Genomic DNA, 72,089 nt, shown 5'->3' on the forward strand with positions numbered 1-72,089 from the left:
TGACAAAACCGGGTCCTGCTTGTGAAATTGTAGGACGAAACCGGGTCGTTAACATTGACAAAACTGGGTCTTTTGATTTTGACATGACCCATTTCCTTCATTTTATGCATATAAATACAAATATTGAGGTGCCCAAAGTGACTACTTTTGCAATCTTCGTGTGATTATATTTCTTTCCGTACGATGTGCACAATTCAACGAGAAATGAAACAAATTCTAGGCAAGGTTAACTCAATTCATTATTTTGACGTGCCTTTTTATCTTTTTCTCCGTTGATCTAGAACAGTTGTAGGAAATATCACATCTCACGAGCGAAACTAGTTATATGTGTATTTATATTCTTCAATATCATATAAATTAAAAAAAATAAATAAATAAACAGAAATCCTTTCTTTTCTCTGTCTGTTGATGGTCTGTCACCGTACCGGATATTAGAAACTATATTTGAGTCCAAACATTTTTTTGCCATGGAAGTTTAGACAGTGACCTATGTATATGTTTCTGATAATTAATTTACACACATTTACCCTTTCATTTTCTCAACTATTAAACATTGTTAATTTTATAAGTATAGGAAGGTTAACACATTTAATTTCACACTACACTGTAGATTATACGATTTTAGTAAATCAGTACATATCAAAGAACAATAAATTGTACGCATATGTACTGAAATATAGAAAAAGGGCAAAATATAGTTTTTCAAAGACATGATTTCTCGTTGAATGTAAAAACTGTCGCAACACAATTGTCAAAGGGACATTCAAACTCATACATTGTAAGTCGAAATCAAACTAACAACGCCATGGCAAAAAAAAAGAACACCAGCAAACCAACAACAGTACTCAAAACACAACATAGACAACCGTAGACTGAGCAACACGAACCCAAACGAAAAATGGGGATGATCCGAGGTGTTCCGTTAGGGTAAAAGTTAAAATAATAGAACGTTAAGGAAATAAAAAAAAAAAACACAACTGGATTAGTAATTGCCAGCAATTGTTTCATCCGGTTTGGTCTTAAAATAAAAGATTTATATTTTTGAAATTTGTTCGCATTTTAGCAGTTTCCATGGCAACGGTAGCCATCTGAAAATGCCATATCCCGTTTGTAAATCGTCACATACTGGTAACCATTATTGTTTAATTCTATTACAAAATCATACCATTCCGAGTTATAAGATAGACAAAAAAAAAAATGGAAGAAAAATAAAAATAAGGGAAAAAAGAAAGGTAGAATAACAATATGTAATCCCAACTCCGATGAGGGTGCCATTAAACCGGACAATATATATATGTGTAGCTCATGCATATTTTCGTAACATTCTTAGTGGTTTAAAATTTGACTTTTTGTGGTACGAATTTAATTACGCTTAGAATAAAAGCTACGTTTTCAGTTTTTTTCCACGTGGATAGAATTTGTAAAGTAAGTAATCGTTCAACGGTTACTAATTAAAGCTGATAATATTAAACGAAAAAAAACGACAACCATAAACAACAACGAAGGTATAAAATTCTGGCACAGAACAGGAACTTTAACCCTTTCCCTTTCAGGCATTTTAGACCTTTACTTATACGAAAGACACTACCAAAATTCAAATGAATACATCGTTCTAACCAAAGGTCATGCACTGGTCATTTTGGACTCATATGAAGGATAGTTGATAAAATATTTCAGAAAATTAAATTTGAAGATAATTCGTCTTTTTTTAAGTCGCGTATTTTCTTACAAAATGTCACATGACTTGTGGGGAAATGTGAAATCATACGAAATCCATGGGAGAAAAGTCTTGTAGAGACATATTGTTGCGCTAATAGTGTATAGTTTTGGTGGTCTATTAGAGACAGATAAGTTACCATGTTGGTATAAAAAGAGAAAAAACGTGCTATATGCTTTGAAATATCATGTCCCTAATATTAAGAATAAACCGATTTCTGAAGCTTTTTGTGTCGAAATCCAATTCCTGTCACATTTTTTCTCTAAATCGTGTTTGGTCAAGCAGTAAACAAAATTGGGTCTTTACTAGGTAAATATCATTAACTTACCAATAATAACTTGATGTGGTGCACCCTGGACCGAGGACAATGGAGCAAAGGGGAAAGAGGGGGTGCAATAGGGCATACATGTTCTTTAAAAAACAAGCATAACTATTTCTGTGTCAGACTTTTGCATGTAGATGGTTTTCTTTTAGAAATTGTAAGTAAAGTTAAATTAAGTAACATTTTATATAGGATATGATTTTTTTCTACCTCCGGCAGTGAGATTAGAAGGAACGCATACCTTAGTTTGTCATTTTTTTCATTAAAATATACATGTTCCTTCTTCTAAATAAAAGTGTTTTCAACTTTCAAACAATGTTTTGTTAGATCTATTTCAACTTCTCTAAAACATTTCAGGATATTTGAATGATTTTTATCTCTTTTTCAATAAATTCTGTAATAAATGACTTAAATTTTTTAGCGCATTTCAAGTTAGTGATTGCGCTGGTACACTCTAAGAATCACATATTTAATTAGTGTACAGGTTAGAACTATTATTTTGATATTAATCTTCCAAAAAACACTGCATAGTTTTTGAAAATAGTCATATTTCCCTACAAAAAAACAGTATTCTATGCACTATTTTGTGAAAAAAAAATCTGTTCAAATTTGAAGAAAAATAAAATATTTTAACAAACAAAAACACTTGTCAGCTGTAAGAGCCAAAAAATAGAGTTTAAACAGATAATGATAGAAGTTTGATGCACATTTAATCACATCGCTGGTATTTTGAGGAATAATTTGAGCCCTTAACCACGTTTGTACGTCAAAGAATGTCGATGAAATAAGACTTAACGCCAAACAAATTTCTTTAAATTTGCTTCAACGGTACAGCGTACCGGTGTGAAAGGAAAAGGATTAAGAATTAAACAAGGTAAAGTTCTCCCTTAATTTCGGATATCAGTACATGTCAGTGTGCGCATATCACCTATTACATGCTTCAAGTTTTAACGCACGCACATTCTAAATGTTCTTCTTTACCTTTTAGATAAACCATAATATATCTATCAGATTTAAATATCTGGAAGGCACTACTACTGTTACCTCTGATTTATTTAACCTCTAATAATCTTAGATAGTTTTTTTTTAATTAATTATTGTTTATATCTGAAACTTTTTCACAATTATTATGCTAATATCAATGTCACGAGAAGAGCATTATATTCAAAGTCAAGTCATAAAAACATGTCATCTTGTATCAGATTAAATTTTTTACTCGATCAAATGTTATTATATCTGGAATTTGTTTGTGGAAATTAATCATTGCATTAAAATAGTCATTGTAGAACTGCTGTTATTTGAATAAACATTACAAAAACAAAAACAAAAGATTCATAGTAAACAACCTGACCTTCAAATATAACACATGCATTACAAGTTGTCCTCTACTGGAAAATATTTGTATACCAACAAAGACTGAATCCGAATGTCAAATTGCCTAAACAGATGATTGACTGATAATTCCGTGCTTAATACCCAATAACAGCTATTTTCGTCATTTTTAAGACAGAATATAACTAAGTTTAATAGCTTTTTAAATATGTGTTTTTTTTTCTGTCAAATTATGAAATCTTAATTTAACGTATTTTGATATTTATTTCCACTTTACGACTTTTACTGCACCAGATGCATCTCCGACAATGAATGTCTATTCAGTGAATTCAAGGCAAAAAAATCTGAAAAATAAAAACTTAAAAATAAAGAGCTTATAAAACCAAAAAGGACATACAGCATACTCAAAACCGAACAATTAAGCTTACAACATCCAATAGCAAACAAAATATAGCAGACGACGAAAAACAACAACAACAATAACAACCACGTAGCAATATCGACAAATTGCGCCAAATATGGCTGACGCAATCTATAACTCGGAGTAGAAAACCTGAGTGTTTCGAATAATTTAACACAGTAAATTTACAGCAAATCAACAAATCAATGATATTTCATGTCAACACAATAGTGCTGACTGTTTCGGCTGGTAATACCTTCGGGTATGAAACGTCCACTAGCAGAAATAGCGGTTGTAAAATCTCATCAAAGAAACCACTCTTATATCTTTACACGCCAGACTCACGTTTTGTCTACTTGCGACTCATCAGTGGACCTCGAATCAAAACAGTTGGCAGGTCAAATAAATAGGACGACGGTGAAGAGCATTAAAAACAAAAAAATACAACGTGTTGCGCTAAATACGGATTGTGCAATTTATGTTTGGGGAAAGAAAAAACCTTAGTACTTCGATTAATCAAACATTTTAGAGACTTTAAATTTAAACAGAAGGAATATATCAATGTAATTTCATGTCACCACTATTGATCGAGTACGAAAATCAGCAGTGGCATCGCCCCAGTGATTGAAAAAAAAAACTCAAGAAAGATATCAGGTTAATAATTTTGTACATAAGACTCACAATACTAAAAAAAATACGGTGCTATTTAAGCCTATCAAAAAACGGCCCATAAATATAGCAGACGACGATCAACGAAAACTACTAGACTACAGGTTCAAGGACCGTGACAAGAACATTACAAATAGGGTCAAAATATGATTTTGAGAGCCTGATACTCTCTCTTTCCATTTATATCAGACGATTTTGGCGGAACACTTTCTTTTCTATATATAAAAGAAATTAAAGGTCTTGGGATAACACATAGGTGACAATAGTTGTTTAGTGATGTTTAAAACACTTGAATTCACAGGGTTCCTACTAAGGCGAGTCCATGAGTCCTGGACTCATGAAAATCTGTCTGGACTCACCATTTTCAAAACTGGTGAGTCCAATGATGCATTAAGATTGAAATATTTTGTATAAACTGAACACACAAATCATCATTTTATAGCAAAAGATTAAAAATATTCTGAATTAACGTCATTGCATTGCTCTATTAGGTCATGGAGACTAAAATGATACATTATATTGCAATAAAATATCTTCTTCTTACTGTTGGACTCACCATGGCCAAAAATGACGAGTCCCTGGACTCGCCTTCAAAAAATCCTTAGTGAGAACCCTGAATTCATCTACATTAAACAAATTAAGATAAGATAAAACATTAACTGGGGGAGCCGTTTGAACAGCGAATGTGGCTAGACGGGTAGTTATGCCAGATCACCAGCCATTTAAATCCATATTCGGAAAATTAAGACCTTAGAATTCTATTTTCGTATCTAAACAAAGACCGCGCAAACATTTTGCTTTTCAGTTCAGATCATATACTTATGTAATATCGATTTAGTCCTCTTCCTCCAAAACATTAATAGTCATCATTCTCATAATACTACAAAAAGATCAAAACCAATTGAAACGAGCTGAAAACGGCTGAATTAATCTAATGACAATAAACGGCAAATAGGAGACGACAAACACTGGACAGCTTGCTCAGGCTCCGGGTCATGATCATTTCGAACAGTCTCCCAGTTGATACCATATTCCACGGCTTGCGTTTTCTGCCATGATTTCCTCGAATGAATTTTTTTCGGGGTGTAAAAACCCCTTACAATATTTTTTGCTAATTGCATGTTTTAACGAACCGTTCTATTTTCTTGACATTAATGACTTCTTGACTCACTGTGCTACACTTGAACATATTATTATCAACATTACATTTTCTTTTTTAAAGATAATATCTCAAAGAGTGGTTGCAAGGGTTCTTTTGTATGAGGACAACAATATAATATTTCTTCATACAAGATTGATTGAAGATTACGTTTTCATTTTGACCGAAGGTTACCAAACAGACGTCCTATTATCGCATGATATTAAGAATGTAGACGATACTTTTCTATACAGAAATCAACCGTAATGGTTCGTACAAATGAGCAACAACCTGGTAAAAAAGTGTCCATGTCATTAATGTTGGTATTAATTACAAATAGATCCTAAAAGATTCATACTTTCCAGATAAACAGATTATTTAAGGAAATTGCAAAATGGAAAAATGGAAAAAAATAATAAAGCTGAATTCCATGGTTGAGAAACATGTAAATAACTATTTTAGTCAGAAAAGTGTTACTTAGAATCAAATTGTCATCCTTTAAATATTTTGGCCTTTAGAATATTTTTGGCCCAGATTATTCATTTTCAGTGAAATATTGCAGGACTATTTTTATTTTCCACTTAACAAGTCAGAATTATTTTTTCATAAATTTACCAGCTAACCTCCCTCAAAATTTAATAGTCACACATAATCTTTTGAGGTCTGTCTTAAGTTTATGACTGTTGCATGAACTTAATATGTTAGGGCACTTAGTTTTTGTTGAAAGTACGTCAAAACAAAACATTTTGTAACCTCAAACATTTGTCAAATAAGTGAGATTCTTTTATTTTTATATTGTATGGTGGCAATCTTGCAAATAGCCTCAATATTGAAATTTCAAAATAGGTCTATAGCTAAAATTGTTTGAAACAGCAAGCACTACCTCCATGCTTAATTGGGTGCTTTTATTATCAAACCCACATGTTTTGCACTGACCTGGACTATGTAGACATCATTAATTAAACTAGTTGATTTTCTCATTGTCATCTTTTTCAAAATTGTTAAAATTTGTTTGCATAAGAAAACAACACATAGACAGAATAAATTGTATTCATACTTACGTTCATGTCAATTCGTACGAATATTGCATGTTGGGAGGATGCTGACAATAACTTTTAACTCTTAAGTGCATAACTATTCATTGCAAAACTGTGAGTGTAGGAAATTTAATTAGAAAATTCAGGCGTAAAATACCAAAAGGATATTCAAACTCATAAGTCGAAAACGAACTGACAATTCCAAAACACACAGAACGTAGTGTACAGGTCAGACGCATCATGTTGTTTTCTAGATGACCTACCCTCAAAGGATAATTTTACAACGTCAATGTATTTCTATTTCTTTTTCTACAAACAACATACCAGTAGTTGTTTTGCAAAGTAAATATAAAGCAAAATAGAAAGTGGTCAAGCTTTATATTAAGCAATTCCAGAAATGTACATTGATTAGTACAAAAAAATAAAAGTTTTGTTCCTATTTTTCACGCTACCACTTCGCAAATGTATTTGTCGACAAGGTAGACATATCATGATCATATCCCATCATTGATGATAACATTTGATGATAAATGTATTTGTCTAAAGTATTGGACTAGACTGGACATTTATAAAATCAGAAATACTGTCTGTTTCGTTTAATCTATTGTTGTTATCGTCATTCCATCATCAAATCAAGAACTTGAACTGAACTTATCTCCTAATACGTTCATCCAGGCTATTTTAGTTATTTTTTTTTTCACCCTTCGAAACCCAAGGCAAGAGAGTGTTAAAAATTGTTCAACCCTTCAATATTGGTTTTTGTTTGCCTGCTAAGTAAATAACTACGGCACAGGAGTCAGTTTCACAAAAAAACGTACGACTAAGATTGATCGTAAGTCATGAACAATTCAGTATACTTACGATCAATCTTAGTCGTAAGTTTTTTTGTGAAACCCACCCCTGATTGTTTTTCGTCATATCATATGTGTTTTTCCTTCATCTACCTCGGTGTTTTTGAGTTCCAGTATTTAAATTCAAATAAGGATCGGTGGAATGTAGAGCATAGTGTATTGTTTGACTACTTGTATATTGGTGAAAACAGTGTGTTATCCTTATAAGTAAATTGTTCCATTGAAAGACTCACTAAAACAAACCATATCTCTTTTTATTTAGAAGAAAGTAAATTTAATCTGAAACATATCTCCGAATATTATATTTTCAGAACAATATCTTTCAAAATGCAAAAACAGGCTAAACAATATGCGATAGAAAATAAGTGTTTCATGTGTCAAATTTAGTAAAGAAGAATACAATGAAAATGTAATTTATGTTTTCTTATCTTTAACACTTTATAGTAAATGTTGCAAATGTCAAATAAAAAAAGCTCACTGATAATTAAAATTTTTCGAAAAATAACAATTTTGTAACCTATCTCTTTTTTGTTCCTAGGCAACAAATAAAACATATTTGCTAACTAACCGCAATATTTGTCCATTGCTTATCAAACTAAATCTTACATCGAAATGACCACAGGCATAATATTTAAGTAGGGTAGGTTTATCTTGGACTAAATAATATAACATAGTGACTACCCTTCGAAGTTGTTAATGCTATGAATTTTCTAATCTGACAGTTAGTGTCCTACAATTGAGAATTTGACAGTGGAGACTCGTCAAATACAGTAATGCTATTTTTAAATTGTAGTTCGTTATAAAGTCTTGATGTTAGTTAAACTAACTGGAAACAACCAAACAGCCTAAATTTAATACGACATGTTTGTTCTGATAAAATATATAATAAATCCTTTGATTTAATGCATATACCATACCAAAAATACTATAAATTCAATATACAATACAACTGAAAAAAGAACAAAAAAATGTATAATCGCTGCCTACAACATCCATAGAAAAGGTATGTTTAAACTGCTGCTAACGAGGAGGAAAGACATTCTGTGAATAGCTACCAATAAAATTTCCCGCTGGTCTATAATTAGCAACAACCACGACACGACCGTTTCCTTTTGCTTTTCCTATTCCCATTTCTTTGGTATCCTTCCATACAATTTGAGTAAAATGACCATATGCTGAAGAATAAATAAAATGAAATAAAATACTTTCAGAGTCAAATGATATTAATCCGCTTCTTTTGAAACCTTGTATCAGACCTTTAAAATGAGGAGGCTGAAAACTAGATATTATCTTAATCCTATTAACGACCAGTATATTATCTACTAAGTAGTACTATTTTCTGAGAAAGACTTAATAAAATATACAATTTATAAATGTTTGCTTCCGAAGCGCTTTTCTGGATTTACTTGATATTTGATTAGTCGAGACTATCAGAATAAAATAAATAGAATGACTTCTTGATCTAACATTTTGCAACGCTTTCAATGATTTCAAAAGAAATGTACCTGTTTCCTTCTTTGGCGTTAATAAAGTACCAACCGTATGTTGGATTCTAGGTTGGTTGTTGTTTGTGAAATAATCAGTGGCAAATATAAGTGGGAAAAGAAACTAAAAAATTAATTGAAAACGTTTTGGAAAATAGAATCATTGGTTTTGACTGATTTTCTGCTTAACACTCGGCCCTCAAGAGCAAAAAATAAAATTCTGGTCGGCTCACAACTATACAAGTGTTTCCGAATGAATTGATAAGTCTTTCAATGTTTTGTTTTACCTTATGACACAGCAGGTTGAAAAAAACGGTTCAGCGTGTCTGTCTTGTACAAATGAGGGTACAGACTTATATCAAATTAACATGTTATCGTGGTCATGTGTTTGTCTTATTTGACACTGGGCGTTATACACTTTTCAATCATCACCACCATCATCGTCATCCAGGAAAGCAACGTAAGTTACGTACGCATTGGACATATACGACCCGCATCAGACTAATAATACATTTAATTGGATGATTGGGATTTTTTTTTGCTTATGAATGATGTTAAGTCGAAAGTTTCTCTGGTAAAAATATAAAAACAACACTTTATAAATTGCATGCGTCCGAAGGGTTTTTCTAGAGTTACCTTCATCAGGACGCTCAAATAAAAGTAAATTATGTACATGTATAAACGGATAATAATTCAATTTGACAAATTCATCAATGATTATTATTAAAAGGAATATAGGTCCAAATCTTATGTTGTGCATAACATATTCATAACTAGGTTATATTTATTCTTCAGATCTATACTTGATATACTACGCTCGTTGTAAAATATCGACAAATATAATGCTTACCTATTTTAAAATGATCATAAAGTATGACATGAAGGAATTATTACTCAAGTAAGATTTCTTTTTTGATATCTATAATTAATAAGCTACGCACCGGATACCTGACCAAACGGTGGCGGTTCTTTCCCATAGAATGGTCCGTAATTCTTTATTTCACTGTACCAGGATTCTGTAGCATCTTCAGCTAAATTAAAATTAATAACACATTTTTACAAAAAGAACTGTATGTTCTTATTCTTAGTCAATATCAACTTTCAAATAGCTACTGGTTCTCATTGAAACAGCTTAGGCTGAAATCAGAGCTAAACAGATAAAGGACAGGGAACCAGTCTAGAAACAGCCTTATAACAATTGAAAACACAGGCAAAAAAAAAAATAACCCAATGAAAGCTGCATGCTTACTAGATACTGGAACTTTAGTGGTATCTTTAAACTATATATACTGATTGATATTTTAGATACATTATTTGTTTTAGTTGTTATTGGTGTTAACTAATTTTCAGAAACTGCGAGTTCTCTCAGATCTGCACTTTGCGTCTGTTGTCTTCTTGTTTAATTTTTGCTTAGTATTGATCCAGTGAGTTAAGCACTTTTAAACTAATATTAATAGTTTATTTTGATGTTGTACTGTTAAACCACTATCAAAGGTTAGGGAGAGATTTGGCACCGGCAGACATGTTTAATCCCGCCACATTCTGTATGTGTCTATTTCAAGTCAGGAGCCTGTAATTCAGTGGTTGTCGTTTGTTGCTGTATATCATATTTTTTTCTTTTATTGTTTGTACATGAATTAGGCTGATACTTTTCTCGTTTGAATTGGTTCTATATTTGTCATTTCGTGGTCTTTTAAAGCTTTTATATGCGGTAGGGGGTTTGCTGATTGTTGAATGCCGTAAAGTGACCTATAGTTGTTAACATACTCGTCCTTTGGTTTCTTGTGGAGTCTTGTCTCATTGGCAATCATACCACATCTTTTTATTTTCATATAAATCATTGTACACCTCTATAACTAAACACCAAATTGAAAAGATCCTGATACATAAAAAGGAAAGCCAGAAAATATAGTAGAGAATAGACCATCATTTAAAAAACAACTGACAAAACCTATATCTAGACCAGATAATATGACTTTGCTTCAGTCTGGCATTTTTTATCTGGTTTCACTTTCGTGCAAAGCAAGCCTTATTACCTGTGTAGTCCAAACGTTGTAAAAGTATTAAAAACAGTTTAAAAACTTGAACGGGTAGTCACTAACAGGATGACAACTTACCTCATCAATATAACAGACGGCAAAAATATGGAACGCAAGGTCCAAAATGTTTTCACTTTTGCATACGCAGTACAGATTTGTTTAAACATTAATGTACTCAGAATTCAATATTAGAATGCTAAATATCGAAAGATTGTTACATTTTAAGAAATTTTCAAATGATGATACCTGGATAATCAAGATCTGCCATTGTTCCCATTAAGTAAGCAATGTTTTCGCCAGTTCCAGGCCTGTGGTCGTTCGGACTGTGTTCAGTAAGGTTATTCGTGAAAAGATGATCCGCCCATTTTTGAGCCATTGCACATAAGTCGGCTGCACAGGTCAATGCTGGTACTCCATGTTTAGCCCGTAATCCATTATGTGCATTTAATGCTTGTTCTGCATAGTAACCGGGTGGTTGTTCATGTGTTGATATGGTATTGGGTGGAGGTTTTTGATGACTATTAGTTGGCAGAGTCTCATTTGATTCAGTAGATTTCGAAGAGAGACTCAGCTTTTTAAAAGCATCCCCATCAACTTCACTGGAGTTCACGAAAGCTTGCTGTTATAAAAATATATAGATTCAGTTTTTCCGTGCATAGGTGAATGCTCTTTTAGTATTTCAGTTATGGCGTATTTATTTCTCATATAGCCTATCTTTATACCCAGGAAATTGTCAGCAACAACTGACATCCCAAAAAGGACCATACATATAAACAAAGACAAACAGCACAACATGTGTTGGGTTCAAACCAGTTTCATGAACGCAACCCCCGTGTTTCCCAACGCCTTTCTCTAACCAATATGCCTATCCAGAAATTATATCGTTCAATTAAAATTTAATAACTATATTACCTTAAAAAGGAAATGTTCTGCACTCTCATTTATAAAATTTCCCAGACGTCAGATAGATCAAATACCAATCATCGACAATTTTTTGCATTTATTATGTTCATTTATCACCATTACTATTTTCGGATATGGACAGGGAAAATATATAATGTTTATTGCGTGTGATAACAGTATGACATGGTGTAGATCCAAACAAGTAGGGTTGCGTCATCAGTTTTGGTATTTTAATTAAATTTCTTGACTTTTGTCAATAACACCATGATCCTATGCTGAATGAAGGAGGTAGATGGAAGCGTGTACGTCCATTTGAGAATAAGCTTGCTTTAGTAAGTGTTGAATACGGTTTGCTATTATATTTGTGTCCATTAATATTAATATTTAGTTAAACAACACTTGCATCAGTTTCTACAGTTGATGTGTAGGCTGTAAACAATATAACTGTACCATTCGCCTATTTGTAAAGCAAATGAGGATTTGTTTTTATGTTTTTACTCCCAAATTAACTTATCATATGACGTATGTCATGATGCTAGCATGAACAGTGCATTTTGTTATTCTCACTTCATTATCAATTCTGATTTTTCGGAGGAACGCATAAAAAAAGTCACAAACATTGCATCTGGTACAGATTGATATTATTACTTCCGATTGCGATGTTAGCAGATGGTCAGTAAGGATATTACAAAAAAAAAAAAAAATAAATGTGACATTGTACCTAAGGGTCTCTAAATGAATCAGGATTTGTTCGACAAAATTCAAAGAAGTTCAATCAACAACGCATCATGAAAATCTAAGTTGAAAATAAAATTGAAACTAAGAGGCATACTATGACACAATCTTAAAACAAACAGCATTTTCTATCATCAACACACCACATGGAATGATTGTACATTAATAAAACAATAATTGTATTGACCAAACAAAACCCAACATGAACACTACGTCGATTTCGTACATAAAATCAAAACTGGTTATAGATATATAAAAAAACTAACACTATATCCACCAAACCTAAACGAAACAAGATTTGTAAAAAACACTTAACAAAGTAAATAAACATCCAACGCTGCACATTGTTTTTTAAATACATATTAAATTTGTGTAAGACTAAAAATGTTTAATTCATGGAAAACGAAAATAAAAGCCGTGAATTTCTAAATTTAATATGATAATCCAATTCATATACCTGCTTTGTATTCACCGAATTATAATCCAAAAGTGATATTATAATGTTTATTTTTGGAGAGCAAATGATGATATCTAAATGATTTTGTCTTGTTATTTTGTTACTGCCTCATCATGCTCATCTGGTAACCCGTTTTTCTTTTCTATTATATATGTATGAATAATTTTACCTTTCCGCAGCACAAAAAATCACTCTCGATTTTAGAGGGATTCGTGTTGCTCAATTTTCACATACTGAAGTTTCTTTGTAGTGTTCTTTTGTAAATATTTTCTTTTTAGTCATGGGATTGTCAGTTTTATTTGGACAAACTGGTTTCTGTTTTCGCCCTTAGTACCTTCTCGTTTCTTGTTTATGTTTTCGTTGTTTTTCCTTTGACCATAATGTTGTCAATTATGATTTGTTGCATTGATCTCTTTGTGTTTCGACAACAAAGATGGTGTTAACTTCGTATTTATGAACTTTTCATTTCTATGTAGTAACATTCCAGCAGCACCTGCATATGTAGTATATATCTCCCAGTTGATACGATTTGATCCAGTGTTGTAATAGATAGAGTCGAAATTATCCCTTCGAAAATTTTACGAACACCATCACAAGTTGGTTGACCTTTATGGAATATCTGTTTAACAGATGACGACATATATGTTTCAACTGTCATAACCACAATCCCGTCATCTTCTCCTCGAATGTGTCATGTCAAATTAGACATATTAGCGGATTTGTACTCACATTATCAACACGATAATTGCAACATGCCACCAGGCTCTGCTTATCTTTCCGGTGAACCTGAAAGCACCCCGTTTTTGGTGGGGTTCGTGTTGCTCAGTTTTTAATTTTTTATGTATACTGTTATTTGTCTTTTGATTGTTTTTTGTTTTTGCCATGTTATTGTCAGTTTGTTTTCGACTTGTTAGTCTTTTGGTATCTTTCGCTTATATTTTTTCTCTCATCTTCATGTTTCGTATATAACTAATATTATTTATAAACTAAACTAGATTTTAAGATTATCATTAATGAAGATTGCAATAAAGTAATGATAGATAAGGTAAAGTAACATACTATCTGTTCCTTAGATGGTGGGGGACCATCAAATACCAATTCTCTAGTTTTAACCTGTGTGCTTCCATCGGAATACGTGAACGTCTCCTCTACGTTAACAGTTGTACTTGTGTTACCATTTACCTTCTGAGTGTTTGTTCTCACTTTTGTCGACTTACTCTTGACCGACATGTTGACTGAAAATATTTAACAAATATAAAGGCAGCTGAACTATATATGAACGAGGCATCAACTTCATTGATGCAATTTAAAAAAAAACATACACGTAGTAATAAAAAGTTTCAAAAGATGAGAACAAGAAGTAAGATTTTGAAAATGTGTGAGGCTTGGCAATGGACAGTGACGTAATCAACAGAATGTCACCAATGTATCATTGCGTATTTTACTCTTCATTGAAAAAACGAGGTGTATAAAGAATGGTTGTCATTGAAAATACAAGATTGTCAAAGTAATATGTGAAACACAATTTAGTTTTCAAGGTTTATGTTTGATATTTCAGCAGGTTAATGTTTATGAAGTTTAAATTTTATTATAAGTTACTGATCGTGTAACCATCATTATCGTCCTTCACCTCGCCTATACCACCCTGCTAAGTCGCTTTGTAATTCTCGTATCACGGTTTGAAACGTGAATACACATTATCAACGATGTTACAGTGTCTAAAGGGAAGTTATTAGTGACATCACAATGTGCGAGGAGATGCTAACAAGCTTATACAATTGTTTTCTTCTTTGTGATTTGTTACGAGTAGAAATATCTAAGAATGTAGGAAAAGACTGGTAATAGAACGATAAACAGATTTCCAAGTTTTCTACGTATAAATATTGTGAAATATCAGCGACTCGACACAATATGAAGCTTCTTTGCTTGTTCTCTGTACTCACTCGGCAAAACAGTTTACATTGTGACTCGCGGGTGATATTTTATGATATCAAGGTGAAGAGAACCAAATAATCTATACGTATTTGACTTATTATGGTGTATAGATACGAACAACCATGATTTTAAATTTTGTCAAATGCAGTAAAACAAAATAAAAAAACATTTACCAAAAAGGCGTTTATTCTTAACCATGGTGACAAGTGGACAACTACGACAAGAAAAAATGAAAGTACATTCAGATTTTAGAGTTGAAAACGACAAAATCGCACTGGAATTCTCTGTCATCATATTTTAGAAAATATATGTCTTGTGAAAGATTCGTTTTTTAATTCATAAGTCTATTTCAAAAAGTGTTTTTTTTTAATTTCTCTGAACAGGGGAATTAGGAAGTTGAAACATTGTTATCAATTTGACTATCACTGAATATGTTTGACCTTTTAATGTCATTTGGTAATTTGCGTCATTCAGTTACTGTTTCATTGTTCTACACACAAAACCCATGTTTCCTAATTGATTTGAATTATTTACCGGAATGAGCATCCGATGAATCTGACTCATTGCTTGTGTCATTTTTTGTACTATTAGATGTACCATTGGTTGTGCTTTCAACACTGCCGGGTAGGTTACCATTGGTTGTGCTTTCAACACTGCCGGGTTGGGTACCATTGTTTGTGCTTTCAACACTGCTGGGTTGGGTACCATTGGTTGTGCTTTCAACACTGCCGGGTAGAACTGATTGATTTGGTGGAAAAACATTTTTCGCAAATGTGCCAATAAGATTTCCTGCCGGTCTATAGTTGGCTACTATGACAACCCTGCCGTTCTTTTTGGCCTTTCCAATTCCAATTTCCTGTGAACCTTTCCATACAACTTGAGTGAAATGACCATACATTTTGCCTAGAAAAAATCAGAAGAGAATACACTATTTACTCGGTGGAAAAAATACATGTATTCATAAACAGTTGTGCAATTCAATTCCCTATTTGGTTGAAACATACCTTTAATTAAATTTCGTCCCTGATATCTTCACTGTATGCTTCCAAGTACGCTTGGTTATAATAAGTTATGTTCTTTTTGTGTCTTTTCGTTATCATTTTGAGGTTTTACATGTTTTAAAAATGCTAGTCTTCAATCTATTTTCAGGGTATGTATATAGGCACACTCAGACGTCGAATATATTTATAACGTCTATGATATTCGTTACTTTAATAGTTTTGTGTTCTATATCGTCACAAACCTCCCATTTCTTCAAACGATGGTGGCTCTGTTCCAAAGAACTGTTGGTAATTCTTTATTTCACTGTACCAAGAATTGGTAGCTGCCTTACCTGAAATTGAAAAACTTGAACATTGAAACAAAGCAACACGATAAATAAATAAACGAGACAGGACATTGCTCTTCTTTCACGAACACCACGTTAGAGCCATGGGTATAGTAATGGGGAGAACATCCAATTTATACAACATGTTAATATCTACTCAGTAATACATTCAAATAGATTGTTTGTGTAATACAATCAATTGGAATACTATATAGATATCATTTTTGGTTGTACAGCCATTATCAAACCATAGAAGCAAATAACCAAATGTTTGAAGTATGTACTAAAGTGTATTAGATATTCTTTCAAATATCACACACCGTATCAATTCTGAATCAACGTAATCCCTAGAGCAAAGCTCTTAGAATTATATTGTGTGTCTCCAGTTGATACAGTTGGGATATTGATATGGCAATATAATGTTTTATATCTATATATAAATTTCTACAATTCCTAGCCGATTTATCGTCTTCCTGACCTGTTGATTATTTTTTTTAATCAACGTCTTGTTTGTATGATCTCAGTTCTTCATTGTTTAAAATCCAATTATGACGTCAAATTTTGTTGCTTACCTCTAAATTTTCCATCCATGTCCAGTGCACAATGTTAAAACAAAATTGTCGACATCGCGATATTTACAATGTTAACACGATATCGTGTCAACATAGTTTACATTGTATGAACTCCTATATACTGTTTACATCGTTGACATCGTTAACATCGCGATGTATACAATGTTGTAAAGATATCGTGTTTACATCGTTTACATCACAATATCAACAATGTTAACAAGATATTGTCAACATCGTTTACATTGTAACAACTCTTATATACTGTTTACATCGTTGACATCGTTAACATCGCGATGTAATCAATATCGTGTTTACATTACTTGCATTTTAGTGTGCACGATATGGTGTCAACATAATTTATAATGTTTGAAATGTAATAAAATAGTTATATCGTTAACATCGATATATTACAATTTATTAATGATATATTATGGATTACAAATGTGTAAATTTTTGTAATTGGATAACACAATACGATATGTATCCATCCTCGACAGGTAAATCTTGAATACAGTGGTGGAATCTATACATGTATATATATATATATATATATATACATTTTTTTTGCACCTTTTGTTTGCGGTATACCATCTTTTCCGCAAGTTTATTGTTTTCTGTTTGGTATTAAATTGCTAATTTTAAAAGATCCATTTTGTAACATCTTGTGATCCGTTTATTTGGCAATCGCAAATGGCAGTCAGCAGGGTTTAAGAACATCTGTTGTTCGACCTGTTAGTCAAATGCGTTTTGTTAAAATATACTTTTTCACTTTTTTGGTCTTTTGGAAAATGTTGATTGTGCTGTATTTAGAACCCTCTATCAAGAAATTTGTTTTGCATGCACACGTATAAAAATTGCGGTTTTTATCCAACGCAATCTTAGGTTTGAACGTTGTTTTCAATTTAGACTTGTTAATATTTTTTCGTTTGGGCTTATATTATATTTTCTTCGGGTTTATATGATCCGTTCATCCTATTTCTAATATTTCGACTTTTCAAAATTCAAGAGTCTATCCTAAACTGAGGTAAATTATATGGCCTTCCAAATACCGTTTCGATCCCTAACATCACTGAAGAGACATTAATTGTCGAAATCCGGATATGGTGTACTAATTTTTGCACCTTTTGTTTGCGGTATACCATCTTTTCCGCAAGTTTATTGTTTTCTGTTTGGTATTAAATTAATAATTTTAAAAGATCCATTCGTTCCCGTTGATGGCCTTCTACTGTTGTCTGCTCTATGGTCGGGTTGTTGTCTCACATTCCCCATTTCCATTCTCAATTTTATTTGCCAATCGCCAATGGCAGTCAGCAGGGTTTAGGAACATCTGTTGTTCGACCTGTTAGTCAAATGCGTTTTGTTAAAACATACTTTTTCTTTTTTTTTTTGGTCTTTTGGAAAATGTTGTTTGTGCTGTATTTAGACCCCTCTATCAAGAAATTTGTTTTGCATGCACACGTATAAAAATTGCGGTTTTTATCCAACGCAATCATAGGTTTGAACGTTGTTTTCAATTTAGACTTGTATATATATAAATATATATATACCGTTCAAGTATCGTCGTAAAAACAATTGAATTCTCTGAAATCTATTAAAGTAAGGACATGATATTGAAATAGAAAAACAAAGGATATGGGGTACAAAAATTCAGTACATGGACAGCAACACCACTCAAAAGGCAAAGGAACCGTTCTTCTTAAGCTGTTCTTCATCTCAAGTTCTTAGTTGATATGTATATCGACATGATATGTAACACGTACAGTAAGATTTTGAGGGACTATAATCTATATCTGTCAATAAATACTTTTCTAATATCTGTCAAAAATCTTGAAAAAGAACAAAAAAATAAAAATAACTCAAAAAACAACAAACAAACAAAACAACAAAAAAACAAAAACGAAAGAAAACAATAAAAACTGATAAAAGATTAGGAAAAATATTTTAAAATCTTATGTAAAAAAAAATTAAAAATCGGAAAGTCAATTAACTAAGTAACTGTATACATATCAGGCATATGTATTGTATTGAGAAAACAACAGAGAGAAACAAACTTAACAATTTTATACATTTAATTTTTTTCAGGTAATAAGATAACTTAATGGAAGTTAAATGTGTTGTGTTTATGCACTTTGTTTATTACTTTTAAAAAAATGGGATATTTGCAGAATCGAATCGTTACATACATCATCGTATGATAAATGTTTTTTTATTCTTATAATGAATTATTTGAAGATTCGTTAAAATTTTTAAAAGCAAAACAGCAGATTAACAATAAATGAAATTTCTATTTAAAAGAGCCTTCGATTAATTATGTAACTCTACCTCTAACCCTCTAAGCCGATCCAATACATTAAGACTAAATGAGCACCACTTTCAAAATGTCTTTGATGTTAAAAAGGTCTTAAAAGCAAATATTAGATTTTGTATACAAAAACTTTTAATTTTTTCATATAAAACGTTTATATACATGTTTATTGAAAATTTGGACCGTATGTATAGGAATATATTTTATCTAGTGTTTAACGTGATGATGGTTCTTCCAGAATGTATCATGCTGATGACACAGATGGTGGATTATCATTCTCCCGAAAATTATACATCAAGAGACCATTTTTTTTTGTATTTACATGAATCAAAGGATACATTTTGTGTGCCATTGACAAGTTTACAAACTATTCAATTGTAAAAGAAACGAGGTTACAATTTCTTAAGAAAATGACATTCCACGGTTTTATGGCTGCAATATTTAAACCTTTTGATATTAAACTCTTTAACGTTTTGTATTTTGTTTCTTTTCCAAAACGATGGTTTAGGGCAAACCTAACGAGGACAATACCAAGAACAAATGTCGTGCGCATCAGTCAATCATAACTTACCAAATTCAGACTTATCAAACGAAGCAAGAGATGTCTACCCTGTGGATTCACACGGTTTCACTCTTTTTTGAGTTAATGCGATTCTCTCAGTTTTTGTTTGTTACTTCCATTTACGAGATTTGACCATCTTTAAACTATTATCGACTTGATTTATCACTACGAATGTGGCAATAATGTAATTAATGAACAGCAGCTGATCGAAAGGAGCCGACAAAATATGTATAAATGATCCCATAAACTGTGACGTAATAAACTACTTGAGTGTCACCTTTTGTGCTTGGTGCTTGGTCATGATTTGCTGTATAATTTACCATATAACATGTATAATTCGATATATACCATATCCCGTTGTAATGATATCAAGCAGTTTTGAATATCATATGGTTTCTTAAAATAAACGGGTTAATTGTGTTCTTAACAAAACCTCTTAATTCAACAGTGTTAATGTGGATGCGATAGGTTTAATGTTGTTTATGGCCAAATGTAATCAATCCATTGCTTAAGGATGTTCGCTTGTCATGTTTTGGAATTTTTGTCAGATTTTCGGAATCCTCTGGTTTTATCCATTTGAATGCCCACTAACCCCCATTTTTCTTTTTATAAATCTTTTACATATATAATTATAAGCCATCTGTAAAAGTTTTATAAAATCTTTGTTATTTTTTTATAATTTTTAAGAACTTAAACTTGTCAATGATAAAGCTATGAAAAATCAAGAGAGAACATGTTCCCGCCAAAATTTCAATGGCTAATATCTCGAAAACAAGCACACGGACCTATATTTTTTTTCGCTCTTTTGGTTCCTTTATTAATCCCCTATCTATATATATTAGTGATATGAAAAGCTTGTTATTTTGAAACTGAGTAGCAAACTTCCTTCAATAGTATTGTAACTTACAAGGTATGATTTAATTTGCATTTGATAACCAGCAAAAACTATTTATCTATGATGTAATACAGTGTAATAGATTGAAGTGTAAAATAACAGACGTGGTACGGTTGTTAATGACTGAACTGTTTATTTTAAAATTAGTTTACCGATTTTTAATTATGTTTATTTAATAACCTGCGTAATCTAAATTAGGAGAATTCCCTGTCTTTTCAGCTAAGTTTTCTCCAAATCCGTTCGAGCTGTGTCCACGTTTGTTGTTATCTATCAAATAATTTGCCCATTTCTGAGCAACGTCACACAAATCTTGTGCAATACTCAGAGGCGGTACTCCATGTCTTTGCCGTAGTGCGTTATGTTCTGCAACTGCTTCTCTAATAAATTCTTCTGGTGACTGATTAATAAGGGAAGGCTCTTGTAATTCTTGAGTGGATTCAACCCGAACATTCTGGTTTGATATAAATATGTAAATGTACAAAATACACATTTTTTATTGGTTTATATTTTACTAAATGCAAAAGAAAGAACACACATACACACACACACACACACACACACACACACGATCCGTTCCTCATATTGATTTTAAAAGTAAAGAAAAAGAAGGAAATACGAATTTTCTGTTTTAATAGATAAATAAAACATGTCAGAAGAACTAGAAAAATCGAACCAATAAGATAGGCGTACATATAATGGGAAATTCCAGTATATTACAGTGCCTCTATTGTGGGAATAGAACCGTAGATGTATTTAGACATGTTAGAAGCATCTTGTAAAATATATGTCAAAAGTCCTTATATTGCAATTAACGGTCAGGTATATAGCTTATAATGCTGCTGCAAATCTATAAATTCCTAGCTTTCTATGGAAAACTAATTCGTAAAATATCAGGATTTTTACCCATCCTAACATAATACCAAACTAGCAAAGGTTCATTGATAATGTAATATCGTTTGTAAATAAATCCTTGCTTTCATTTTACTAATTTAAAGAAAAGATTCCTAGGTGAAACACATAAACCGTGCGTCGAGGATAAAGAAAAATAGGAATAACAAAATAGCGATGACAAGTCCTCAGAAAACCACACATAAAAAAGTATAACAAAAAATACCGAACACCAAGGTAAATCTAAAAAATGGAAGACCACAAAAACTGACTAAATCAGATGGACATACAAGAGACGATTATTACTAAAGCAACTAGAAAAACCAGTAAAAGTAATTGATAAACGTCAAACAAGCCAATCCCGATATGACAATGACAGTTGTGTATAATTTTTTTATTTTTGCAACTGCAATCAGAATAAAACGACAAAAGGGAGATCAGAAATTATATAAACAATTATATGAAAGAATGAAAAAATAAAAAATAAAAAAAAAAATACCGAACTCAAAGGAAAATTCAAAACGGAAAGTCTCTCATCGAATGGCAAAACTAAAAGCTCAAACACATCAAACGAATGTAATTTATTTCAGATTCAAATAATTTAACAGAGAGAGGCGAAAGATACATAAGGTACATTCAAACTCCTAAGTTGAAAATAAACTGACAACGCCGTTGCAAAAACTGAAAAAGACCAAAAGACAAATAACAATTTACAAAAACAAACATAGAAGACTAAAGACTGGGTAAAACAATGTTAATAAGTGCCCTTTGGTATTGAATATCTTACTATTGCTTCTTTGTCCGGGTTTCCTTCCATTTCAATTTCCCTGGTCTTTATATCAGTACTTCCATCAGGATTTTCAAAAGTCTCCTGAACTGTTACAATTGTCGTCCAGTCATCATTAACTGAGCGGGATTTGCTGCTCCATTTTGTAGCAACAATCGACATTTTGTGTGTTGTATTTTCTTTGAAAGATCCTTCAAGATTAAAAAATGCAAAAAAGTTTTCAGACGGACATTAATTATTCCAAAGTAATGTGTTTATATTGTGTTAACCTGCTTGAATGGTGGGAACACAGGAAGTTTAAGGAAATTCATGATAATTGTTTTGATAATTACAAATCAATTTTTTTTTTTAACACAGTTTGTCAAAATATTTCAAACGAACCTAACCTTGGTGTCCAATTACTGTATCTTAAGCCTGTCAACACTGATATTGTAAGTTAGAATCCCGAACGTGTCAGCTGCGTTCGACTCCAACTTAATTGACTAGGATTACCAGTTTTCCTTCTACAACAGCATGAACAGGTGGTTCTCTCCGGGTACTCCCGCCTCTTCCATAACAAAATACCGTGATAGCGCGGAAAGAACATGTAGAGTTACACACCAATCAATCAATCAATCAAACGGACTTAAATTGTTGTAAATGTTTGCTAAACAAAAATTGGATGTTTCATTGCAAGCAGTAGTTTTTTATAATGTGCTTAATTTATATAATCATATTCATAGGCAACGCATTTAATAACGACATCATGCGACTGTTTGTATCCTTAATTAATGTAGTTTATTTGATTGAGCTTAACGAGGTCTCTTATTAATATTAACACCTATCCATGTACATACCTTGAATTAAAGCTAACACTTAATATGTGCATCCAGTTAAGATTTGTTTTGTACAATGATATCCGATAATATACAATGCCTTTAGATATTGTCCTGAACACGTCATTTAAGTTTAAAAATATATTTTTTTCCAGATAAAATACACATAAAATTCAAAGAACTTTAGCTATTAAAGTTCTTAGAATTTTATGTATATTTTATCTGGAAAAAAATATATTTTTAAACTTATTACAAGAAAAACATGAGGAACTATTTGGAAATTATAATGAAGTACATATAAAGATCATTAAACAATTATAGTTTCGAGGTAAATAACATTATACAATGTATACAGTTATTGTTAAATGAAATGTATGGGTATTAGATATTCGCAGAAATACTTTCTTTTTAAACTCTAAACATATTAAGGAGCACTTGGTTTTACCTTAATGTTTTTTAAAAGCGCCTTTCGTATTAGTCTTTTGTGATTATTGCAGTTATTTATTGACCGATTTATGTTTTTCGTCACGTCATTTATTAGCCTTACATTTTTATCAAATATGTGTTAGGAGGTATTGTTCCTGTAGTTTATTTTGCCGGTTTTTTTTTTCAAATGAGACAAAATAAATAGATCTGTTTCAAATCGTATATAACAAAATGCAGTTGAACATAAGTGATAACTAAAACTTTATCTGCGTTTATTTCAATTTACTTTCACCTACAAATACGTTTTTGTTGGTTTCTTTGTCAAATTTACAATCAACTACAACACCTTGTTTGTTGGCGTTTTTGTTAGATTTATTAAAATGTTTGTTTGAATTTCATTCAGGTGTGTTGTATGTCTGTGGTGTATGTTTACACAGTTTTGGCTGCTTGTTCATAATTATTATCACATTAGCCACTAATGTATGTTTGGGTTGCTCCCCGAATTCTGTCAATATAACGGAACTATAAACAATTAACTGCTATATAAGTGGGCGGTTTAACTTGCTTTAAAAGCATTCGTTCCTTTGGTTAATAAAGTTTATCACCCTTTCCGTTGGTTGATAACGTTTGATTTTTTCAGTTTTTATAGACTTACCCTTTTTAAATAAAGGAAACAGTAGTATCCCGTGGTCAATAGTCATAAATCGATTGAGCAAAAACAAATCCGGGGTCACAAACCAAAACCGAGGGAAACACTTCAACTATAAGAGGAAAAAGTACCTTAAAAAGAGATTAAAAAATAAATAAATAAGAGTTTGGAATATTTGTTCATCATTTTTACAGGTTTTAGTAAGGTAGTAAATTACCAAGAAGTAATAATATTGACATACACATTTAGTAAAAAAAAACAATGTTGAAACCTGTACATTAAAATAAGGACGTTATTGTGTAAAAATGAACCAAAGAATTTTAGAAAAATAAACCTATGTTCGAAAAACATAAATTTGCCCCCGTAAAAAGTAATCGCTATGGAAATAGAAAGTTCTCAGTTGTCTTTAAAATTTTTAGAGCACTGTCTTTAATGATATTATACTTGGATCCATCTCCACTGACGTCAAGAATAAACTTTGTCATCCAGTGTACAATAGAAAACCTGGTAACAAAAGAATCACCCTCTCTGGTACAACTTTTCAATATACATGGAAATGCACACTCAACCAAAAGACACATGCATTCTTACTGTGTACTTAAAATAACTAAAAAATTAACTTTTATTTAGGTTTACAAGCTTCCCCGGACGAATCGCTCACTGTCGTTTTTGGGATTCATTTGTTTTTTTTTTATATAATAAATATAATTAATGGTAATATAATAGTAATACTTCAATAGCATTTGTTCATACGTTAATGTTGTATCAATCTTAGGACATTTAACGTTGAAATAATGACACGTACAATTTATATAATCTGAATTCTAATTTACGATTTCCCTTTGTTCAATTTACACACGTCAGATAACAATGGCCTTGAGAATTTTAAATATACGCACTTTTAATATATTGCGTATTATATCTTCAGTTCGAAGTAACTAAAAGTTGTATTGTAACCAAATAAGCTTGCATTCAATAATAAAAATATAATAAATAAGAGATGGTTAAATAACATGAATATATAGATTTCATCATGAAAGAAAATATCATGTTCACAAGATATTTTGTCACAGAACAATTGTTAAATTAAGTAATAGGTATAGTATAGCTAGAATATTAGAAGATATCTGATATAATATGATTTCACAAATCTTATTGAAAAAAGAGTCAAAAGAAAGATCAAGGATGTTCGCTACTCTGTTTCAAAATAACAAGCTTGTTAAAAGATTGTTATAAAGTAATAACAGATATATTTCGGGACAAAAAAAAAACAGAAAAAATGCAAAGGCTCGTCTCCATATTTTTAAGATATCAGCCACTTAAAAGTTGGCAAGAAATTGTTCTCTCTTAACTTTTGATACATTTAATATTTATATCGTTTTGCTTTCAAAAATTGTGAAAAAAATAACCAAAGATTTTATAAGATTTTCAATAATGGCTTTTACAATTACATGTAACAAAATTATGGAAAAAAAAGTAGGGGTTAGTGGGCAAATTTGTTAATTTGGATGAAACCAGACGATTCCGAATATCTGACAAAAATCAAAAACATGAGAAGCAAACATCCTTACGGAAACTGAAAATTATTAGAAAAAGAAAAAATAACAATGCCACGACTAAAAACGTTAGGATTCAGGAAGACACACAAAAATACCATCAACCATAAAAGTAAAATACAGACTGATCGTCACACATACAACCAAAGTCCAGGGTTGACTCCATCGCCTGCATTCTGTCTGCGGTTTGTTTTCTCATATTTAATTGAGAAGACAACACAGTTTCTGATTCATAATTTTACGAATTCCAATTTAACGGAGTAATTGTAAGAGTTGGTGTTTATATACATAAGATAAAATTATTAGGTTCATCTTTGAAAGATTTGTCAGTGGTGCCCAGAAAGCAGAAGATCAAATCAATAACGATGTTAACATTGGGGTTTAATACCATAAAGTACATGTTATGTACATTAAAAGATTACCCCTTTTTACTTCAGTCGTAAATAACTTTGACAGAGACTTTAAAATTTGTGATGTAAATGTGTTTTGTTAGTGTAAAACAGAAAAGATCTGATTAAAAGTAAAAAGATGTGAGATATATGTTTGAAAAAAATACCTCCATCAAATGCTACATCTATAAAATTAATTTCAAATGAAATATATTGAACATTCAAAGTAAAAAGCTTTTCAAGGCGATCCATATATCGTAAGACAATTTGTTTAGTTCTTGGAAGGCATTACCTTGAAAGTTACTATTTTTATAGGTTATCGTATGCTATGGATGGTCTATAATTGTTCACATGTGTCTCATCGTTGTGTCCTTTTGGTATTTTGATATTTGTCTCATTAACAATCATCCAACATGTTTCTTTTTTCAGATATGATCCTCAAAAAAAAAAAAAAAAAAAAAAAAAAAAAAACACGCACCAATTGCAAATAGTCGAATAGCTCAACAGTAACAAACGAACCCCTATACATCTTACTTACTGTCCGCCAATATACTCCATACACTCTATCCTCGAGCCGACTTCCAAGCCCGTAATTTTTATCATGGATGCAACATCTAAAAGAATTATTGCTGTAATTTTAAAAACTTCTTCCGGAAAGATACCAGAATAAGTTATAAAGAACAATCGTACCTTGAAACCATGTATCACTGGTTACTTTTTCCTAGACTTCTATAGTTTCACCAACAGAAGTCTAGTTTCGAATATTACGCTTAATTGATTTGTGTTTTGCTGAACCTTCAGCTGGAAATGGTTTTATACAGAAGTCGACTGTCTTGGTCCATACAAAGAAGCAACAACCCAGTAAAACAGTGTCATTTTTTTTTAAACGCTACTGTTTTGATTTACGGTGTATGTGCATGATAAAGTACAAATAGAGTGTTATGATATTGTAATTATTATATTTATTCATCTTGGACTAATTTGTTTTGTGTGGCCTTTTAACATGTATGAAATTGAGAATGGAAATGGGGATAATTTTAAAGAGACAAAGAGATATTTCATTTGACACAAAGGAATGACACTTTTATTTACGTTAACTACATCATACTAGATTGCGACTTATTGGACATAATATTCTGTTTGGATTCCCGCAACAGTGAAGGGAGGAATTCCGAATAAAGAAAAGACAAAAGGATCGGACTTATAATTTAACAGTTAAGTTGACATTTCTATTTGTGTAATACTTCTTGTAAACTTGTGTATAATAAATTTTGTTAAATATTATTATTGATATGTGTCTTTTGTTGGCTACAATTTAAATATGATTTTCTGGCCGTAACAACAGTCAAAGAGAATCATACATTCAAGAAATGTATTTCACTCACATAAAACTACACTTTGAAGTAGTTAGTGCTTGGACTTTTCTAATCTGACATTAAGTGTCCTACAATTTGGAACTTGACGGCGACAACTCTTAAAATACAGTATTACTATTTCTTAATTGTATAGAAATTTGGCGATGTGGTATACTTGACAATAAGACAACTATCCACCAAAGTTCCAATGAATTGGATGTAAGCTATTATAGGCAACGTACGGCCTTCAACAATGAAAAACCGATACCGTGTAGTCGGCTATAAAAGACTAAAAAATATGAAACAATTCAATTGAGAAAATTAATGGCCTAATTTGTGCCAAAACAATTTACGAAAATAAATATGACAGAGATGAGCCAACGCCAACAACTCATCTACAGGCTCCTGAATTAGGACAGGCACACAAAGACTGTGGCAGGGTTAAACATGTTTGTGAGCGCTCAACCCTTCCCTAACCTGGTACAGTGGTGATACAGGACTACATAAAAACAAACTATAAATATCAGTTGAAAAGGGCTTAAATTAACCGATGGATACAAAGCAGAAAACCATCTTAAAACACACAGGAAGTGGTAGGATATTTTTACAACCCTAACAACAAAAGTTCAATTTAGGTTAACTAATTGGTAACAACCAAAACATTTAAATTTAATATGACATGTTTGTCCCAATGAATTATTTCATAAATCCTTTAATTTAATGTATATAATATAACGAAAGTACTATACATTCAATATACAATATTACTATAAAAAGAAACAAATAGTGCATGTTCGCTACCTACAACGTCCACATAATAAATACTGCTTAAACTGTTGCTAACGAGGAGGAAATACATTTTGTGAATAGTTGCTAATAAAATTTCCCGCTGGTCTATAATTAGCAACAACAACGACGCGACCGTTTCCCTTTGCTTTTCCTATTCCCATTTCCTTGGTATCTTTCCATACAACTTGAGTAAAGTGACCATTTGCTGGAGAATTAAAAATGGATTAACATTAACAAGATAATTTTACAGTTAAACTTGTGTTAAGATGCTAACACTGAAACTTCGTAACGTACATTCAAAGATAATGGTGTCATTTTCTAGATTGAAACTAGATAAAATGGATTATATTAATCTTTTTCTAATCTCTTTAACGACAAATACATTCCATTTTCTGTAAAAGATCATAACTAAGTACGTATTTTATACAAGTACAGACTTTTTCAAGTGAAACAGAACATAACATCGATATCTGTTCGTGTCTGGACATTGTGTCACCCTCATGATCCTGTATTGTCTTTTTTACTCATGACGGTTGATGCATACATAACATGATTCGTTCACCATGTTGACATACCAGATTTAACTCCTTTTGAATACTTCAATCTGTGTCTTTCTTTAGTTAATGTTAGATTCATATTTCAGAACGAAAAAAACTAAAAACCTACTTTAAAACGTTTATGAGGTAGGCAGACAAAAAATGAAGCCGTGGAAGACTACTGCATATAAAAGAGAGGCGAGATATATCAAGGGAACATTCGAATTCATAAGTCGAAAATAAACTGACAACGCCAGGACTAAATAAGAAAAAAAAAGCAAAAACAAAAAAAAAAACAGGCAAATTACAGGTTACACACAACAACATAGAAAACTAAAGACTGACCAACACGAACCCCCCCCCTAAAAAACTGGGGATTATCCGGAAAAGTAAGCAGAACCTGCTCCACATGTGTCCTTTTACATATATTCCATCGTTTAAAGCATAACACGTGCGAATCTTACGTTATGTATTCCTTATATATAAGTTCTCGGATCTAGAATTGATAAGTAACGTACCAGGTACTCGCCCGGAATCTGGCGGCTCTTTTCCAAAGTATGATCCATAATTTTTTATTTCACTGTACCATGATTCTGAGGCATCTTTAGCTAAATCAAAAATGTTAATTGCAAATAATTACAAATGATATCCCAAAGTTACATTCTTAGATCGATTTTAACTTGGTTACTGATTCTCCTTGTAGATTACACGTGTTTCTGTGGTCTGATATATTATATTTATAAAGGACTTTCCGTTTTGAATTTTCCTTGGAGTTTGTTATTTTTGTTATTTTACTTTTTTGCTTGACATGTACTGATTTTGTGTCATGAATGGATACCCCATATCCTTTGTTTTTCTATTATAATGTTGAAGAAAAATCATGGCAAAAACACTATAAGTGCAGTGCGTCCACAAAAAGTGAGTGATTCTTACAATATATTTTATTATACCTGAATAGTCTAAATCTTTCATTGTTCCCATTCTATTTGCAATATTTTCACCAGCTCCAACATTTTGGTCATCCGTACTATGTCCAGTCAAATTATTTGCAAGAAGATGATCAGCCCACTTTTGAGCCATTGCACACAAGTCAGCTAAGCAGGTCAATGCTGGTACGCCATGTTTAGCTCTTAATCTTAATGTGTGTGTAACACTTGTTGTGCATATTCACCGGGTGGTTGTCCATGTTTTAATGATGTATTTGGTGAAGGATTTTGATGGTTATTAATTGGCAAAATTTCTTTTGCTGCAGAGGTTTAGACTACAAACTTAGATTTTTCAAAGCATCCTCGTTAACATCGTCGGAGTTTACGAATGCTTGCTGTGGTAAAAATAGATAAATAACAATTTCCCCGTGCATTATATTATGCTCTCTATTATTGCTATTTTGTCGTATGATTCCTCAAATATGTTTATGGATTTGTGTTACGTCAATTTATTCTTTCGGCCATTTCGTTATTGAAATTATTTTGTAGAACACCTGAATTAATAGCCATATTTAATCAAATAATTCAGTATCCGTATTTTCATACCAGTACTGAAGTACCGGTTACTGTGCTGATGATACCTTATGGGACTAATAGTCCAGGAACAGAGGTATCGACCCATTGGTTGTAGTAACATTAACGGTACCAATTTAGGCAACAGTAGTATACCGCTGTTCGAAACTCATAAATCGATAGAGATAAAAACAAATCCGGGTTACAAACTTAAACTGAGGGAAACGCATCAAATATAAGAGGAGAACAACGATACAACAAAAACACAACATTAAAATGTAACACACACAGAAACGAACTATAATATAACAATGGCCATATACTCTATATGCAGGCGCTGCTGGAATGTTGCTACATAAAAATGTAAAGTTCACAATTTGGAAGCTGAACTCATCTCTTTTATCTGGTTGCATATCCCACAACACAATAACATACTTCAAAGAAAACCAAATACTGAAATTAATAACCACCGACCACCAACAATAAAATTAATTCCAAACACAAATTCAAGACGGCGGAACTTTCAAAATATATTATCACAAGCATTTTATCAAAGTAAATATAATAAATATCATAACACAATCCACCAATCGGCAATTTTGCGATTGATAATTTGTATTACACTCATTCAAACTTAATGCTAAATATCTAATTTATTGAGTGCTATAAAACTCATTTAACCCGCAAGATAAAAATAATTATATTCTTTTGATCCAGGAACTTTGTTGGTAGCAATAGCTATAATTTAAAATGTTCACCATTTTTTGAATTATGTGTTGATAATACTCTATGATAGTCTGTTCAAGGTGCGTATTTAGACAGTTGGAAACTTGCTTTTTTTGTTGTTATCTCCCTCTTGCAAAGTTGACATTATATGAATGTGACTATTTTTTTTGGGCCTCGTATTGCCAAAATGCTTCTCATGTTTTCAGGTATCCATACCCCATTGGTTTTAAATTTTTACCGATTCTGATGATGATAAAAGCAGCAAAGCGCTTCAAACGCATTACAAATAAAATCTAATTTTCATTTCATAGAACATATGTTATATCTAGATCGTTTTTTTTTTACCTGACTGTATAAATATTAAAATAAGGAGATGTGGTATGATTGTAAATGAGACAAATATCCACCAAAGTTAAAATAAAGGGGCTGTAAGCATATATAGGCAACCTTACGGTCTCCAACAATGAGAAAACCCCATAGCGTAAAGTCGTCTTCAAAAGGCTTCGACACGACAAATATAAAACAATTTAATTCAAAAAACTAACTACCTAATTTATAATAAAATAATTTACGAAAAACATATAGGACATACATTAAACCAACGACCATCACTGAACTACATGTTCCAGACTTGTAAATCGGTAACTTTCTCATCTCATCACTTGTATTTTCATATATTCATATTCATTTACCTTTAAAAAGCATATGAGTTAACCCCCAGACTTTGTTGTTTTATTCTCAATCTTTAGTTTTCTCTGTAGTGTTTTGTTATTGTTGTTGTATGTTTGTCTTTTTCTGGTCATGATGCTGTCAGTTTTTATAGGATTTTCGATATTTTTTATCACGCCCTTGTTATCTTTTCATTCTTATTTCTAGTTTAATGCATATTTTCTATCAAACATGAATGCTTTGTTCGATTATGATTAATGAGCATTTCAATGAATATATATGACTATTTAAAAATGAATCTTAATAAAATACAGACTTCCTCTCCATGATTTGCTTTCAATGATCTTTCATCATTTTGTTCTACTTTCTGTTCTAATAATGATTAGACTAGCCTTGAGATATATTGCCTACAAACTTTTGAAAGTTGGGTATCATTACGACAAAAGTAGAGGTTCCCAAAGTTCTTAAAAACAAAAATTATAGCGGATCGTTGTCAGATTCTTGTAAACAAAGCGTGGACACAGAAGCTGTATTGTGAATATGGTAACGTAACATACTATTTGTTCCTTAGATGGCGGGGGACCTTTTACTATCAATTCTCTAGTTTTGACCTCTGACCATCTATCTGAATACGTAAACTTCTCCTCTTCGTTAACAGTCGTACTTGTCTTTCCATTTATTGTTTAAGTGTTAGTTCCAACTTTTGTCGACTTACTCTTGACCGACATAACGTCTAAAATATATTACAAATCGAACTGTAATTGAAATATATGCAGAGAAGACATTAATGGCATAAAGACAATTTTGAAACATACCCCTAATAAAACCAGAATATGAAAAAGTTTCATAAGACGTATAGCGACATAAGTATCTAACGTTCATGGCCTGTCTGTATATAATCATATATTGAGCTTAAAAACTGCGAGCATTCGTTGACTAAGCATGTGTACTACTGGTATATATATATATTTTTCGTTTGGGCTTGTATTATATTTGCCTTCGGGTTTACATGATCCATTCATCCTATTTCGACTCCTCAAAATTCAAGAGTCTATCCTAAATTGAGGTAAATTATATGGCCTTCCAAATACCGTTTCGATTCCTAACATCACTGAAGAGACATTAATTGTCGAAATCCGGATATGGTGTACAAAAACCTTTGCACCTTTTGTTGCGGTATACCATCTTTAACAACCTCAAGTTTATTGTTTTCTGTTTAGTATTAAATTTATAATTAAGATCCATTTATTACATCGGTGATCCGTTTATTTGGCAATCTCCAATGGCAGTCAGCAGGGTTTAGGAACACTTGTTGTTCGACCTGTTAGTCAAAGCGTTGTGTTAAAATATACTTTTTTCACTTTTTTGGTCTTTTGGAAAATGTTGTTTGTGCTGTATTTAGACCCCTCTAACAAGAAATTTGTTTTGCATGCACACGAATAAAAATTGCGGTTTTTATCCAACGCAATCATAGGTTTGAACGTTGTTTTCAATTTAGACTTGTTTATTTTTTTTTCGTTTGGGCTTGTATTATGTTTGCCTTCGGGTTTATATGATCCGTTCATCCTATTTCGACTCTTCAAAATTCAAGAGTCTACCCTTGATTGAGGTAAATTATATGGCCTTCCAAGTACCGTTCCGATTCCTAATATCACTGAAGAGACATTAATTGTCGAAATCCGGATATGGTGTACAAAAACCTTTGCACATTTTGTTTGCGGTATACCATCTTTTCCGCAAGTTTATTGTTTTCTGTTGGGTAATAAATTAATAATAAGATCTATTTTGTTACATCTTGTGATCCGTTTATTTGGCTATCGACAATGGCAGTCAGCAGGGTTTAAGAACATCAGTTGTTCGACCTGCTAGTCAAATGCGTTTTGTTCAAATATACCTTTTCACTCATTTGGTCTTTTGGAAAATGTTGTTTATATATATATATATATATATATATATATATATATATCATTGTAAATGTATTACATTTCTTTTAACAAATGGATAGACACTGTAAAACTATAGTTTATATAGTTCTATGAACAGCAAACCAACTCATATTTGCAACTTCTCTGTTTCATTTTTAGCACTTAAAAACCGATATATTTTGCTACGATTACAAATCACATATGTCTCTTATTTACGAATTAAATCAAAATGATACGATCGAATTTTGAATGTTAATTCAGAATATGTTTCTTTCAAAAATATTAAGTGGTCATCTAAATTTGGTAAAAGTTGGAATGTTGATAACAGAAGGAATGAACATGGTATTTTTATAACATACGGGAAGACTATATATAGATTTTATCACCAGATAAACAAGTCTAGTTTTGCCAATTTGTCAAATTGTATTTAATTAACCGAATATTTATAAGGGAAAGTTTTTAACGTGATTGATATCGAAATTTATTCTTTATATATCCAATTTAAAGGATTGAGCCAAATAAGTACTCATACATATTAACACCTATCCATGTAAATACCTTAATGAAGAATTACTAAACTATATATATGTGTATTGTCAATTGAAAATAGGTTGGTATAATGCTATCCGATGATCAGAATGCATTTAAATACTGTCCTAGACAATAGATATAATTCTAAGAATTTCATTTATATCTTAACTGGAAAACATATATTATTTAACATAAGTCTATAAAAATGAACAAGGAACTATTAGGAAATTCTAATGACGCACAGACAGATATCATCGAAGACATTTTTTTTTAAAGTGAATACAATGATATAATGTAAACAACCTTTGCCATACGAAATGTGGGGGTTGTACGTTTTCGCAGAAATGTGTCCGTCTTTTATCTCAAAACAAAATGTTTACCATGTTAAAGAGAAGATATTTTGACATGGTTATTACAGCACCTTTCATGTTACTCAATCATTATGTCTGTTTGGGTCGTCACATAATTTTGTCAATATAAGGGAACTATAAACAACTTTCAAATAAGTTAGAGGATTGCCTAGCTATACTACCAGGTTTAACCTACCATTTTCTTTGGAAAATGCCAGTACCAAACAAGAAATATGACATGTTTTCCATTCGTTCCTTTGGTAAGTTTTAACGATTGATTTTGGCAGTTTTTATAGACTTATCACTTTTGAATTATACATTGGAGTTCGGTATTTCTGTTAATACTTTTTTATGGACCGTTGTCTGTTTTTTCGGCACAACAATTTAACTTTGTAATTTTTATAAAACCTGTGTTGTAGTATCCCCTTAGTTTGTTCTGCCTCTTCTTCTAATTAGACTAAAGAACAGATATGTTGAACTTGTATACAACAAAATAACACTTATCTCTTGTAAGGGAAAAATATCAAGATTAACGACAATGACCATCATTTTTAGTCCTGCCACATTCTTTATGTGCCTGTCTAAGATCAGGAGCCTGTAGTTCAGTGGTTGTCGTTGGTTCATGTCTGTCATATTAATTTTTTTCGTAAATTGTTTTTATAGATTAGGCCGTTAGTATTCTCAATTGAATTGTTTCATATTTGTCATATCGGGCCTTTGACAGCCGACTATACATTATGGGTTTTTTATGTTTGTTGAAGGCCGTACGGTTACCTATAATTGCTAACATCCCCTTCATTTGAACTTTGGTGGATAGTTGTCTCATTGGCAATCATACCATATCTCCTTATTTTTATAATGACAGATAGAATTAAAAAAAATATTGATCCCTGCAAATTACCAACAACGTTATTCTAAAAAAGAACAAACGAACTGTCTAAAGTACACGTATCTTGTCAGTTAGACGACATAAATTTCCTCTTATAAAATATGAACGCAGTCAAGTTAAAACCGATACTTATGTTAAACATTTTACCCTTGTATCAATATGAGGACATTCAACATTAAAACAATAAACTATCATTTTAGATACCACATTATGTTGTACGCCAGACGCGCGTTTCATCTACATAGGATTCTTCAGTAGCTTGAATTAAAAGAGTTGGATACATATATTTTTTGTATTAAGTGATATTTGATTTTACGATTACAACACTAAGTGCATGGTTTGCAGTTAAAGTAAGTGGGATTCAATGGAATTCAGAACTTTAAACATACTTCATTATTAAATTAGGTGTGATCTTCAGTTTGAAGAACTTACAAGTTGTATTGTAATCGAATTATCATGCATTGCATTACAGAAATGTCCTAATTTAGAGTTAGTTAAATAACACCAACATATGGATTTCAATATTATTGATGAGAATTTCATGTTAATGGGATATTTCGGCAACATACTATTGTTGTGTTAAGTAATAGATATAATGTAATTGGAATATTACTCGATATGTGATATAATATGATTTCACAAACTTATTAAAAAAAGTGTAAATAGATACCCAAGGGAAAATAAGCATCATAAGTCGAATAAAAAAAAAACAAAAAAACAACGTAATGACAAAAACACAAAAGTGACAGAAAGAAAGACAAAAATACCTTAAACTGTAAATAGAAAACCAAATACTTATAATCACATTTACAACCAAAGACAAAGTTAATTGCAACTGACTGTACTTTTGTCTCCGTTTTTTTTTGTCAGCTAAAATTGTGAAAAGGGCATAAGCTACGATTTAGAAAAAAAATTAATATACAATTCTTTTCATTTCAAATATTAATAAAAGCGGAATTTCGAAACAATATTTCGTCATAAGCAGTCAGTTTGGCTCAAATTTGTCAAATTAAGCTGAAAAACATCGCTGATGTATTATTGACCTCTAAGTCAATAATTTAACCTCAATTGAATTCGTATTTATATGACCTTCAATTTAACCCTTTGCTAGATATGGTTTACGCATGTACTAGGCGTGTTCAGCTATTAACAGGAAAACAATGTCAACATTGAAAGTGAAAAAAAGGATGAAACATTTCGTTGACTGGTTCGATCCATAAAGAATCATTCTGAGACAGGAAAAAACGATGATTAACATATGTATTAGTCTATAACATGAAGGTTTGTTTTTACTGAGTTATAGGGCGATTTTTATAAACATCAAATAAAATAATTGTTAAGTTATTAATTATTATGCGGGGTCATCTTTACGAGACTCATCAGTGGTGTTCGATACAGAACTAAAGTTCATATCAAAAAGTTCGCATTGGGATTCAACACAAAAGGTACTGTACATCTGATGTAAATTCATAGATTGCTTCTGATTACTTTAATTGTTAATGTTTACAGAGACTTCAAAATATGGGATGTAAACGTATCTTTTTAGTACAGCACAAAACTAAATTGTTAAAAGTTAAACGATTTGAGTTTTATGTTAGAATACATAACTTCATAAAATGACGATATTAATATATATAGTGTTTTCTACAGGAGGTTTTGACATGGTACGGCACCCTGCTGTTTTTTCTTTACGCCCTGCCCTTTTTTTAAAAAAAATTGGCGCCACGCCCCTTTTCCGTTGTATTTTATAACGCCCCGCCGTAATTTAATATCGGTTCTGCAATTCATTTTTTAGTAAGACCATTTCGAGTTATATCCCTTAGGGCGAAATCAAAATTTTAATGGCCGACATTTTATTGAATTTTCGTATATATGTTTGAACAGTTTTGAAGCAACAGAGTACAGATACGGTTCATGATTAGTTCCAATAAGGGCAATATCAATTTGTACAACTACGAATTCAATATTTAGTCAATTTAAAAGGGAACCAGGCGATCGTTAGAGTTAAAAATTTACAATGCATGGGATGAACATTACCGCTGATTACGTAAACAATCAGCTGTTTGTATATATTTTCTATTTATATTATTCTGTCGGCCGAGACGTCGGATTGGGTGTAAATAACGACGGCTTTCATATTGTTGTTATCTTAATAAAATTAAAGTTAAGAAAAAAGCTGATAAATAGTTTTGATTAGTACGAAATATCCACAAGGTTGCAATAACAATAAAAAACACCAAATTTGAAAATTGGATGGAAAAAAAGATGAATAGCAAAAATATGTATAGTAAGTCTTGCTGTACAAATCCTTGAATAGCCTAAATATTTTGTACAGTTATGAGCCAAGGTAGCTTTGATTGGTATAAACATGTGAGATCCAAAAGGTTATGGCACAAATTTTTTTGTGCAGCAAAAAAAAATGCATATGCTCTTGGTCATGCAAAGTCCACTTTCAAAACACATCCTTAGACAATCTCAATGACCGAGTATTAAAGTTTATATCTAAAGTAATTGATTGACATGAGACAGTTGCACTATAAAGATTCTATTATCTGAGCCTAGAAGTGATACTTTTATTACAAGCAGAATTAAATCAGTTCACTATCATACATATATATTTATTTCTTACGAATAAGTATGAAACAATGGTTTATTTCGAGTAAATCCATATCGATAGCAGTGCCTATATATCTATGTAAAGAGTGCTCTAAAAGTGTAGGCCTCCGCGCAAAAGGTGTATTTAAACTATAGCCAATCGCGCTAAGAGTGCCCTCTCAGAAAAAAATTCCCTGCCTTTTTAAAAAGCTGCAGGAAACACTATATATACAATGTATATGTATGTCAAATGAAATATATTGAACATTGAAGGTAAACAGATTTTCAAGGTGATCCATATAATGTAGGACAATGCATTTAGTTCTTGGAAGGCATCGATTGTTTCGAAATTTACAGACTTAACTTTGCCAAAAATTCGTTCATTTTATTATCTCATGAAATCAGTTTAAAAAGTAAAGTGTAAATAACTAAATGTTTTAAAAGAAAAGATTAAAATAGCCCGTCAGTAATACAATCTGTAAGGTGAATATGTATTCGTGTACAGTATTAGCACGAAATATGATTATCCGATCTAACCTACTATGATTTACGATGACAATATCTTTTGTGGTATTTATCTTTTAAAGCGACAACATTTCTTACTTTTGTTCTTTGACAAAATAGAAACAAAATTTAAGAGATTGAATTTTTTTAAACAGTAGTGTATTTAAAAAATTAAAAATTGTATAACTCCTATTCCACCACTTACAGAAACAGTACTGAAATAATAAATAAATGTTGAAACTATCGTTCTTTCAAAATGCTAATTTTTGAACATAAAATTCATGAAAAACAAAATAAAATATAAACGCAAAGGATACCATGTTTCATATGTTGGCGATAATGATTAAGTTCTAAGCTGATAGTATTTTGTTTTTATATTAGCGGTTGTTGGGTCAAAAATGATATGACTTTTAATTCAATTACCCAAATACATTGTCACTTCGTAGCAATACTTTAAACACGTAAGCATAATTATCTATTTTACGTGTATCAAATATATTTACCATCCATTTGGAAAAAACTTGAGAATAGTTAAACATGTGCAATTTCAGCGGGAAAGGGAAATATTGAAATACCAAAAATCCTTTCAGTGTTTGTGCCATAAACCAACAAACCTTTTTTCATACAAATTACCTTAAAATATGAGATACAACAAAAATGTAAAGGGAAGAACCAAACAACCAAACACAATATAATATGTTAATATTAAGCTTTTCCTAGGGAGAGAGAAAGAATACTCAAATTTAAGTATCTATGATAAGTTTTTTTAGTTAAGGATCATTTTTTGTCACAATAGTGCGACCTTGAAAATATTTAACGTTGATGTACTTTTTTTTTATTACCAACTTGAAACTTTATTTATTTGTTTTCGACAAAACACTACCACTGTTCAAATTATACAGTACAACATACAATGACGACATTCTAGAAAATAAGGAAATTTCAAAAGCAGACGAAATAGCAATGAAAGATAAACATGATCAATTAAAAGTAAAATTTATATACTTGCACATAAACATCGACGTAAAATATTCGCAAAATGAATCTAAGAATTGTCCAAAAAATTTACTTTATTTCTTGTCAATAAAACGATATAAATTTCAAAACCTCAAAGCGGTGATCGAAATCACATAGGACAATGGGAGCAAGAATCTTGAAAATGTATGTATTTTCCATAGTGTACCGCTCTTACAATTCTTATATACTTTAATGCGATTATTATCCATACTTATCCTTTTATTTATGTTAACGATGCGAAAAAGAAGCGTTTGATGTGGCTGTTCTAACAAGTTTCTGACGTACCAATAACTGTGCTTTTTTGTACTAGCTATACATGTCATAGAAACATGTCAGTACTACGTAAAAAACGTAGACTGCCGAAAAATTTATCAATCTAAAAAGTTTAACACGTTCTAGAAATATTAAAACGTAATCTAATAATCATTTCAGTAAAGTGGTGTAAATCAAGGTGAAAGAAACTTACAAATGTTCAAATCTCCTAAATCGATTTGGAATCAAATCAATGTAAAATAAAAATAAAGGAATCACATGAACTCCAAAAGGAATGCGTCCGGGTGTGTTGGCAACGTAAGAGTCTCGTGAAATGCTTGCATCATCCGTCAAGCGAATTAACATTCGGTAAACATGTGACTATGGGGAATAGGACGCACCTATATCGGTCAACCAATTCGTGATGGTGACCATAACAACTAATGTAGTGTCTATTTTAGCCGTTCCTCCTCATAATTCTGTTGGAGCAGTTTTCGTTACAGAATACACCCCTTTTAATGAATTCCGTATATTGTGGACATGCACGAGTGTAACGTATAATGTATCAATTGAGATATATAATCGCCATACGATAGTTCATACATATTGATGACTTGTATTCTGTTTTGTTTCTTAAATATGTATTAAAGTTTATTCATATGTGTCATACATTTGTTCGCGTTTAACCTATTGCCTGGCATAATCCTATACTGAATCCCTCAGTATTTGGATATTGTGTTTCCGATTGATGTGTTTAGGCTCACGATATGTTTAGCCTATGAAAACACATCTCAAAGAGAAGTGTGATTGTCAATGTTCAGGTCACATGTAATAATGTTGCCATCCGGATTATATATAGGAAGGGAACTTGCATAGGTGCATCCGGAAGGTTAGACTTAAATTCGTCATTACAGAGATCCTTGCAATTTTTGTTTGTTATTCAAAAGTTTAGTCACAATTGGTTTGGTATAGGTATAAGAGATGATTAGTACAGAATGATCTTTAAAGTAGGGAGGCCTTTTCGATCGAACTGATTTATGATGAAGGACATTACCTAAGTTGATGACATCGAGACTTTTTTGGTAAAGGAAAGTTTGTTATTGGTTGGATATTCAAACAGAAAATATTAATTTCAAGAGACTTAGCAAAAGTAGATAGATAAAGAAGTTGTCACTTCATCATTTGCCCCGATTAATTGTCGTGTTTAGTACAGCTATAGATTACCTAAATTTATTAAAATAACACGTAAAATAAGAAGACAGTTTTAAGGGTATTACTTAAAATCACTAGTCTACAAAGAACATGAAATACAATTTCATACAAGAACATTTAAAACACAGTTATCGTTTAACAAAATACGACAAAGCAAATTAAATATTGAACTACACAAATACCTATTATAAACTGTTGTCAAACTGTGTGGCAGTAAAAGAGTATTCATTTGTTCATCTTTATGGAGACTAATGTATTTTATTCAACTTCTGCGGTGAGACTGATGCTCCTATCATAAACATTACTCTAACAGAGTAATGAGAAAAACCAACTGACATCTACGCTCAAAAATATTTACCGTCAATATCACGAATTGGTTGCCCAATACATTATTTCTGTGTCTCAACTCACTAGCAACATGTTTTCGTGGTCTCTTTAGATACCAGAATATAGCCGTATTTTCTTAGAATTGATCGATTGTATCCAATTCCTGATTAAGAAATTTTTCCTAAGTGTTGATTCCCATGATAAGCATTGTAAACATACCAGGAGACGCTCACCATATCGCCAGACCCAGTCTGGCTCCTTTAAGAGTTCATGTGATTCTCTCAGTTTCTTGTTTGTTGCCTTGATTTGTCTCTTTTCAATCGATTTGCGAGATTTAAAAATGTGTATACTACTTTTACATTAATTAACACTACCACACTATCTCATAACTTATAAAGATTTTTTGTTAATGTATTCCATTGTTTTATATATCTTTATTTATGGTTGGTTGTATCATAATTGTCCCTTCCTTTTATTTAAACAGTGTAATTTGTATTGGTAATAACTTAAATTATGCTTTTATGTAAATACTTATTACCACAAAAATGCACCTATTCACTACAACATTAACTAAAAGTAAAATAACAGTGTGTTTTTATTTGGATTCAATGCGTGCTTTATTGTATATAAAACGACAAAATGATAGTAATCATATTTTTCAGGTAGCAAATGTTTTGAATACATTAACATTCATATCTGATGAATAGAGATATAGTCATATAAATGAAATATCAAATTCGAATTTCCCTGGAAAAGTTACATCATCCTTTTGGTGGAAAGACATTTTTGGCATAAGAACCAATGCAATTTCCTGCCGGTCTATAGTTGGCTACAACAACGACCCTGCCATTCCTCTTGGCTTTTGCAATGCCCATTTCCTTTGAATTTTTCCATACTACTTGTGTGAAATGGCCAATCTTGACGCCTGCTTTGAAAAAGACAGAATTAACTATATACTCCCTGGAAAAGAAAGCTAGTATGCCCTAGAAATATCAAATTAATTCCTAACCTTTACATCGAGGATCGAAATCTATTCTTTATTTAACATTTGAAGTCTAGTTAACAGTATATACAAAAACCATTGCAATTTTTTTCATAAATTTGATATTTTAAAATTTCATATCATATATTCAATATTAACAGTATACATTTTTTGTACGCTGGGTTTTCGAAACATTATCATTTGTTTCCTCTAATTTATTGTAGTATCTTAAATCTACCATCGTTTGGTAATTTTTACCCTTTTTATTCAAGCTCCGGTGACGATCCTTGTTAAAACTACTTTACACCTGATTTTAAGCCTGATGTCAGGGTGAGTTCATACTAGTTCCTATCTTTGTTTTGATTTCTGCAAATATTTCTGCATATATTTAGGCACATATTTTGTTTTCTTTATAAACTTGCAAGTCAGGAATACGACAGTTGTTATCCATTCGTTTGATGTGTTTGAGCTTTTGATTTTGCCATTTGAAATGGGACCTCCCGTTTTAAATTTTCCTCGGAGTTCGGTATTTTTGTTATTTTACTTTTTACCAACCTCGCAAGTCCTTTTTCGAAGGTGGCTCACTACCAAAGAATGTGTAATCCTTTATTTCACTGTACCATGACTTCGTTGCTGCCCATCCTGTAATTATAAAACTTATGTAAATATATTGTCATAGTTTTTTACGGAGTGTTTTGTTGACTTCCTTTTTTTTCGTCGCAATTTGTTTTGTTGTTATGATTTATTTGATTCTTTCGTCGACTTTTGAGTTCAAATAGTCCCTTTGATATCTTTTTCCTCGTTTTACCATATTTTAAAACCACATAAAACAAATAAATCAATATGCATCCTACGACTATGTCGCTGTCATTGTTTATTTTTAAATCATCATGTTCATATACATATAACAAATGATTTGGAATTACTTAAATTATATCAGTTATATATCAGTATGTTAATAGATGTTAATCAATTGGCTAATAGGTCTTTTTGTTCTCTACTATCAAACAAAAACACAGAATGGTAATTCAACTTTGCAAAAATGTATGTTATAGAATGTTTTTCGCTCCTACAAAGCCTGCTTAACCTTATTATGATATTGGAATGTAAGCTTTTTTTCTAATTTCGTCAAGCTTTCTCGAGAACAACTGTCTGTGAGTCCAAAAACATTAAACTCTAGTGATCATCAAACACATAAATAATCGCATTAAAAGTGAAGGCGAAACATCAATTTTCAACCCTTCCTTAGTAAGGTGCAGTGCATATTTATAGATTTAACTAATCAATTAAAAAGTTACATTAGACTGTTCTATGACATTTGAATAGATGGGTACCAAATAACCATTTCTGATTAAGGGCCTCCATAATAATTGCATACTATCGTTTAAATTATTCGAATTTGCTCTGAATACAGTTTTCGTATGGCCAATGGAATTGAACAAACGAATTTATAAAAATTACAGGAAACAAATAAATGCAAAAGAGAGTTAGATTAATCAAGTGGTGTTTTAATCTAAGGCTCTGCATTAGTATCATTAATAATAACAGTGTTTAAGAATGCTTTGTGGATTTGATACTCAAATATGTTTTTCGCAAATCATTTTGTTAGATCAAAATTTAAGCTAAAGAGCCGTGGTATGATTGTGAATGCGACAATATATTCACCAATTATTTTATTATGTGTTCTTGCTTAAAATGAATTGATCTTGAATAATTTAGTTTGTAAAATTTGCAATTGTTCCCAAAAAATGTTATGCCCTCCCTTATAATTATTTTTATCGAACAACCTGCATAATCTAAGTTACGAGAATCCCCTGTCTTCTCTGCTATATTTTCTCCAAATCCACTCGAGTTGTGTTCGTATTTATTGTTATCTATCAAATAGTTTGCCCATTTTTGAGCAACGTCACACAAATCCTGTGCAATACTCAGAGGCGGTACTCCATGTCTTTGACGTAACGTGTTATGTTCTCTAACTGCTTCTCTAACGAAGTCTTCTGGTGACTGTTTTATTACTGCAGGTTGTTGTTGAGTTGATTCAACTGCAGCTTTCTAATGTGACATTCACAGAAACAAAACATGAACAATTGTAAAAATTATACATTTTTTAATCATTTTTGTTTTATTTTATTAAATGCAAAAAAAAAACTCGCTTATGCACTGTACGTTCCTTGGCTTGATTAAAAAAACAGCAAAGAAATTTCACAGACTCTCAATCTCTTTTAATACATAAATAAAACAATCAAATGATTACACATAAACTAGGAAAAAAATAACAAGTTATTCAAACAAACAAATGGCACGTTGTAATATATATTACTTTTTCGGGGATACATTCAGTAAAGTTTATGTTAAAAGTCTTTATATTGCGATTCACGTTTAGTCATATAGCCAGTAACTTGTAATGTTTTTATACATCCCCTGCTTTCAAATGATTAGGCGTTGATTGGTGTTCCCGAATAATGTAAATCAAGAAACAATTCGCAAGTTCGAATTCTTTTATTAGGTTTATAATGACAGATATAAATCTTTGACCTTAGCTACTCATTTTCCTGATTTTCATCAGGAACACTCAAAGCCAAACATTTGAAATCCGAGGGATGTATAAGTACCGAATCCGTTGAAGTGCTATATGACAAAAATACATAAAACAAATAGCCAAATTCATCTAAGATCAACTTTGCCTGAGGGAGTTCAAACCTTAGTTTCTTTATAATTTCAAAATTTTATCAACGGACAATTTTAGAAAGGTTTTGTATTTTTAAAAGTGACGATTTAAAAACAATAACCAATCAAACCAGTAAAAGAAACTGATTGTATTTCACGTAGTCAAACAGAACAATACCATTTGTTTTCATTTCTTGCAGCTGCAATCAGAATGATACGACAAAATAAAGATCAGGATTAAAATTGAAATTATCAAATAAAAATAGTTCAACCAATTTAACAAATACAGTTTTGTTTTGGATATCTTACCATTGTTGCTTTATCTGGGTTTCCCTCCATTTCAATTTTCCGGGTCTTTATTTCAGTACTTCCATCACGATTTTCAAAAGTTTCCTGAACTGTTACAATGGTTGCCCATTCACCATTAACTGTGCGAGATTTGCTGTTCCATTCTGTTGAAACTATCGACATTTTATTTGATAATTGTTCTGAAAAAATGTATGAACAAAAATACAAAACTCCAAGGTAAATTAAAAAAGTAGGGAAATTCATAAAACCCGACAAAATTAAACGGTCGACTATTTCAACCAAAGGCACGATTGGAAAACAACTGTCATATTGCTGTGTCGGTACAGGCATTTTCCGAAGAATGTTGTGTTTAAAAATGTTTTTATAGTTGCTAAACCTCAAATTGTTGTTTATAGTTCCATTATATTGACAAAATAGCTATGATTATAAATCAAATATGTTTCTTACACATTAAGTCAACTGATACAATAGGACCTTAAATGTTTTGTCTCAAAAAGATGTTGTGGTCTAGGATTTAAGGCAAACAGTTGAATGATTGGAACAGTCAGTATCAACATTCTGCATAAACAACAAGAGACTGTCTACATATCTAATCAAGAAATTAATAAGTATTATATTTTGGTATAATTTGAAAGTGTACATAATCAACTAAATATCGGAAGGAATGAAACCAAGTGATGTCACTAGGTCTATATCAGAAATAATATATTTCTTATAATACAGTTCAGGTGTATCATAGAAAGACGTCGTTCCTTATAATGTGCTCAACTCGATATAATCTTAGTCAGAGGCAACGCAGTTAATTTTGAAATTATGCGGCTATTTTTATCATTAATTTATAAGGTTAAACATTATGAGGACACATAAATATTACCACCTAACCAAGTACATACCTTGAATTAAAGTTATCTAAATTTAATATGTGCTTCCAGTTAAAGTTTTTTTGTGAAATGATATCCGATAATCAAATTCATTTATGTAGTGTCCTATACAATAAGTTTAGTTCTAAGAATTTTATTTATATTTTATCTGGAAAAATTATATCCGATAATCAAAATAACTATAGTTCTCAGAATTTTATTGATAAATTATCTGGAAAAACATATATCTTCAAACTTAATTCAATTGCAATGAAAACATAAGGAACTATTAGGAAAATCTTATAACGCACAGATAGAGATCATTAAACAAATATTGTTTAGTGGTGATTGACATTGTACAACATAAACAACCATTGTTATATGAAATGTAAGAGTTGGCGTTCTTTTGTATCGAAAATTTGTAACAATAGCATGTTAAAGAGAACATATTGTTTCTTTAATGTTTTAAGCACATTTCGTGTTACTCGGTCTATATTGTTCTTTGCATCTATTTATCATGTTTATGCACCGTTGTCTGTTTTTCGTCACATCATTTTGGCCTTTTATATCTCTTTTTTTCAAACTTATGTTTCGTATTTTCCCGTTGGTATTAGTATATAAAAAATAAAACTGAATTCGTGATAGGTATTTAAATATCAAGACAAATATAATATTGACATGTAATTTTAGTACTATTATGAAACAAACCCATTTCAGAAAATTAAACTGTTTTCTGTCATTCAGATATTTAAAAAGTTATTGCAATGGAAGTAGAGGAGTTAGGTGTCTGTCTTAAAAAATTATTCTCCCGTTAAGCACTATCTTGAATCCTGTTATACATTAAATCAATCTAAGATGACGTCGATAATAACCTTTTTCATCCAGTAAACAATGGAAAAATTAATTCAAAAAGTTATCTCCCATCCTGTTACAACTAATCGATACGCATGCTAATCCACAATTAGTGAAAAGAGTCACATATTCTTACCTGATACTGAAAATAACATTCTAGGTTTACTTTTATCTCCGGTTTTCACGCTTACCCTGTCAACGCACTCGGTTTCGCGTCCTTTGGGGATTCATGCTATTCCGTTAGTTTTTTTTTTTTTTTAACCTATTATTATCTTCTTACTCTAAACATGTGATTTGAACATCGGGTAACTACTGTTGCCTTAATTTGTTAGTACTACTAATTTGCGTTTGCCTTTTGGTCAGAGAAGAGAAATAATTCAAAAGCAGATGATCTAATTTTACCATTGTATCAAACTGAAGATATTTAACATAAATAGTATAATGACATATACTATTTATATAATCTGATCTTTCATTCTACGATAACCAAACGGCGTGCATTTATGCCTAGTTAACGTACCTCAGATTCAATGGAATTGAGAATTTAAAACATAATTTATTTTTGTATTGGGAACCTTATCTTCTATCTTCAGTTCTAATTATTTACAAGTTGTATTGTAACCGAATCATCATGCATTACATTAAAAAAGGTCATAACTAAGAGATGGTTAAATCACACCGACATTTGGATTTCAGTATTAAAGAAGAGAATATCATCTTAAGGATGTTTGCTCCTCTTGTTTTTGAATTTTTGCCAGATATTCGGAATCCTCTGGTTTTATCCATGTAGTGTCATTAAACAATTTTCCCCGCTAACCCCTACTTTTCTTATCACAATTTTATTACTAATAGTTTAAAAAGCCATATTTGAAAATCCTATAAAATCCTTGTTATTTTTTCATAATTTTTGAAAGAAAAAGGGTGCCAATGTTAAATGTAAGAAAAGTCTAGAGAGAAGTATTTCCCGCCAAATTTTCAATGGCTTATATCTCTAAAACAAGCACACGGACCCTAAATTTTTTTCTACTTTTTCAGTTCCTTTATTTATATACTATCAATTTATAATAGTCTTTTAAAAAGCTGGTTATTTTGAAACAGAGTAGCGAACATCCTTAAAAAGATATTTTGTCAAAACACTATTGTCGTGTTAAGTAATAGATATAAGGTAGTTTGAATATTAATATGTGGTACTATATTATTTCACAAAGTTTATTAAAGAAAGGCAAAAAGTACAGGAACATTCATAATTTTAAGTCGAAAGAAATATTAACAATGTCTTGACAAAATAACAAAAAACAAAATGACAGAAAGACAAACAAAATATCATAAACCATAAATAGATAGTTCAAAAATAAGCACTTTATGTAAATTTATAGATTGCCCCCTGATTACTTTAGTTTATATTCATGGGACACAACAGTCAGTAGTGCTTGAAACAAAACTGAAAGTTGAATCAATAATTAATTTAGTATTTGGCTTCAACAACACAAAGTACATCAACCGTAATTTTTTTTATTTCCCATGATTATTGTAGTTCTCATTACATTTTACAGCGAATTAAAAATATTTGATGTCAGCATATCTGTTTAGTAAAACACAGAAAATATTTTATAAAAAGTAAAACGATTTGAGTTACATGTTAGAAAAAAACCTTCATGAAATGACGATTCATATATATATTTAGATTGAAATATATTGAACATTCAAGATAAAAAAGTTTTTCAAGGCGATCCGATCTGTATTACGTAGGACAATTTGTTTAGTTCTTAGAAGGCATCGATTGTTTCCGACTTTACGGGCATTACTTTGCAAAAAACTGTTCGTGTTATATAGTATGAATAAATATTTTATAATCTCATAAAATCATTTAAAACGTAACACAGTGTAAAGAATTAAATGCGGTAAAAGAAAAGATTAAAATAGTCGGCATGTAATATTATCTGATAGGTTCATACGTATACATGTACAATATTAACAAGAAATCTGAAGATCCAATCTAACCTACTTAGATTTAGGATAACAATATCGTTTGGGGTGTTTATCTTTTAAAGCGATAACATTTCTAACTTTTGTTCTGTGATAAAATCAAGACAAAATTTTAGTGATTGAATTACAGTCGTACACGCTTTAACATTCTTTTAAAACACCAATAGCATATTTAAAAGTTTCGTAACTCCTATTGTAACACTTACAGACATAGTACTGAGATAGTGAATATAATAGAACAAAAATTTTTTGATTCGATCGTCACGGAAGAGTCCTCGAAAGTAAAAACAAGCGTCTGGTGTACAAAAAATTAAGCCTGGTATCTATGATGAGTCTATTATAAACGTTCACGATTTTAATATACTTATATGCGCAAACGAACTTCCATGAAAAATAAAATAAAATATATATGGATGATACTTATCGATTTTTGCCTAGTATTTTCGTGTATTTTTATTGGCGGTTGTTAGGGTAATAACGATATAATCAATAATTATCTTTATTATAGATTATCCAAAAAACAACGCACGCATATCTATATATCTTTCGTTCAGACTTGTCATATGTATTTACTGATTTCATTTGTAATAAAATTGAGAATGGAAAGGGGGAATATGTCAAAGAGACAACAACCCGACCAAAGAGCAGACAACAGCCGAAGGCCACCAATGGGTCTTCAACGCAGCGAGAAAATCCAGCACCCGGAGGTGGTCCTCAGCTGGCCCCTAAATAAAATTAATTACTAGATCAGTGAAAATGGACACACTACACTTCAAAACATATAAATGAACTCAAATTAAAAAACATACATACAGAAGAAGAAGTATAATTAACAACAAAATTATTTTCATTTACCTGTGTTTAATATGACGCAAGTTTTTTCAAAAGTGATGATTTTCTAAAAATTGTTTAACATTTCACAGTGGTATCATACTTTAACATTGTTTAAACATGTTTATTTACTTTTGAACTTAATTATTCATCCCTTATACTTTTTATGAACTATGTATTTGCATTCAGGTATCACAGATCAAATTCATTCGTTCATTGTGTGTTAATTCACGTTTTTTTTTTATTGAGTTAAGCCTTCCAATTGATATTTTATAATGTGTCTTTTTATGTTGTGATGTTATACTATTGTTTCAGAAAAGGGAGAAGGTTTAATCCTGCTGCAAATGTTTGCACATGTCCTAAGTCAGGAATCTGATGTACAGTAGTTGTCGTCTGTTTATGTAGTTCATACGTGTTTCTCGTTTCTCGTTTTTATATAGATTAGACCGTTGGTTTTCCCGTTTGAATGGTTTTACACTAGTAATTTTTGGAGCCCTTTATAGCTTGTTGTTCGGTGTGAGACAAAGCTCCGTGTTGAAGGCCGTACCTTGACCTATAATGGTTTACTTTTATAAATTGTTACTTGGATGGATAGTTGTCTCATTGGCACTCATACCACATCTTCCTATATCTATATACAAGACTAACAAAGGACAGAGCCTCCTGACTTGGGACAGGCGCAAAAATGCGGCGGGTTTAAACATGTATTATATGTATGTATCACCAGAATAAAATACATACCATCCTGAATAGTTAAAGCTTGTGCGATTCAAAAAGGAAAGAGCAAGATTGAAATGCTAACATTCTTTCATTGTCTGTACCTTAAAACCAATAAAAAACTTTATAGGAGAAACTCAACTTATCTTTTGAAAACTGTTTATCAAAATGAACTTGCTAATTTAAATTTGTTAATGCGGTTGAAAACTTCATATTTTATCATACTTTATCATATTTTACCTTATTTTATCTTTTAACAAAATTTGGTTTACTTTTATTCATATTTTAAACAATATTAGTTGATTTGAACATCCATTGCTGAATTATATAATATTATAGTAAGACCGAGTATCTGTATATATGCCATATAAAAAGAAAAAATATAAATTTATTTGTTGTAATTTATATGTATGTGCTGTACATAATTGATTCAAATTACTAATGGTTTATACCCCATAGGGAGGTGCTCCTACTTACAGGAGGCTTATACACAGAAGAAGAAGTTAGTTCCGGTGTACATAGTTTAACACACCTTTCAATAACCTTAACTGATATCGATTTGATTCGAGTTTAAAGTTGTATTAATGTCTTTGATAACTAGAATCGTGTCTGGATGACGTTTTGATATTTCTGAAGTTAACACATAGGACATTGTTGAAAGACATATATTTACAAAAAGAAGGGACCAACTTGTGATGGCGTCTGTAAAATTCTCGAAGAGATGATTTCAACTTCACCTCTTGGTTTAAAAGCTTTCTTGTAAGCACGACCCTCGTTCTATGTAATCATCAATCGAATTCCAAGCTTTTGCATATCTTATCAATTGGGTGATATATATTCCGTATGCAAGCACTGCTGGAATGTTCGTACAAAAATATGTACATCATTTAGAAGCTGAAATCATCTTGTATGTGGTAAAGTTTTGATTTTAGCCAACCTTCATTGTTAATTCCTTGAGTTAAGTCAAAATATGAGACAGACTTAACTGTATTGAGCAGTTTTTTATTGGTTTATTTGATTTATTAAACATTCGAATGAAAAAGCATAAGAATCAATAAAATACTCTGAATAAACTCTTCATAGATACCAGGATTGAAATTTTGTACGCCAGACGGGCGTTTCGTCTGCAAAAGACTCATCAGTGACGCTCGAATCAAAAAAGTGATAAAGACCAAATTAAGAACGAAATTGAACAGTGTTGATAACCTAAAGTTCCAAAAAGTTTTGCCAAATACAGCTGAGGTAATATATTCCTGGAGTAGAAAATCCTTAGTATCCTAAATCCTTAGAAAACAATTTTTGTTTATGCAAATTTATTAATCTTAGTGTTGATGACATAAATTCTATGATTAAAAGTGTGCTTTTAGTTAACTTATTAAACATACGAAAATATGAAGAAAAAAGCAAACTATTTCTTTGATGAGTTTTAATATATTTTTATGAAATTATAGTAAATCAATAAATACATAATTCTTAAAACATAAATGCTGTTTATTTTTACTCCACCAGATCCGCATTCAGACAATACATATCTCTTCAGAGGTGGTCGATGACGACATATTTTTAAAATTCTGATAACCTAATCATAACAATATCCACCATAAGTGAAATTTCAATTGAAAGACTATATATATGGTCAATCAAATATAAAAAAGATAGCATGTGTTTAATTATAAATTCCAGGTAGCAGACCTTTCGATTACATTAGCATTAATACTTGAAGAATAGATACATAGTTATTGAAATGAAATTAAAAATCTGAAACATTTCCTGCAAAAGTGCCATCAGCGTCTTGCTGGAAAGACATTTTTTGCATAGGAACCAATGCAATTTCCCGATGGTCTATAGTTGGCCACAACAACGACTCTGCCATTCCTCTTGGCTTTTCCAATACCCATTTCCTTTGTATTTTTCCATATCACTTGAGTGAAATGTCCATACTGCATGTCTGCAATGCAAAAAGAAAAACAGTAACTGTAAAACCCTTTGAAGGAAAACTAATAAGCCTTAGAAAATTTAGATTCATTTCCATATTTAGGCCAAAGATACAATAACGTTCGCTTGTACTTCGTATTCTGACATCTATGTGTTAAAGAACATATATAATCTAGTAATAGGTAACTGCACAAATCATTATAAAATATTTCATTTTCAAGTTGCGCAAAAAAACTTCAAAAGTTGTGTTCATATTATTATATATAACATAATTCGTCTGCGCGCTTGGTCTTCTCGAACACGTTTTACTCGTTTAGTTCCTTTCAAAACATTTTGATTATAATCTTCAGTCATATGATAATTCCCTTAACTACCTTCGTTTTTTTTTGTTTATTCAACAAGAAAATTGTATACACTGTTAATAATTACTACACTGACACAGCTATGGTAAAGATACCCATTCAATATTCAAAAGTACCAGACATTCAGGGAATCTTCAAGAAAATGAACTGCATATTGGTATCCGTTTACAAAAATATTTAAATAATATCAATACAGAATTAATGTCATTGTGTTAATGTATTTATATCATCGGGCGTTACAAAGCAACAGTTTATCGGGATTTTAGATCAATGTTAACCATTTTGATTTGAGCGCCACTGAAAATCACTGTAATGACGCTGTACAGTTGTTTTAAACCAGTGTGAGGATGAAATGTCATTGGTTTACTTTTTTCAGTTAGGTCTTACACATAAGCAAGCAACTTCTTACTTTAATCCCACTAATCAGTGCATATTCTGTTTACTTTATGCCTTACCTACCTCCCCTTTCCTCAGACGATGGTGGTTCCTTTCTAAAACAATGGTAATTCAGAAATTCACGGTACCAGGATTGAGTTGCTGCCTTTCCTGTAATATCGAACCTTAGGTTTTTATGAAATTGTCAACCTTAGGTGGACAGATAACTTTCAACCTAACAGATATAACTGATCAATTTAAAAAAAAAGAAAGCATGTTTCCCGGAATTTGATTGTATGGTTACCACATGAAACCTTCCGTATACAATGGATAACATCTTATTTCAACGCTATCGTTGTAATTATTCTTGTTTGTGTTTCCTTTTTTTTCAATTGATTTTTTTTTCTAGGTTTCTTTTTGTTATTTTTTTTTGCGAACAGTAACGGGTAAAAGTATAAAAATCACAGGAAACAAATACGTGCGAACGAGTGCGGTCAATGAAGTGTGGTTTAAGAACATATTTGAAACTGACCTTTGTTAAAATATAATCATTTTTGGCAATTTATTGTTCCAATGATTGGTTTTTTTTTCTATTTGAACATTTAAAAATTTCCCAAGTTATTTTGTTTGATGGCATTTTAATATCAAGAGATATGGTTGTTTATTGACGTCTTCTTGATTGAAATGTTAATAAACCTGCATAAGCGATTTTTTCAGAAGTTCCAACAACATGTATCCCTTTAGAATTGTTGACTGATTCTAAATTATGTTTATATAACAACCTGTATAATCTAAGTTTTCAGAATTCCCCTTCTTCTCAGCTATGTTTTCTCCTAATCCATTTAAGCTAGGTCCACTTTCGTTGGTATCTATCAAATAATCTGCCCATTTCTGTGAAATACTACATAAATCATGTGACACTTTCAGTGGCGGAAGTCCATGTCTTTGACGTAACGCGTTATGAGCGTCAACTGCTTCTATCACAAAGTCGTCTGGTGCCTTATTGACAAGCGTTGGTTTCAGTGATTCTTGCGTCGATGCAATCTTATACATCTGTTGAGAGATCGATGAATAGAATGTATGAGATGGTGCAATATATACATTTCTGTACTTATTTTCACTTACTGATGTTAGGAAATAAACGAACATGTTGATATAAAATGTGGTATGATTGTCAAGTAGACAACACTCAACCATAGACCAAAAGAGGAACGAAAGATACCAGAGGGACAGTCAAACTCACAGATCGAAAAAAAAAAACTGACATCGTCATGGCCAAATGACGTAGACGTGCCTTAACCTCTTTTATTGAAGACAATACAGAATAGATGATATAAGATTTATTGGTGATATAAGTCAAATACAAAAGTACAAAACATAGGGTTTTTCCTGAAGAATACACATATTGATTTAGCATGCAGATGCAAAAGACTTTTGAAATGTTGAACTTCGATAATGGGTCAATTAATGTAGGAAAAAGTACGATATAATAGTACCTCTTTCCCAACATAATAAATGACAGCATGACTATTACCGCAAGGGACGAAACTGAATTAAAAATTAGGTTTATAGATGTGCACACGTTCAAATACTATAAACACCATAATATATGAAAGAGTTGTTGATGTTGTGTTTATCCGGATGCTGCATGGTTAAGGTAATGCTCATGTAAATTTGTGTTCAACGGTCGAACTGTATTTGTTAATATTATTAACTATAAACTGTATATTTTGTTACGCGAAATCTTCTAAATTTTGGGGGATTATCAATACGTTCCATCAAAATAGTGTAAATGAAATTCTTTTTGCATAAAAAAAGTACATATTAACTATTCAATGTATCATATTGTTACTTCATACAGATTTTGAATATCATAAAAAGCATTCAATTTTCCTTTTTCTTCGTTTGTTGTATTAGGTTGCTGTTAAAACCAAAGAAGTCAAAACATACAGTTTCCTTTAATAAAGATCTGAGTTATTCCGCTTTGTCCTACGAATCTCTTTTTAATCTCAAAAACTTATTAAATTTTCGTCGCCTCAACCAACTTTAACATATTTTTACAAAACTTATAAGTGTTTTAGTTTATGATGCACAAATAATTTTGTATGGTATTTTAATTTTCGAGCTGAATAGGAAAACTCTCAAAATACAAATCAAACTTATGTATATCGGTAAAAAGGTTACAAAAACAACTCCTTAGTTTTATAAAGGTACATTTTTAATATTCAAAATGTCTATATTATTACCTGAGAGTGATTAGGAAACTATTTTGAATGCAAGTATTGCAACTGCGTATAAAGTAATGAAGCCCTACTTGCATGTATCATCTAAAGTGATGATAAACATGTTTCAAATTCAAATATGTAAAACGTCAGTGTGAAGCCACCGTTTAAAGTAACTTGGAAAAAAACACGGTTTCGTCTAGTATATGATGGACATGATTCATTTTTTGTTGCTAAACGTGCATACGTTGAATGATCTGAACACTTATTGATTTGTAAAACAATCAAATAATAAAAATGAACAGAAAAAAATGAATGAAAAGGAAATGATTGAAATATTTCACTGAATATTGGAAAATTTTAACATTCTTTGCACATGCTTTTTACATGACTGATGTATAAGAGGTAAAATAGTTCCGACATTTTCTAAACAATGACATCATTGAAAACATTATGCACGATGGGTTTAACGTCTACCACTGGAATTAGAGGAAAATGAGAACATCATATAATAAAAAAAAACATCAATGACTTTAATCTTCAAATAGAGGCTGGATTAATAAACATCAATGAAAGATTTTGTTTGATAAAAACGAGCTTTTAGACACAAACAAATACGATTAAGAAAACACAATATCAACTTATAATTTTGTAGCTGTAAAACTTACAATTTCTTGTTCAGAAGGACGACCATCAAATGTGATATCCCTTTTCTTTATTTCTGTACATCCAGCAAATGTCTCCATAACTGTTACAATAGTTCTGCATTTGCCATTTTTGTAGCAAGCTTTGATGTCCCATTTTGTAGCAGTAACCGACATTTTCTGTTTTTTTGTTCTTTCTGAAAATAAATATGTTATACAATGCTGTAAATTCAGAATTGAATGCGATATTTTTATTTATGCGAATAATGCGACTGGGTGAGTTTTGCATTAACTGGAAGTTGCATTCTGATATCTGATACATGTATGTGTATGCAGCTTTTCCTGAAAACACAAGAATTAATCTTGCATTCTGTTCGGTCCTCAAGAATCGCAATAATAATGCGCGCAATAATTTCTAGATTTATAAGATACGTGACTCGATTATCACATTATGTTAATAAAATGAGCTTAAAAAATGGTATAACGATTAATGAAACATTAAAAAAAAACATATTTGCTCATAAAAATATGGATACCGAAAGTGACAATCAAACATCATTGATCTACGAAATATCTACAAAAACATAAAAGATCACAAAACAAAACAAACAATAAACGAATTGGAAAAGTACATTTTTCAAAACAGTACATACAAACTTAATACTGAGCAAAACTAACCCCACCAGATGCGTGTCGGCAGAGTTTGTTTGACATAGAACACCGATAGTGATGCTATTGGAAAAACACTATCAAATATTCTTTAAGTCCAGAATAGCTAAACGATTGTTCTTATAAATGTTGTTGTTTCTTGCGGAGATGAGAACAAATTCTACGTTCGTTCAAATCCAAATTAAGAAGCTTTTGTAAACTAGTTCAGCGACATGGAATACACATTACACTCTGAAGCATAAATTTGGGAAAAAAATGAAAAACACTCAAGACTAACAACGGCTAGAGGTTCCTGCCTTGGGATAGGCACAAAACTCTGGCGGGGATCTCAACCCTCTCCTTTACATCTAACCGATGTGGAATAATCAAACACACAGCAATATGCACAGTAAAACTCATTTTAAGAGAAGTTCCAGTCTGATGTTAGAGTAGTTAACTGAAGAAACTAAGCAAAATAACAATCCTCAACATAAATTTACAAAGGACTAACAGCAGTTACTGAAGGTGTTTATTTTCGATGCAAAGACACTATCAATGAATCAATATCAATTCCAAAACAAATGCACTCTTAAATGATTAGGCAATAGTATCATAACTATATCCCTTGTGAATAAGTCTGTTTAAAGGTTTGGTTAGATTTTGAGGTGAATGACGACATTTTTGTGTTTTATATAGAATTTTACCAATTTGAAACTAGATGTGCTGGAATAACTTGAACATATAAGATGTCTGCACGTTGATTTAAATTTACAAATGATGTCGTGTACCGATAATAAAATTTAGTAAAAGTTTTAGCAACTTTGTGATATCGAAAACAATACATATGTTTATTTCGTTAAAATCAAATACGTTAATACATACACGAGCGAATCAACAAGTTGAGATATATAATCACCAAACGATGGTACAAAGGAACGTATACCTGGTTTGTTTACCTCTATATACAACGATGTTGGTACTTGATAATGCAATCATCTTTCAATTACATTTAACATAGTTTCTCCTATTTTGAATTAATAAATATCAACACCAAACCATTTACTTACCTGATAATTCAGGATTAGAATACCGAATTTGTGTTTTACTATTTGAACTCGTTCGACACAATGCCGTTCAACATAGTTATGGCAACACATTTATATAGTAAAAGCTGTAATTCCAGGAATTGTAAAATTATATTTTTAAGTATAAGTACAAATTCAAATTGAATATTTATGAAAAATTTCGTCCCAGTAGGGGGTATTCATAATGCAAAACAAATATACCTTTTTCTTCACGCATACATACCTTTGAACGAAAATTAAAATATATATAGATGCACCAAAAGATGTTTGAAAATATTTATGTATGTCTTTGTATGTTTACAAAGAATTGAGATATAAAAATATGTCGTTTACTTCTGTGTTGAAATGAATTATAACGGATATGATCATATTTATAAATTACCTGTTGACAAAACTTTGAATAATATAAAACACTAAGGATTTTCTTCCCAGTAAAACATTACCTTAGCTGTATTTGGAAATATCATTTAGAATGTTCGTCTTCAATCATCTTTCACATCTGACTTTATTTGCCTTGTTAACTTTCATTATTCATCGCCACTGAAAAGTATTTAGTAGAAACTGCGCGTCTGGTGTACACAATAGCTTTGATGATTATTTTTACTCAAATAATAAATAAAAATATTTGTTAAAGATATACAAATTAGATCATCTGCATTACAATTTCTCATGTAAAAATGCAAGAAAGTAAAGACGGGATAGTCACTTCCTCAAACGGACATGTTGATATATACGTCATAACGCCTAGTGAATTCATGCTGACTTACTTTTACCTTAGCAATATTAAAAATATAAATTTTAGTACAGGATTACAGATTAAAACCTGACTGAATAGCTTGAACACCAAATATTAATTCATCAAACTGCTCTACTTTGATGGTATGCATATCACAATTACCTAACATCTTACAATAGAGAACAAGAAACTTTCGATGAATCTGTAGATAGGATGACAATGATCATTATTATGTTGACTAAATATCCAAATTATTTTAGATGAACAATAACAACATCGTACCAATCACCGGATTTAGTTACAGTTGTGGACTGCCGATTTTAGTCATTTTTTTCTCATAACTCTTGTTCAGCAAGGAGCCCAACCTTGGAATTAAGTAATTTTTCTATTGATTATTTTATTGACATGTTTGTCAATGCGTCGTATTTTGCTTCTATTTTAACAACTGAAGAATCATACTGTTTGTCTCTGTGCAGTTTATAAACAGGTACATGTTTCTTTTCGAGGACAATTAAACGTTGAGGATCTTGAAACAAGTCAGATTTAACAAAAACATTGTGGGCCTTCATCCATTCGTACTAGCCCCATTTATCTGTACGAACACAAGTATAACTACATTCTAGATGGTGAACTTCAATCCTAAAACGGGGGCCTCGGTGGCCGAGTGGTCTAAGTAATTACTACTGTAATCACTAGCCAGTCAACACTGAGGTTGTGAGTTCGAACCCCGCTCGTGCGGGTGCACTCGACTCCAGTCTTAATTGACTAGGATTGTCAGTTTTCCTATCGAAGGTCGGTGGTTTTCTCCGGACACTCCGGCTTCCTCCACCAATAAAAACTGGCCGCCACGAATTGCCCAAAGCGGTGCTTAAAAGTGGTGTTAAAACACCAAAAATCAAAATCAAATCATTCCTAAAACAATACAATGTATTGTTTGTTATCAAACTATATTGTCTTGCTTCATAAAGGCATTAAGTATTTCTAATTTCCCTATAACCTTAAGAAATATTCCTACGTAAAACACTCAGGAGAACATCTTTAACAATAATAAATAAAGTGTTTATGTTTCGTTATGATGTCAAACATGGTGCATTTTTTTTTAACCTATTGAGATGCAGGTAACCAGAAGTGCATATGTTTCATTAAAACAGCGTTAATTTGACGGGTCTGGAAAAGATTCTACGAAACATTACAAATTACAAATTTGTATTTGGACATTGATCAAATATTAAACAAAATACTATGATACTACATACTCCTACTCCTACAAAAAAGAAACACATTAATGTTATTTCTTCTCCACATGATATTGTTCTTCTACATTTAAACCTTTCTTATCAAAGTTAACTTCACGTCGGTTTGAAGAATTGCCTCAAACTTTTAGATAAAATATTTCTTGTATACTCTGATTCAAAGTGTATAATGTTTTCCAGATAAAGTATTTTGATATTTTACACAACATGAGTTAATAAAAATTCTAATATTCCTCAATGGTCAGACAAAAGTTTCATTTCTTTTTATTTGATAAGCTTGATGCGGACGAAAAAGCACATCTCATCATTCATAACCACTTTTAAACTTTAAACACGCGTTTAAAGATAGTCATCTTTTTTTATTAACCGTTAATTGTTATACACATTCATAAATTATATTTTTACATGTGAATACTTTTCGAGAAAGAAAATGAGTTGCACATCCATAAATATAGCTTTGCAATGCTTATGGTTTAACGAAGTCGTTCATCATTTATCTAAATATACTACAAACAATATAATGTAAAATTTCGTGTTTAATATGCGGTATAAACAGCATTCGAACATAAATTATTATTTATTATAACATTAAAATCTTTTTTAAAATGACAAAAAGAAATAAATGTGGTACTTGTAAGGATCGTACCAATTGTATAGTATCTAATAATCTATCAGAACCATTTGTCAGATATCAAATGACCCAATCTGACATTTGATATATACAATATCAATGTCTTTGTCAAAATTAACAATTGATAGCATATATTTAATGGCTATATGGATTGTAATTAAGTTAAATACTACATTGTCGTTTGAATAAAGAAGATCAATGACATTCGAATTTTTTTTTATTACGGACGTTTTGATCTGACCAGCTCTTAAGTATTACTGGAGCGCGCTCTATAGGGGATTGAAAGGAAGCTCGCATTATCTTTCATCTTTGTTGACTTATCAGATGCTTGAAAAGTGTCTATGACCTATTTTCGATGTAGGCGCGGTTTTACTTATATTATATTGCATTATTGCCACATTGATGGATTTCAGATGTAAAACATTGCGGCTCTACTCTAAGTTGCTTCATATCAACTATAGATTACACGGTTAATAGTAGCCAACGATGAAATATTTTGGTGGAGATATCAAAGGATTTAACATATTTTTTTCTAGAGGTTATTTTGGTAATGATTCATACATAGCAATGATTTATTGTAAATTGTTTAGCTTTATCTTACAAGGAGTAAAAGGGATCAGCCTCACACACGGCACACTCTCTTCGCTTCCGTTTTTTTTGTATATATTAAATTCATCCAGGTCATGTTAAATTTTCCAACAAATGTACGGCTTGCATTACTCATCTATTAAATCAATCCCAATATTAATTCATGATTCAAATCTTAAAGGTATCAAACCACTGGCTAATACAAAATAGAAAAGACACGAACAAATTATAGATAACACAATGCTTGGCCAATAAAAAAAAAAACTTTAACAGAGACAGACGAAATATTGATTAGATGCATATATACCAACATACTCTCATTACAAATGCGTCATTCAAAATCAAAATGATCTAAAAATCGGTGTTGTTCAGTCTTTGAGTTGTTTAGTTATTATGTTGTTGACTTGTTTGTCTTGTTTCGTCTTTTTAATTCTTTCTTGCTATTGCTTGGTCAGTTCTCCCTTAAACTAATGATTTTTGAATTTCCCCGTAATCTCTGCCGCTTCTTTTTATTTCTTTTTTTTTTGACACTATAGCTTGTTTGAAAAATATAGTTAGTCAAATGGGATAAGAAATATATTTCAAATATTTATCACTATCATTAATTTGAAATGGTTGAAACATATCATAGTTACCATGTATTTATTTGTTTGTTACTCCAGCACCAGGCCTGCTTTAAAAGAACACAATCACTTTTGTTACATTTACGTTATAATTTACTATAACTAATATGATACCGCAAAAGAATAACAATTGCCAGCCATATCGTATTAACTCATGCTGTTCATTGGGTTGATCAATGCCAAATAACGTTTAGCGGGAATTCTTTTTTGTATATTCAAGAACACATAAGAGCTGTTGTGTACAAACAATATATTTTACAACATTAATACAATGCGTTCAAATCCTAACGCTTTTTGATTCTTTGTTGCTTGAAAGGTAACAAACTGCTATTAGACGTCAACCATAACTGAGAATTTAATTAGGTTATGCATCAGAAATGTTCTTGAAATGGCATGGCATAGAAGCAAATACAGTGACAGATTTAACATTGGCATCTTGCACGAAAGTTGTCAAGCCCGTTATCATAACAAAAATCGAGGAATTGATATTAAATTGTGAGTGGGTCACAAATTCACTCCTTATACAACGCTTTACCGTTGGATGACGATTTTAACACTTTCTGCGATTTTGAATGAAATTAAAGTACATAACCTGAAATTAAACCAAAATCATCCACAAAAACGATTTATAAATTGGTCAACATGCTTGAAATCGTCAGTTTTCAGAACGCACCTCATAGGAGATATTCCCAGTAAATGATTATTATTCTATGTCATGTTTTTTGAAAAATCTATCGAAAATGTCTATATTGGAATGCTTCATATTAATGTAAAATTGTCGTGGGAGCGATACAGGCTCTTTCGGATTCTTTAATTCAGGTCTTCACTTTCAAACACTTGTAATAAACATGATTACTTATTAAACCTAACGAATACTCAGAAATATTCATAGATCAGCAAGCATAATTTTAACTTTGTAGGAATACTAGACTTTGCATATCTCCATTTATCTATAAAGTCAGTAGGGGATATATTTTTCTAAACCTGATAAAAATAAATAATTTAATGATTTTTCTCTTTATAAATATGTTTGATATATTGGGATCTATAAATAAACCATTAGTATAAATCTTTATTATGTTCATCTTATATTAATGTTCTCGGTAAGACTTGACAAGTATAACACTTTGAAACTTCAAGGTCAATAGAAGAATTTGTTTAATGACGCTGATAAAAATAAATAACTGATTGAATTTTATTTGAATAAAGGCTATTGATATATTAGGGTCTGTGTAAAATAAATTAGCATTAATTTTCATCGAGTGTACATCGATTGAGTTTTCTTTGTACATTGCACAATACTAGGAAACTGAAATGTCAATAGAGGAATTTGTTTATCTCGTGCAGAAAAAAAAATATGTCAATTTATTAATAATGTACACCGATTTATAATGTCTTCAAAGAAATAAATATTGATCATGTTTAGATTGTGGGTATGTTCTAGGTAAAAATGGCGATTAACGTGTATCCTAACCGTCGGTCTTTTAATTATTTATTATATATTACTCCATATAAGATGTATGGGGAAGACAAATCGCCTTTTTCTACGACATTATTCTCAGTTAAAATAGTTTTTAACGGCCATGATGACTGCAAGCTCTCTTGAAAGTACTCAAATTCTGTAATATGTGTAGCTCTGTAAGCAAATAGTTTTGTGTGAATGCACGATTTTTATTTTTGATGGAAACGAATATATATTGTATTATCAGACAAGAATCATTAGGAATAACTACAAGTACAAAGCTTTACAATCCATTGGATAAAGACTTCAAAGGCTGTATCAAACGAAATTTTTCAATCAATTATCATATTTACGGAAATATTAATTTGCCATCCAATATATTTGAAATTCTCTTACAAAAAAAAACAAAATAGGTCAACAATTAAAGTCAAAATGTAAATTTCTTCACACTATCTTCATTTAAAATAGATATTTAGAATTTAAAATATTTAAATCACAATTTTGTCAACATCAGTAACTACAACAATCGACCAAATTCATTTCAATACAACACAAAAAAAGAATTTAAATTCGTACACATTTTGATGGATTCGATATTATCAGAGAAGACTTTTTCTTATAACTAAACGTAAAAAACTTATAATCGGTAGAAAAGCTATGTTTCAAGCAATTAAAATATTTACGTATATATTAGGAGGCCATCCAATGTACCTGGAATGTTTGCACTAAGAAAACAAAATCATAAATTTATCCAAAATAAAATGTTGAAAAAAATAACAACACGTATGTACCTAAAGCGACCGTTACTCAAGAATAATATGCATGTATTTACCGATATTCTCAAATATTTCAAGACTGCCATGATACATAAACTGGGATTGATGTATAGAAATGACTTATGATATGCGTTTCAGTAAATAATTTAAGGCTGATTATCTCACGTATCATTGATCATTTGTCCGAAAATTGCATGAGTTGTACAAAAAGGTAAATATCAATTATTCCCTATTTACACCTACAATTAGCAATTTATTTCTTGCTATCAATAAAATTGTGGTTTTCGGATTTCATTGAAACAGTTTTGCAGTATAATGAATGAATTAACTGTTGCAAAAACGGGCTTTCATTGAGAGAAGTAACAATAAATGTTATTTTAACGCATCATTTTCAATTCTCAATGTTTTGAAGTCAGTGTTTTTGCCACCTTAGCACCAATGATGCATAAATCCTAATGTCGAAGGTTCAAAAGCGTAAATGCGCTTTATTTCGGTTAGGGTCATTTTCACTGACACATGGGACGTCTTCAAAGTATGATGTATGAGAAAAGTGGTGCCTCTTGTTTCGTCATTGACAAATAAAGGAGGAAGTTACCTTAGGGATCTTCACACAAGTCGAATACTAACTGACAACATGATGGCAAAAAAACAAAACAAAAAACGACGAAAAGACCAGCCACAATACACAAACTACCAATAAAAAACTGAATACTGAGCCACACGAACTCACCAAAAAAAAATCCGCGGGGATCTCAGGTGTCCGGGAATGGTAAGCAGATACTAACATTAAATCGATTTCATTATAATTGTTATGCTCCTAATGTAAATATTTCTTGAACAAGGTTTAGAAGAAGAACGACTTTAATTGACACTGCTCAACGTTTACAGTCATCATAGATAATCGTTTGACAACTAAGATCTTTCTGTTTCGAGACGACCGACCGAGATACGTGTTTTTGCGTACTTTCATCTCCATATATAAGAAAACAGGTCGGATCTGTATATTTGGGATGAATGAAAAGATTAGAAATTCGGTACACTTTTGTTCCCTTTGATTGATTTACCCCACAATGTTGGAAAATCTGCATTTGTTTTCCCACAAGTTTACCAACTTTGATCTGAAATGGTCATTTTGCAATACCATTGCAATACCATACCACATCTTCGTTTTTATATTTTGATCTAAACAGCGCTTAAAATACTGAACAATAAACTTATTAGTCACTGTCAGTCTTTTTTAGTCATTTTCAAACTTATCCATTTTGTAAAATTCAGTAATGATCAGAGATGTCGATTGCAACTGTTCAGTGTATGACCAGACTGTTGAGCAGGTTTTTTTTTAAGATAATGGAAACCTTAATTCCGGTTTACATTTTATTAACATTTGAATTTAAATTTCGCTTAATTATTTAAAATTCCGGACGTTTCAAACTGCCGTTAGTGAAATTAATGTTTTTAAGGAGATGAAAATACCATTGTTATTCTTTCTTATTCATATGATATTTATTAATATAAAGCATCAATCACTGGATTGTTTGTATCTTTAATGTTTTGGCTAAAAAAAGTAAAGGTATCTCGCAAATTTATACCTTTTCTGAAATAAGATATTAAGAGTAGCAGTTTCCGTACAAATGCTGTCGAACATAAATAACATCTTTACAAAAAGATTATCTTTCCATTCCTTTCACCAATAGTTTTATGAAGATATAACCAAATTCAGCAAATACTTAGTATTGTTTATATTGTCCATTTGGTATTTCTCTCGTTTTTTAAAAACATTGATGAACTACTGATGATCTGCCTTAAAAAAATATTTTTCATGACGGCTTAGCGATATGTAACTGAATCAAACAACTTGCGATATCCAAAAGTTATCTAGAGATTTCTCGAATGAAGAGAAACGCAGAAACGTAAGTCATACCTTTCTAAATCGGGATAAGGGTAACTTCAAAATGGGTGGTTGTGTAGGTGGGTTTTTTTTTGGTTTCTTTGAATTGCCTGATTCTTGCATAGACTTGCACTTACATGGAAACGCATACTTCTACTTCAAACTATTGTTATCACTGTGAACACTGTAGTGTTCCGCTACATAAGTGAAAAAAAAAACATACAAGGTTTTTCTTGGGAAGGATTTTAAATTATCAAGTTGTCATTTGCTTTGACGTAGTTTTCAGTAGCTGCGAGCATTTTAAGATTGGCACTTTGTGTCCGTTGTGTAAGTTGTTTTGTTAATGTTTCGTTCCAATCTGGTTTGGCAAGTCTTTCCCAACTAAGTGTTAGAATTTGTGTTTATGTTACAGTATTTCCCGAAGATAGAAGATGATAGAGCGCTCTAACAAAACTTGAAATCTACCAAATTCTGTAAATATGTGTCCAACGTCAGGAGCCTGTAATTCAGCGTTTGTCGTTGTTTGTGTTTGTTGTTTTGTTAGAAAACAGGTCGTTGATTGTTTTGTCTGAACTGTTTTAAAATTTGTCATATCTGGACATTTTGTAACGGACTATACGGTATGGCGTTTGTTCATTGTTGAAGGTTAATTATTATTCCCCACATCTAAATGTTCAACGAATTACAAATTTTCCATATAGTTAAATGCAGACTTTGACAAAACCACGAAATCAAATACCCACGAAAATGCAAATTGTAACCGGACCACAAAAACCGGTAACCACGAAAATAAAGGAATCCACAGCATATGATTTTTGTTGGCGAATTATCTCATTTGCAATCATACCACAACTCCGTTTTGTATAATATTATTTGATGACACGGAGGTACCAATTATCAGGGTTAATGTTTGCTGATATAATAAATATAAACCAGCTATACGTCACTATGTATAGGTTGTTTACGCATGAGCTCAGAGAACAAGCAAACTTAGGCTTGATATGTTGTCAAGCAGTTGATGGATCTCGATAAGAATGTATTGAATATAAAAAAATCCATAATATCGGATTGTATTTGTATGTTTATAAACAATAGCTTCTCTTGGTGTCACTAGGGCTTCAGGTAGAGACTCGATAAGTACAAGTTAAATTTATCAACGGCAGTTCACATTTACCGAACTCCAATGCAAATTCAAAAAGTGAAAGTCCACAAAAAACCTACAAACTATATCATCCAACGGAACTGGGCCTCGTTGAATGATTCGTTTGAGTAGTCTTATTACTATATCACTAATCTGTCAATACTGAGGTTGTGAGTTCGAATCAAGCGCGTTGTAGGTGCATTCGACTGCAATCTTCATTGACCATGATTTTCAGTTATCGCACCGAGGCACTCTGGCTTCCTCCACTAAAACAACTGACCACCAAATAGCCATAAGTGCTGAACGTGGCATTAAACACCAATCATTGAATAAAATCCAACGAAAAGGTTGAAAAACAACTCGGTGCAGGCATTTTCCAAAGAAAATGGTGGAAGTTGATTTTTTAACAGAACTATTAAGGTCGGTTTATACATGTTTAACATCCCCAAGCCGTATTATGCAATTCTTTAAGCTGAGCAGAGAGATTTAAACAAAGATAAGCGGATAAAAATGCATGCTTTTTCTACCCTTTTTGTTTCAATAAGTACATTCTGCGCAATTTATATCCAAAGATACGCTTGAGAATTGAAATTTGCCATTGAGCATTGGTTTTGACCACAGGGAAACATGAATAAGTCTGAGACTTGATTCTCAGGAAGAATGGTTATGCTCTACTCAGTCAGTCTTGAAAGACTATATAATAGCTTCGAATAATTGTGTCAGCTTAAGTCTCTCAGTCCCTTGTAGATGTTTACCCGGGGTTGATTCGGTACCCTGCAGTTAATAATAAGATTTACATACTAGACATTTCTTATAATAATTAATTGGCAATAGTGTTTGTTTTTATTTTGTAAACAGCATAAAATAATGAATAAGAACTCTGTTTCTGTACGAGTAGCTGAGACGCGTACATGTTTTTTAAGTCAGAGAGTGATAAACTATTATGAAAATTAAAGTTCACCAATTATATTTCTAACAATATATTAAACCTAACAATTGAAAAAACATCAACTGACCTTTTCTTCCTATACAAACATTACACAAACAAGACTCTCTTTTTTTCTTCTATTTACTGTAATTTCGTCCTCGAAAAGATGAACAAAACTTGTATAAAATGAAAACAACAAGTTATTAATTGCATACGTCCGAGGTGCTTGTCTGGATTAACCTTCGTCTGGAACGGGCAACGCCGAATGTTTGAACGCCCAGGATGTATAAGAACCAAAACATTGGGAGCGGTATATGATCAAAAAGGACCTAAAATAGCCAAATCAATCTAAGGTCAATTAAGCCTGAGGCAGTCGAAACCTTAGTTTCTTTATTATTCAAAAAATTATCAACGGACAATTTTAGTAATGTGTGTTATAAATCATATCAATTCCAACGTGTTGACTACTAAACTGATGATACCCCCCGGGACAGATAGTCCACTAGCATAGGTAACGACCAAGTTTTGTAAAAACTGAAAACGACACGTTATAAATTGTATGTGTTGTGCAAGTTTATTCATGCTTTCTTTATATAACATCATAATGATAAAGCGCAAAAAAACAATAAAAAGCCTCTGAAATTAACCATTTATTATAGAAAATCATAAATCATGTGTTGGTGTGCATACATAACATAATAAAAGTTAAAATGAGTTAAAAATACTAACTTCTTAAACAAACAAATGTACAAAGGAAAAGAAACTGTATACTGTGTTTTATATACTACATCCGAAATAGAAAAAAAGTGTTATTAACAGATAAATATTACGTTGGATCATCCGTTTATTTCTTAACTGTCATACAGCTACATCAAATAGATATAAAAATTGTGTAGTGATGAATGGCATAAAAATAAAACATTTTATAGATTTCAGGCGTCCGAAGCGTTTAAATAAAATATCATCATTTAAACAACAATTTTTAAGCAATTAAGTATGGAAAATTTTTAAGGAGGTAAGGGTTAATCATTTGTACGATATATACCTAATTTAACTAAAAATAGCAATTTCCATTGTTTTGTAAACACAAATTCCAAATGACTTGTGTAATGACATTAATGCAAAATTAACGTGAATTTTAGGTTTCGTTAAATCTTTCAGTTAAACGTGATTGTGGTAGCATATTTAATATATTTCTGTATGATTTCCATGACAAACAGGAAGATACCAAAATAAATATCTTAATTTCATTATTTATAATGATTGTCTTTCAACAATAATATACAACCTGTAAAAATAAAATCAAGTTTATGGCAAGTTAATCTTGTTGTATCTATTCTTTGTTGGCACATTTTTACTTATGCCTGAGTGTGTCGTAAGTATTCCCTTCTTTCAAACGTGTTTAATTGATTACTGTAATTTCTATTTATGTCGCCAAGCAATGCTTTGTATGTGCAAAAATGCTCAAATTTTAATGTTTTTATGTAAATAACGCTGCACATTAACCTTTAGTAGAATTGCAGTTTGTATTGGTATAGATTCGATATAAAAAGATAACATATGCTTAATCATAATAAGCAAATCTTTCGAATACATTGACATTTATATTTGATGAATACATACATAGTCATTTAAATGAAAAATTAAATTCAAAGTTCGAAAATTTACCTTCAATACGGCATCATCATTTTGGTGGAAAGACATTTTTTGCAAAAGAGCCAATGAAATGTCCTGCCGGTCTATAGTTGGCAACAACAACGACCCTGCCATCCTCCTTGTCTTTTCCAATACCCATTTCTCTTGTACTTTTCCATACTACTTTGGTAAAGTGACCATAGTCTATATCTGCAAATAAAAAGAAAGAATTAAAACTACATGTATAATACAACAGAAAGAAACGAGTGATTTACATATTCAGCACAAACATGCATATCCGAACGTTAACTTATTGATTGTCCTGGAATCTATGCTTTATCTAACATTTATAATCTAGTAAACATAACATGTATACAAAAACCATTCTATATTATTTATTTCACAAATTGGGAAATTTAATAAAGTCATTTTATTTATTACATATGACATACAACTTTTGTTCACCAAGTTTTCTAGAACTATCTTACTCCGTCTCATTCTTTCGAATTTTTTTATCTGTATCATGTGTTTTGTTGTCGTATCTTAACCTTTAATCTACAGTCGCTTGATATTTATATAAGAATTGAATGCTTCTTTTTGTAAATTTATTTGGGTGTAAAAGCATTGACCGAAGAACATTTTGATTAAAGCTCGTAAGCGCTTCATTCTAAAAATGTGCGCACGGTCAACGCCTTTACAACCCTATAAAATTGCTAAAAGAAGCATTCAATACTTATGATTACATTTTTTTGCTAGGATCATGAAAACACGATTTTTATCAAGTTTTTCTTTTATTTACCTGTGCACTTTATTGTGGAAGCTTGTGTCATCATGAATGTTACATTTCCTTTTGAAATGAAGGTTAATTTCAGAATGACGCGAGATTGCTGTTAGCCAATTAAACAAACGTATTATAATGAAACATACATGTAATGTAATTATATCCTTTTGTTTAGAACGCCGCTGGATATCCTTGTTTAGATGCATATTTTGGTTAATGCCTTTGATCATTGCATATTTTATAACAACAACAACAACAACAACAATACTTTATTTTAAGAGGGTTACACAGTTAGCTATATAGCTAATCTTCCCTGAGGCCCTCATCATACAAATCAAACAAAATGCAAACATATACATTGCATACATTAGTATAAAAAGACAAGTATGATAATAATGTTCAATACAACTTGATAAAATGTGATGAAAAAATAAACGTGATGACATAATCAGTTTTCAATAGTTTTTATAGAGCTAATTTGATTTCAATAAATGATCTGTTTTTTTGTATTTGAAAGAATTAACATTTGTAATATTTCTTATATAGTTTATATGATTACCTCACTACCTCCTCCCATTTCCTCAAAAGAAAGCGGTTCCGTCCCAAATAATTTGTAATTCTTTTTTTTTACTGTACCAGTATTTAGTTACTTCTCTTCCTGTAATTATATGTCATATTATATGTTACAATATATCTTAGTGTTTTATGTAGTGTTTGACTTGTTTTTTCTTTTCGTTGTATTTTGTCAGTCTTTTTTTGTTGTATTTTGTCAGTCTCTTTTCGACATTTTGTATTATCCCTTTGGTGTCTTCCGCAAGTTTTTGACCCCATTTTACGACCAATGAAACAATATATATCAATATACTTCTTTTATAGTGTCGTTGTCATAGTTTAGATTTAAAAAACAGGTTTATATTATCATAAGAAATGGTTTAACATTATTAGGTCTGTAATATCAATATCTCAATATATATTAATCAATGAACCCTTCTTACAATAATATGAAGTACACCGTATATATGAAGTACAGTTGGGTGCAGACCAAGCATTACATGTAAACGGGCGGAAAAAGTTAACGCGGCGTTTACTAGCGTGCACTTCAAGTAAACGCTGCGTCAACTGTGCGTTAACTCGGAAATTTCAGTAGACATAAAAAGTAAACGGCCGTTTACTTTCGCGTTTACCTTCGCGTTAACGCAAAATCGGCGCGTCTTCTAATTTTGTGAAGAGTAAACGGGCGTTTACTTTCGCGTTTACTTCCGTGTTAACGTGAAAAAGGCGCGTCTTCTAATTTCGTCAAAAGTAAACGCACGTTTACTATTTGTAGTAAACGCGCGTTAACGCAAATTGTCATCGTATCCTGGATACACTGACCTTAAATATCAAATGATAAAGTACATCAAAATTAAATGACCAACTGTTCATTTTCGATTGACATTAACAGTTAATTAATAATGTAATAACACCTCTTAAATTAATTGAAAATTGATCATAGTAAATTTCTTTTTTCTGCACAAACAAACAGTTCAAGCATGTCCTTCTTTTATTCAAATAATTAAATCATCACCAAAATCCAGCATTTTTTACATCTCAGACTGTCCAACTCAGGATGACTCGTTTAACAAAATTAATTGACCTCATTAACCAAAAATGACCATATCTGCACTTGATCAAGTGAATATATATAGCCGCACAGTAATTCAGTTATATTTTTAGGTCAGGAGGGACTGTATAATACAAATGACAGCAATATTGGAAAACAATGACTAAAAAATTTGGTTCGCATCAATTTATAGTGCCAGCATG

The 72,089-nt window shown here is 31.3% G+C and overlaps 2 protein-coding genes and 1 long non-coding RNA gene across 3 annotated transcripts; all 3 read right to left on the reverse strand.

Annotated features, from left to right (window-relative positions):
* Positions 1 to 7,699: 7,699 nt before the first annotated feature.
* Positions 7,700 to 46,223, reverse strand: LOC127723083 (uncharacterized). Its single transcript, XM_052229518.1, has 9 exons — positions 46,218 to 46,223; positions 22,356 to 22,546; positions 20,861 to 21,131; positions 16,263 to 16,352; positions 15,554 to 15,922; positions 14,144 to 14,319; positions 11,236 to 11,608; positions 9,892 to 9,981; positions 7,700 to 8,641 (listed from the first exon to the last, which is right to left on the reverse strand). The coding sequence occupies exons 2-9, from the start codon at positions 22,515 to 22,517 to the stop codon at positions 8,487 to 8,489; spliced, it is 1,686 nt and encodes a 561-aa protein (XP_052085478.1). The 5' UTR covers positions 22,518 to 22,546; positions 46,218 to 46,223; the 3' UTR covers positions 7,700 to 8,486.
* On the reverse strand, positions 28,490 to 32,497 carry LOC127723097 (uncharacterized). The gene is made up of 3 exons (XR_007991857.1): positions 32,322 to 32,497; positions 29,389 to 30,191; positions 28,490 to 28,539 (listed from the first exon to the last, which is right to left on the reverse strand). It is a non-coding gene; the product is annotated as an uncharacterized LOC127723097 (long non-coding RNA).
* A 5,772-nt stretch (positions 46,224 to 51,995) lies between the features above and the next one.
* LOC127723844 (Golgi-associated plant pathogenesis-related protein 1-like) lies at positions 51,996 to 56,210 on the reverse strand. Its single transcript, XM_052230566.1, has 4 exons — positions 56,133 to 56,210; positions 54,025 to 54,295; positions 53,327 to 53,413; positions 51,996 to 52,518 (listed from the first exon to the last, which is right to left on the reverse strand). The coding sequence occupies exons 1-4, from the start codon at positions 56,208 to 56,210 to the stop codon at positions 52,355 to 52,357; spliced, it is 600 nt and encodes a 199-aa protein (XP_052086526.1). The 3' UTR covers positions 51,996 to 52,354.
* Between the last annotated feature and the right edge of the window lie 15,879 nt (positions 56,211 to 72,089).

This window comes from Mytilus californianus, unplaced genomic scaffold (genome assembly GCF_021869535.1).
Source record: "Mytilus californianus isolate M0D057914Y unplaced genomic scaffold, xbMytCali1.0.p SCAF_13, whole genome shotgun sequence".
In the NCBI taxonomy this organism is placed as follows: domain Eukaryota; kingdom Metazoa; phylum Mollusca; class Bivalvia; order Mytilida; family Mytilidae; genus Mytilus; species Mytilus californianus.

What these genes read in the sequence shown, in the direction of transcription:
- LOC127723083 (XM_052229518.1), bottom strand. Translation starts at nt 22,517, where the DNA reads ATGTCGATTGTTGCTACAAAATGGAGCAGCAAATCCCGCTCAGTTAAT. An exon ending in ACCCGGACAAAGAAGCAATA is followed by an intron (nt 21,132 to 22,355) that starts GTAAGATATTCA and finishes ATATCAAACCAG; the next exon opens with AATGTTCGGGTTGAATCCAC. An exon ending in TTCATCGGATGCTCATTCCG is followed by an intron (nt 14,320 to 15,553) that starts GTAAATAATTCA and finishes AAATATTTTCAG; the next exon opens with TCAACATGTCGGTCAAGAGT.
- LOC127723844 (XM_052230566.1), bottom strand. Translation starts at nt 56,210, where the DNA reads ATGGAGACATTTGCTGGATGTACAGAAATAAAGAAAAGGGATATCACA. An exon ending in GTCCTTCTGAACAAGAAATT is followed by an intron (nt 54,296 to 56,132) that starts GTAAGTTTTACA and finishes ATCTCTCAACAG; the next exon opens with ATGTATAAGATTGCATCGAC. An exon ending in ATCGTCTGAGGAAAGGGGAG is followed by an intron (nt 52,519 to 53,326) that starts GTAGGTAAGGCA and finishes TTTGCATTGCAG; the next exon opens with ACATGCAGTATGGACATTTC.